This window comes from Sinohyriopsis cumingii, chromosome 8, assembly GCF_028554795.1.
Source record: "Sinohyriopsis cumingii isolate HCF-2022 chromosome 8, ASM2855479v2, whole genome shotgun sequence".
Taxonomy (NCBI): Eukaryota; Metazoa; Mollusca; class Bivalvia; order Unionida; family Unionidae; genus Sinohyriopsis; species Sinohyriopsis cumingii.
The window spans coordinates 114,878,338-114,950,426 of record NC_142968.1 but is presented as its reverse complement, the minus strand read 5'-3'; the positions used below and the strand labels follow the sequence as shown (position 1 = coordinate 114,950,426).

The 72,089-nt window shown below is 35.4% G+C and overlaps 1 protein-coding gene across 1 annotated transcript; it reads left to right on the top strand.

Moving 5' to 3' along the window:
• The first annotated feature begins 21,641 nt into the window (after positions 1-21,641).
• LOC149794429 (uncharacterized) lies at positions 21,642-71,634 on the top strand. Its single transcript, XM_089969113.1, has 12 exons — positions 21,642-21,713; positions 28,528-28,728; positions 40,777-41,138; positions 44,344-44,684; positions 50,313-50,533; positions 59,488-59,583; positions 60,221-60,316; positions 64,900-64,959; positions 66,286-66,486; positions 69,111-69,472; positions 70,555-70,772; positions 71,438-71,634. The coding sequence occupies exons 1-12, from the start codon at positions 21,661-21,663 to the stop codon at positions 71,621-71,623; spliced, it is 2,397 nt and encodes a 798-aa protein (XP_089825239.1). The 5' UTR covers positions 21,642-21,660; the 3' UTR covers positions 71,624-71,634.
• Positions 71,635-72,089: the final 455 nt, after the last annotated feature.

Below are 72,089 nucleotides of genomic sequence, written 5' to 3'. Positions count from 1 at the left end.
AAGATTTTCATGTGCAATTCCACTGTCCCACATCTTTGGATTTTGCAAAAATGTCAGAAAAGTCATTTTCGGAGCCAAGCATACAGTTGCACTTGTAAGAAAGGCTACTGACGATGATGCAATATGGCGCCTTGCTGATGCTGCTGGTGATGTTGGTAAAGTAATACTGACAAAACTTTCATTGTCGATACCAATAATGAGACCATCGCTCACTGAAGAACAACGGCTGATCTCTTTTATGAATTCGGGTGGTAAGTCAACATTATCATGGTTGACGATGACCACAGATAGTGTTCAAAGTATCACTAATGGTTTATTCACGTGACAGATAGCATCACAGCAAGGTGTTTCTGCACCAAGAAATATATTTGTTGCTTTCCAAAATACTGAACGATTAAATTCACAAACACGCTGATAATGATATGTGACAAACTTGGTATTGCTGAAGTTTCACTGAGAATAAATGGACATCAAGAACCATCCGAAGATATATTATTGAATTTTGAGAATAACACGTGCATATAAGCGTTTGATGACATTCATGGGACTTGATCAAAATATTGATTCTGGTCTACAAATATCATAACTAGATTTTACAACGCTGTATCCGATCTATTACTTTTCACTGGAACACCTGGATTTATTGAGACTTTCGAGCTCGTGTGGCAAGAGGAGCTATAGCTAATTACATAGCAATCGCTGTTATGCTCTCAGACAAAACAAAGTTACTTATAAGTGTTGGTGGACGAATGAAAGTTATTGATATCCCAGTGGAAAACATGTAATTAAATCGCGCATGATATTATAACGTCATATCATCTCGTAAGTGTCAGTCTGACTCCTGTCATATTAAAAAGCTTCATTCGAAATCAGCAAATGAATGCGGAGCAAAAGTAGCACTAGAACAAGATCAGATCGCAGGTGGTCCAAATAAACAATCACAGACAGAACGTCACCTGAGGCACTTCAATGAAGCCAAACAGTCAAAGACCGGCGTACGACTTAATCTTTCTGCGGGTGCCATTAGAGACACGGTCAATACGGATGGTATATTTCCACTTCTTTCAGTTATACCAGCGTTAATATCCGCTGAAGCCCCAGCTGTTGCAAAAGCAGCTGCATTTGGTGCTGTTGGAACTGCTGCTGCGATGGCACTAACAAAAGGAACAGGTCACGGAATAAAGACTTCTGAAGAAATAAAGGAAAACGTCTAAGTCTGCCAGGCCCCCCCCCCCATTTGTGGTACGGTCAAGGTCTGAGTCTTCCCGGGACACTTCATTAGACGCAAGGCGTCTCCTTCCTATGTCCAATTTTGATTGAATTGATGCCGCTAAGCAATTAAATATAAAAAAGTTCAGAGGTGTTTTTTGGAGTGACCAATTACCAAAACAACCAAACCGTGTTGAAACCGGTAACATTAATCTCGATGGAAGTTCTGGAAAAGGTACTGATTGGGTTGCATACTCGATTGATCCACGTGGAATTGTTTATTTCGATTCGCCTGGGTTGGCGCCACCAACAGAATTTTTAATATATGCCAGCAGAGTGCAAAGCACTTATCTTCAAAACATTCCCATCTGGTATTCAACATTACCAACACAAACAATAAATGATCCGCCAATATGTGGCTGTGAAGTAATTGCTGTACTCGACGCTGTTCTGTTTTAAACGATTACTGATCATATAATGGTTGATATGTATGGAAGATATTCTATAAAAGACAAGAAAAAAAATAATGATATTGATTTGTCGAATTACGCAACTAGAGATGGTCTTGCCGATCTTATGAACCTCTCTGGAGTTGACCGGGATGAAGTTGTTATTTTTCAGGATAATTACGGTATTTTAAAAACTAGTAACATTAAGTGGGTCGACTTAGTTCTTAGAGTTCTCGGTGCTACCACGGATAATATTCCAGTATTTACTGACGGCTGTAGAATCAAAGACTCAAATGTATCAATCTTAACTATCAGAAATGAAATTATAAAAAGTGTTGCTCATAGTTTACGATCCACCGGTGATACAATGACAGGTGAACTCAGCATACATGGAAATAAACTAGTAGTTTTAAGAGAACCTACATCCAAAGAAGATGCCGTAAGAAAACAATATGTAGACAATAATTATACTACAGTAGATACCAAGTTAACCACCCTGCGATCTGAGTATGACGTTCACGTCAACATGTTTTCAAATCTTCATAGAAATTGTCAAAAACTGATATTTTTGGAAGTCCGTTGTTGGTTGACGTAAAACTCTCTGAAATTAACACAAACTCGGTGATATTAAAACAGCTCATCGAGATACTGAAACGATTAATCAACGATTAAGTATTATCAGAGATCCTCAATCATTTTCAGATCTAATCACGATAGCGCAGAAGAATATGGATGATATTAGGAAGAAATAAAAGATGTCAGTGGAATTCCGGATATTGTTAACAAAAATTTTAATCTGATTAATATTCCTCATAAGCAGATCATCAACGTGATATACACATTATCATAAAGATCATCACCATGGTCACATTAAAATAGCACTATCAAATATATCGCGGATATCACTGGTATGTATAGGCTGTCAGTGTTCTGCGGTGCAAAATTTAGTATATTTACCACGTATCGATGGCATCATTCAACCGATATTTTTTTTCTGGAACCGTGTCTATTGTGTTAAATAAAACGGATGAAGAAACGTTTATCCTGGAGCCATCTGACACAAAATTAACCTCACTGTCTTACTGGTGGTGTCTGGAATTTTTCGCTGAAACACCTCATTTGATTACTTAGTAATTAGAATATATGATTTCACAATCGTCAGATCAAAATTTTGTAAACAAACACAGATTCGAACAAGTATTTTTGCGGCATAACCAACTCAAAAATATCATCGACGAGTATAAAGTAAAACAAAAATATATATATATATAGCTCAGACGTGTCGTTGTTACTGATACAATTGTATATTCTCCATCCGCGGTCATCGCTGGAACTGTAACTATCTTTGGAGCTTAATCAGCGTCATGCATGTTTGCCCAAACTATGTAAATTGGTGTCGCCGTTATAACCGGCGTTGTTGGTGTTGCTGGTATTCTTAATATCATCGAGAAAAGTATCCACATGCGCGGTTGATAATTTACACGAGTATGCAACAACGTTGTCCGCGTCGACTCATGCATACTCCAAGTTATCTTCGTTGATATCATCAGGTCTTACAGATGAAATAATGTCAGATCAGGAATTCGCAGACATTTTTAGGATTTACCACTAAGGCACAAATATATCTTTGGGAATAACTGTATCAAAATCTACGAAAAATGATATTAGACCTCCGGTTTACGAAATAATAATAATGCCGTCATCGCAAGAATTATTACTGCAGATCGTCGCTAATACAACTCCGTCAAACACCACAATGATATCAGCAAACTCAACTAACTCTGAATTTAGCGTCAACTTTCCAACTGCAATTCCGGTGAAAGAAATAGCACAAGCACAAGTACGAGTATATCACAGGCCAAATATTAGATCAAATTCATTCGGTGGGTTGCAAGTAAATCCTTCTCTGGTATTTTCGTATAAAAATAAACCAGATGGAACACCAGACAGGAATGTTGTGAGTATACCTACAGGCATTTATCAGATCGAACAAATCAACGATGAATTCCAACGCAGAATCAAATCTATGATAGAAAAAAATCCAAAATTGCTATCACTACTCACGAACCAACATTATCAGCTACCATATAAATAAACTATCTAGAATACGCCGTCGATATATATCAGTCGTCGATCAGAACTGTATTAGGACGGCCAGAGATATCACCTGTTTATCAAGGACCATTAGAACCACAACGTGATGAACTCTTTACAGAAAAAATAAAATATTTATAAATACTCCAGAATATCGAAAAAGAGAACCTCCTCCTACTAGTATTTAGATTTGGATTTTATGCTCGTGATGGTGAAACAATTTATAAATTACGGAGAATTATATATGAATATGACAATGATAGACCATTCATCGGCTAACAATTTATCAAATCACTTTCCGACGGTATTAACTCTGAGTACGCACTTGTATTTCATAACCTGCACACAAAAAAACCAGTATCACACAGTACTACAGTAATGACGTAAAACAACAGTTTATTGAAACTATACAACATCTAAACCAAGTTATATCAGATCTTAATTATATCAGCAAAATTATCGCTGAAACAATGATTCGCTACGTTAATGATGAATTCGTTGATCGTCATACAAAATCCGGTGCAACAACCCTTAAACAGTTGTTTCTTAATCATTATAAAATTATTGAAACAGAATTACTAACAATTGTAATACCAGGATTTGCCACAGACGGGCTAAAAAAATCAGTCAATAATATTATCGATAAATACTTCCCAGAAATTATCGCGTCATGGAAACAAATAGCACCACCTCCAGGTATTCTTAGATACGATAATGACCCGTACGGCGGTCGCAGACATATTTCTCCAGGAATTGATAATATAATATCAACGATCGCAGTTAATTTTGTATGTGATGGTGATGTAATTGACGATAGTTATCAAGTTGACCTTAAACTATCTAATCAGGCTCAACAGGGATATATTTTATATACAGTCAAGCCTCAAGCGCCTCCTGGAAAATTTTTAATTGTAAATGAACCTATCAATCCGGTTTATTTGCTGTGTCATAATCCGCTACTATCACGGATACATTTAAAACATACTGACCAGACCGGACACTTACTTGATTTGCGACATAAAGTTTTGAATAAAAATCTGTATTTGCGTTTTGTAGACAATTTTGTAAGATCTTTTTCTGAGTCGAAGTTGGCGTTTTACAAACACTACAAAAAATTATTTATGTAGTATTATATAATGTATCAACACGTGAGAGTTTTGTTTACAACAAAGAGATACCTGAAAGTGCCGTCAGAACAATATTGACACTTCCACACACAGAACAATTTAGTGTTAATATAATTATTGATGAATACGGCGATGAAGAATTTTTGTTAACGCAGGAACAGTTAACTGAACTGCAGCGAGAACATATTATTACGATTATGTGTGATAGAGATCAGGTTCTGAATTATGCACATTCTTGTATTGAATTTTATCAGCTTAAAAATAATCTGATTCTTTACTGATTATCGACCACATGTAATAATTTGCTGGCGTAAATGGTACTCAAAATTGTGATCATCGACCATATTTTATAATTTGTTGGGGTTGATGGTACTCACAATAATAATTATAGGCCTAATTGTATAATTTGCTGGAGTAAATGGTACCCAGAATAATGAAAATCTTATCGAAACAAAATTGTATAATAATTTCATAGACAAATGTTATAGATTTGTAACAGATTTTTTTGGTGCTTATTTTCGTTAATTTGATGGGGTGACTGTTACTCAAAAAATGAAGATCAGTCAGCAATGATAAAATCGTTGTTCATAAATTTGATGGGTAAACGATACTCAAAATAATAAAAATCTCATCGATAACGGAAAAAATGACATCTTGACAAAGTCAAGGAACAAATAAATGATATAAATCAGAATAAATATGACACGTGTTATTATTGGATGTTAACGCTTTCAAATATACAATCACTAGTGGCAACGCTTTCATTTTCACAATGAATCGTTTCACGATCTGACGTAATCTTTTTCAACTGCTGTACGCGCGTATTCACAATCTTTTTTGCTTCGTATTCATGATATAATTCTGATATATTTTTTCAATCGCGCGTGCGAGTGATACGAATTGTTCAACTTGTGTATTTTTGACTGTCGCCAAGTATTGTAACAGATTGTTGAATCAGCTTAATGAACGTATATTTTACTGGTTGTTTATATCCATATCAAATTTTCGTTGTTGTAATGATTGAAAGTCACAAATAATTTTCTTAGGATCAGAAATAGTTATACCATTATTATGTAATTTTTTAATTTCATAAATAATAGCATTAATATTTTTCGAAATTCACTATATAATAAATATCTGTTTAAAAGAATATTCCTAAACCTGTAATGTATAAGGACGACACAACAATTATACAGTATAGCGCAGACAAAACAAACGAATGTTGAACTTACCTGTTCACTTCCACAAATACACTTGCTAAACGATTACGAAGACAAATTCTGGTTGTTTTTATGATCGTTATAACGCCAACGTGGAATTTCCAAACGTATTTTCTAGAACTGTTTGGGAATTTCCAAAATAACTCATTACGTATTTCGGTTTGGAATTTTCTAGAACGGTTTGGGAATTTCCAAAATAACTCATTACGTATTTCCGTTTGTGAATTTCCAAACGTATTTTCTAGAACGGTTTGGGAATTTCCAAAATAATTTATTACGTATTTCCGTGTGGGAATTCCGTGTAGGCGTTATAACAATTACAAAAAGGCAACCAGAATTTTTCTCCGTGGTCATTCAGCAAGTGTATTCGTGGAGTGAACAGGTAAGTGAAACATTTTCTTGAACTTAGTGTTTTGTTAATTGCCAAACAGATAGTTAAGTTATTGAATGATAACACAAAAATAATAATCGCTGAAGTCATATAATATAACGCAGTAACAAGCGGAGTATCAACTCAATTACTTCATCCGGCTTATTTGCATCTAACTCAATCGGCAGATACTGAAGTATTCATTTTTGTTTATATGTCTTTGAAAAAGTTGATCTGGTAATATTATCTGCGACATTTTGTACCGAACGCGTGCAAATATCAAAATATTTACCAGCTGCATTGATTGATTGAAATATTATTTCTTCGCCTGTCTTCACGTTAAGAGATTTAACAACTTTTGCAATTTGTTGTGCTTACCAGTACTTCTAAATTTGCAATTTTGACTTGTAATCGCTCGCAGATTATTTAAAGAGTTATCGATTTTTATGACGTTGATATGATCAATCACAAAACCTTTTTCAATTAGTCCATGAAAACACTCATAGACAAATTTTTAAGAGAGGTTATGTTTATTCCTCTTAGTATTGATCACGAGATAACCAGTATTACTAACAGCCATGGTTGATTTTTTAGCCAACAGTTCCTAATTACACCATCACGAGATGCTTCATAATTCTTGATGATGGGATGTTTCACAAATTCATTTTGTTTCATTTTATATAATAATATTATTTGTCTAAATAAATATTTTAAAAATCTTGCGAGATTGTCTTCGGCCTTTTTATGAGCGTGTTCTTACCGGAGTTATTTTTCAATTACAATATCGTTTTAGCGTTCTGTATTTTTTCCACCACATTTCACACATAACTGTGTTTCTCCTTTAACCCCAACACCACATTTCAAGCAGGGTTTTGGCCCTAGACTGCCTCTTCGCACGCTTTCTATGTGAAGTCCACAGAATTCATTTACACAAGCTTTGTTACAAGGAACCGAAGAACCGTTCAATAGCCACTTACTGTAATTCTTTGTTTAAATCTTTATATATATATATATATATATATATATATATATATATATATATATATATATATATATATATATATATATATATATATACTTCTCAAGCTATATTCGATCTTGACAGAATATGTCCTGACTTGCTGAGTCAAGCTCTGGTTGATCTGACGAATAAAATTTTAAAAGTATTAGTGACGCCAAAATAGAATTTCGCCGTAATGGTGCATCTCATGCGTGGTCAACATTCAGAATCATACGCGACAATGAATGACTAACGAGCGGCGACGATTATTAATTATCTCGACAATCAAATATACTTTTTTAAAGTCAAGTTTATTGTAGCGATAGATACCGTGGAAGTAAACGATACTTGGATTATTCGTGACAAACGTGACCCTGTTCGATTACATCACACTGGAAATATTGTTACGTTAAATAAAAAAATCCAAACCAGGAATGGTGACTGGTATTGACAAACCGTATTATGAACGAGCGTATGATGTGACTGCAGTTATTTATGCAGTATATCCGCTGTATGATAAACCTAGCGTTGACGATCTCAAACCAATGAAATTGTCGAAAATAAATTGTGTAGCCAAATGAGTCATGTAATATTTTACAAATACAACACGTGGAAATAAACTAATAGATCTACGACGTGAATAAATAAACAAATGGGCTGATTCAGTCAAAGATAAAGGAGCTACAATAAATGATGTTGCTAAATTAGAAAAATACTAAAATTCCCAATAATGGTAGAAAGAATAACAGGTGAAGTATTATACGAGCCAAAACGTTTATCGAAAGAAGTTCGTTGATCATAATGCGCATGCTTTGAATTCTGCTATAACAACATTTCCAAGAGACAGAAGCGTTAGATTTTACCAAGGAAATATATTTAATTTTATTAACGAAATAACTAAGAATGATCCTGTGTCGGTGTCGTTATTTCAAAGTTCTGAAGAAAATCACGACGAATTAATTAAAACTGATGGAAGTACCTGTATCGAAGAAAATAAATTTGATCATTTGTAAGACCTAATGGTGAGGTGTATCAGACATGATTTCTTCATACGAAAATGAAAGATCTGGCGTCGAAGTTCACCAATGATTATGAAAAGTTACTCAGTAATTGTTTTACGATTCCAACAGTCGCGGCTCAATTTACTAGAGAGAGAAACTCGTGAAAACTAACTCAGTTTGATTTTATCTATGATATATTATCAAGTTATGTAGAATACGGACATGGTGGATTGTGGAATACCAGATACAATTGCAGAGATATGATATCACTTGATATGGCAGCATGTTATCCCGGACGTTTTCATGGGATGGGAGACTGTTCTGAAAATTTAAAGAGATCTGGACATCCAACACACAAGATGATCAGTGTATCAATAAATGGACCTTTACCAGATTTTGATATAACGGGATTTGCACGAATTACTTCATTCAAGTTTGCCGAAGGTCTTCATCCGATTTGTTATATCTGGTTTGGTAAACACTTTTCAGAAAAAATGTGGGCACCAATAGTATTATTACTATATGTGTTTGATGTAAAAATTCTAATATCGTTAACAATAAGCTCGATTACGTATCAATAAACCTACGGTCGATGGTGAACTTATTTCCTATACTTGCTGTCAGAGTAGCAACAGATTCATTTTATATCGACAAGAAACATACAAATCGATTGAAACAGTTGAATATCGGCACTGAATCATCATGAGGTGGATGGAGAATAAAACGAGAAAAATTGCACAGTTATTATTAAAAAGCTGATGTTGAGCATAAAAGTATGTATCGTGAAAACAATCAAATATCAGTATCATCAGCACCATCGATAAATGATCCCGTAACGAGATATAAAACAGTTTATCTAAACGAACCAGGTAGTTCTGGTAAAACAACACGTGCGATCGAATTATTTCGTGGACCTGATTTAAATGTGTTAACCCTACACATAGACGCGCCAGAGAAATGAACGAACGAGGAGTTAAGTCTCATACTTATTACAGCTTATTTCGATGGAAAGGAGATACATGTACTCCTGAACGTATGAGTGAAAAATATATTCCAAACATTATTATCTGGGATGTAATATGTGCAGTGTCGCTGGAGACATTAAAAATATTTCTTGATTGGTTACTGAATAAAAAATACTGCTGTTATCATGTGTGGTGATGATGGTCAACCACCACCTTTTGTTAGATCATCCCCACATGAATGGCTGAAAAAGTTCGTAGATTATTATGAGATAACTGATGATCTTAGAGCGCTTCATCCAGATTTAAGAGAGTTTAAGAAATTAATCAGACTACAACCAGATCAAATTCAGTGTGAAATAATGCGTGAGATTATTTCAGAAACTGTGTTGAATGATATTTGGAATTTGTGGAGACCAGATGATTTAATAGTTGCAAGTAGAAAGATAGTTCGTCATACACTTCTACAACAATTATTTCTGTTTCATAAAGAAAAGTTTTCAAATCTACCTGTACCATTGTGTTATCGCCCAGCAGATACTCGACGGCAAAATATAGACGTTGAAATTCCAGGTTGCAAAAGATATTGTTTTAGCTCCTGTCAGTGTTTTTGAGAGCTCGTTAACGATGGACAAAACTCTATGGACACTATGCTATGCTGTAAAGATTCATGCGTCACAAGGATTAACTATTTCGGTTACTAATATTTGGACTGTTGATGATAGTATCGAATGGTCAAACTTACTTTATCTCGCAGTATCTCGAGTCAGCAGAATATCTCAACTGTGGAGGGTTATCATAAACTTCACAGAAAATAATAATAAAACTCAAGAAATCATCAATGATGTAGTAAAACAAAAATCAGTTATAAACAAAGTGACGAAAAAAATAAAAGTGACTTTGATCTCGACGCTGAATTTATCATGACATTGCAACAACGATAATCATTGTGTGAGCTGTAACATAGTAATGCTGTGGCAGTATTCAAATAATAATCCAAGACAGTTTACAGCAGAAAGAATTAATACTAGTCTTGGCCACACACCTGAAAATATGATGTTGATCTGTCTTGAATGTAATCGACGTCGAGGCGCTAGTTCACAAAAGTGAACGCGGTGGTAATTGTTTGTCTTCAGGAATTGTAATTGTTCATGTACAAATCCATGCTGAGGAGTAGTTGAATCTAACCTGTAGATTGCAGGTTTATCCGTGGATCTTACCACGCTGGATATTTTGTGTCGTCACGCTCCAAATAGAATCAGTTGCTCTTTTTTATCCCCATCAAATTCACCAGGTTCATATAAATACCTCATTGTCACATTGTCTGGTACTGATCGTTTTTAGAAAGAGTCATGTCGTTAATCTGATATATGACTTTTTGTAATCGCGTTAATGGGTTTCTTAGAACTTTCACGAGTAATTTCATTATTTAACGCAACTTTCACACTTGGTAGTCTTGCAACCCATTCACGAGATCTCGTGTCTTTCTGAATTATTTCCATCGCATACTGATATCCAAATAACCGCTCAGCAAGTGCTCGATTAAATCGTTCAACAATTGCCTGATCGCGATGAATTGCGGTGTGCCCTTGTCTAATTTTTTGACGTTATGTTTTTTCATCAGAGATGATACTGCACCAAGAAATTCCTTGTCAGAATCAATCTGTATCAACTGTGGCCATCGTAAAGGTTCTCGTTGATAAATTCGTTCAAACGCCGATACAACTTCAGTTGCTGTTTTAGTTGATAGTGGTTCTGCATCTTTATATATACTTGTAACGTCAACGACAGACAACGTATGTGCTTCATTGACGTCCACGTGTTTTAATAGTATCGTGTGGTAAAAAACAAAATACCAGCTTGATGAACTTCATTGGGAGCGCTGACAGAAAAATGTGCATACTGAATTGGTTTAGGTGGTGGTAAATAAATTTGCCATATTGCCTGTCGTGCTAACCAATTTTCAGCAGCAGAACGTGACATATGCTGCATCAGCAAGTTTACTAATCACTGTTCTACCCCTCCAATATCATCTTGAGCTATAATAACTCGATTTCATTATTATCATAATAATTGGCCGACTGATTACCAGCCCCAGCACTAGTTTACCTTTCATCGCAGACTTTACTAGGAAGCTAGCAAGTTTTTCTCGGAGAGATTTATTTTTATGGAATTTAACGAGTGAATCAACTTCACATCAGTAATATTTCGTTGTTGTGAATTCTTATTTGTATACGCTACATCAAGAACGTGACATGCTTGATCAATAACATTTATTGGATACTCTCCAGGTCTTGATTGATCTCGCTCGTCAAGTCGAATATCAAGTCGGTTTCCAGGACCATACTAATTATATCCAGGAAGATGTTTTTCTCCTGGGTATTTAACCCATGGAGCTCATGGCAATTTTCCCAGTGAAGCAGCGATATCCCCACCTGTCTTCATACGAGACGAAATAAATTTGTAATTTTTGTACCACATTTTATAAATTTGCCTGTAAGTGCGCGCTTTTTATTATTTGTTATTCTTGTTGTTAATCCACTGGTGGGGATGGATGCTCTGCATCGAACACAATATAAATCCATATTATTTATTATATTTGTACAACAGGGATATCATTGATTTTTCGGCGACACGAAAGCAAGAGCCAGTCAGGCATCATCCAGCGCTGCCAAATACTATCAGAGCAATTATCATAGGTCCATCTGGGTTTGGTAAGACGCAATTGTTGCTTAATCTGATAATGAGATGGCTCAGGTGGGATATGTTTCATTTAGTGTCACCATCCGTAGATGATCTGAGATGCTACTGTGTACTTAAAGATTTTAATGAAAACGCAAAAAATTATTGAACGAAGACGGCAATTATATTATTGATTTTGTCATCGACATTGATGAAGCGCCATCTGTAGATGACCTAGATTGATTTATTAATAATCTCGTAGTATATGATGATGTGATGCTGGAGAAACAATCAAATCCAGCTCGGATATTTTCTAGTGGCAGACACCAAAACACAGCCATGATTTATCTTACTCAGTGATATACACAAATACCTAAAGTGATCAGACATAACTATACTATTTTAGTTGTGTTTAATGGAGTCGATACACATACTCTGCGAAATATTCATCAGACTTGGTGTTCAGGGGATATGGATATGATTAAGTTCAAAAACTTTTTTTTACGTGCGCAGGCTAACCCACACGGATTTATCACCATAAATTTACACGATACTCGGTCGCGATATCCTGTAGGTCTTGATAAAAAATGCATTGTTAAGAGACAGCAGCAGAGAGGGTGATGACCGAAAGTGAGTGTCCTGGTGGGCCAACGAACACACATACAGATCTGAAAACATAAATGTCAAAATTAAAGTAACAAAATGAGCTAACCCATTTAGAGAAATCTCGGTTGGTTAGAGGCTTGAGTTTGGCGTTATTGACCTTATATATTTCACTATCGTAGGAATCTTTTTTTTTCGCGAACCGGCTCTTCTAAAAAGTGGGCTGTTCACACTTCCTGCTGATTTAAGGGTAGTTGGGGAGTTGGGAGGCCGCTTTTTATTTACATAAAAATATAAGGTTTAAATACACAGTGGAGGAATCAAGAGTGTACCGGAATTTATAATAGGTAAAATAATAAAATTAATGGCTTATGCCGAACACGCTTTAGCGGAATCTCGAAGCAGGGACCACATTGTCGTCCTGTGCGTGTTTGTCTGCACACACATCCGTCTGTCCATATTTCAATCCACGCCTTACAGTAAGGTAAATTTTAAGGGATTTTCAATGATAAAGTTCAATGTTCTTTCTTTTTTTCCTTTTCCCTTATATTAAAGGCGGACTCGACAAAGAGGTATATATTATTTCATATTTTCAGTTTATGTAGTCTGAGTGAGCAATTTTCACACACGTAAGAATCGTGATAAGTATTCATCTCATTCTAATTGCTTCTTGTGTGTTGTTGTTCCAAAACTTTTCACTTTCTTAGCCTAGCCCAGTACAGAACGGTATATTGCACAGGCACACAATCCTTAATCGTATCCACAAATCTGAAGTTTTCTTTTCGTTCAACAGTGTTTGGAAAGCTACATGAAGTTCTTCAGTAGATGTAACTCGCATATTTAAAAGCAGAATGTTTCAACTCCTGCCTTATCTTCATTTAACGATACGTGTTATTGAGGTGAGAAAAAAGCTACTGTGCACTTAATTTTATCACTTGTGTGAACATAATTTTGTCACTTGGTAATTGTATACTCATGTAAGTATTGGTTCGATATTTGCCTAAGTTAAAGTTGATGTACAGAGAGAATGGCAATTTTGAAATGCGTGAATCTTGTGGATAAAATGGTTGATCCAATAATAAACAAGTGCTTAGGTATTAAGAAACTCTGGAAGGTGTTGTCAAGATGAAAATGAATTATAGATCTGTTGACTTACACAGGCGATGTTTTAACTAGAATGTGTTGTCAAGATGCAGATGAATTATAGATCTGTTGACTCACACAGGCGATGTTTTGACTAGAATGTGTTGTCAAGATGCAGATGAATTATAGATCTGTTGACTTACACAGGCGATGTTTTAACTAGAATATGTTGTCAAGATGCAGATGAATTATATATCTGTTGACTCACACAGGCGATGTTTTGACTAGAATGTGTTGTCAAGATGAAAATGAATTATAGATCTGTTGACTCACACAGGCGATGTTTTAACTAGAATGTGTTGTCAAGATGCAGATGAATTATAGATCTGTTGACTCACACAGGCGATGTTTTGACTAGAATGTGTTGTCAAGATGCAGATGAATTATAGATCTGTTGACTTACACAGGCGATGTTTTAACTAGAATATGTTGTCAAGATGCAGATGAATTATAGATCTGTTGACTCACACAGGCGATGTTTTGACTAGAATGTGTTGTCAAGATGAAAATGAATTATAGATCTGTTGACTCACACAGGCGATGTTTTAACTAGAATGTGTTGTCAAGATGCAAATGAATTATAGATCTGTTGACTCGCACAGGCGATGTTTTGACTAGAATGTGTTGTCAAGATGCAGATGAATTATAGATCTGTTGACTCGCACAAGCGATGTTTTGACTAGAATGTGTTGTCAAGATGCAGATGAATTATAGATCTGTTGACTTACACAGGCGATGTTTTAACTAGAATATGTTGTCAAGATGCAGATGAATTATAGATCTGTTGACTCACACAGGCGATGTTTTAACTAGAATGTGTTGTCAAGATGCAGATGAATTATAGATCTGTTGACTCACACAGGCGATGTTTTAACTAGAATATGTTGTCAAGATGCAGATGAATTATAGATCTGTTGACTCGCACAAGCGATGTTTTAACTGGATGTTCATTACCCTCTATTTCGTAAGAGAACTTAATTAATGATGATAAATTAACATGTTAATGCAGAATACAGTTGTCTTTCGAAACTCCATTGCACCTATTTCTTTGATGTTTTTATCTTTTTGTTTTGTTTTTCTTTTATTATCCTTTTATATATGAAATATAGAGGTGTTTCTTAAACAACGCGTTTTTCGATAATAAATAGAAAATGGATTGGCTTCCTTGGGATAATTACGATTGTTATTCTTTTCTCACATTCTACTTTTTCGTTTACACCTTCACATTAAAAAAAGAAATATATGTGTCCATGTTTATAAAAGCGAAATCATATTCTTTTCGTGTTCTTTTTTTTTCTTCTTCCTGCTCTTGTTTTCTGGCACACTTTCACTTAAACCAAATATAATATGTACCAATTTCATTTATTGTGTTTTCTGAGGGTTTCTTAAAATATCGTGACTGCCATTAGCTTACATCTTTATTAAGGATGCCCTTGGTAGCTATTATTTAAGTTTAGAAGTGATTGGGGATACGGGAAGTGGTAGGAATTAACATAATGCCACCCTGCTGTTCTATAAGACGATGTTTTGATTAGTGAGGGGTTTATGTAGAGGCATTTGTTAGTCAGTAGAATAGGTGGCTTGGTCAGTAAGACGGCGGGATGGTCGGTATGGATTGCAGTTAGTCGGTAGAGGTATATGTTTGTCAGAAAGATGGTGTGTTGGGTGTTGGTGTGTGTGCGTGTGTGCGTGTGTGTGTGTGTGTGTTGCTCTATAAGACTGTGCCTTGGTTTGTACACGTGCATGTTGGTTGGTCACTATGTATTGGTAAAATTTACTGGGATATTTGTACTGTCAGGAATATAATATGCAATATGCAAACAAAGCAACAAGGATCGTGTTTTCAAAACTAATTGTGGTAGTACGAAAGGTAGAGAAAGAGAGAAGGATAGAGAAAGTCATTATTGAAAAATCGCACTCTAGCGCCTGAAGATTTTTCTCATATCTAACCTGCGTGCAAGTTAACTTCGATAAAATTTCAAACAACATCACATACTTAAACTGAAGAGTCAAATTCATTGAATTTAACGAGCATTTTATTTCTAGTTGATAGGCAGAATTTTCAAAAGAGCTTGCAGACTATGTTTTACCGGTTTGCTTACTTGTAGTCTTGTCAATAAAAAATTTATTATGAGTAAATGTTCCGAATCTCTTTATATCCCACGGTTAGAACGTACTGATGCTTCTACATTGGATATATAAGGAAACAATCATAATGTTATACTGACCAGAGTGCACGTTAATGAAACCAGCATATGTAGACTTGTCTTTGTAATATTTGGATTTGAAACTGGGGACAACAATGCAAGTAACAAACAAGCGAACTGTAAAACAAAACAACAACAACAAAGCTCCAGTAATGACAATAACGAGTACACGCAACTCACTGGGAAAATAAATATGTTTGAAGTCTTCATACCTGCTTTAAATGAATCTGTAATGGACTTAAGTTCAATGTCAAGAACAGTAAATCCAGAACAACGTCTATGATACATTAAATTTGTGCTTCATTACGATAGCTATTTTTGACTTGCGAATTAGTGGAGCACAGTTTATAGAACACGATCCTTTATCATAAAACTAGATCACAAGTTTCAGCATAAAGGTTTGGTGTCCTATTATATCGAAATATTTCATTTTTAAACAGCAAAACGATGAGCATTCGTGTTATGCATCGTTCAATGTGTGTTAGTGTTTGTAAAGAAAATAATTCTGTCTGTAGCTGCGGTAAAAAGGAAACGTTTATTTCCATTAATAGCCTACTTCAAGGCCGTCCCGTTTGCGGTTCCACCTGGTCCCACAATTAGTGGAAATCCAAACAGTATGTAACTTTGAACAGCTACTTTTGCGGATTCTGCGCTTTCGTAACTGCCACTGATGGAGTCACAGGTTCAGTTGATTTGCATCGTTGAGTTAACCCTGTCAGACGCAGTATGACAAGCAGTCCCTTTAGATTCTGCGCGTAAGATTCGACTGGTCTCGGTAATGTCATTAACGTCATCAGGAAAACCGAGAATTGTTCTTTTTATTAATGATCGTGTGACGGAAGCCTCGTACGAATCAGATTCACTGAGATGAAAGAGCTCAGTCTGGACTCGTTTTCGCGCATGAAGATTGTAGAGTTTTTCTTGGTCATTAATGGAAACGTCCGTCGAATCTCTTCATTGATCGACTCCATGTCCACTACTTCCCAGGTTTCGCCATCATCCATCGAAAACATAAATGAATTTTTTGAAGGAAGATCAAGAAAAGGTCGTGATTGAATGTTATGTCGACTGTAATACACGCGCAACGACTCTGTTGCAGTTTCGAGTATGCGGGACTCCTCTGTGGTGAAAGGAGTAGGGAAAATCATATATAAGCCTTTCTTCTTTGATGAAACTGTTATCGACATGATGCTTTTGGATGGATTTATAACAGCACGCTTTAATGCTTCGTTGATTTCGAGTAAAGCAGGATGTGTATCAGAACTCATCATCATTTGTTTGTTCGTTATATACATCATTGACGCCTTCATTAAGTTAGTGCTTTGACAAGCGAAACGACGCGTCTCCATACTATCGTTGGCGAGCAATCGCTGACAAATAGATGCGGTCTCAATGGCGACTTCTGGTGTAATGTTACCCGCGCAAACTGAACCCAGTAGTGAGACCAACTGATTCACGATTTGATTTACCTGTGGGATTATTTTGTTTGTTATTTTGTCTACCAGTACGCAATTGGAACCTGTCGGTTTGAACCAATCGGTTTTCGTGAAACCTCTGGTTATCCTACTTTTGCATGCAGACCTTTTTCACGTGTGGGTGATTTCTTGGGGCGATCTTCCAGTGGGGAGAGATATGCTTCTTCCTAGTGAGACACATCGACTGAAGGCGCCAGATGACATGAAATAACATTTTTCAAAAAAATGATTTAAAAGTTTGATTACAAATCATTCATGAGGGATTCTCTATCGAAGATTTGATAGTTGTCAACAGTGTGACAAATTCACGCCACAAAATACTGTCCTTTGTAATATTACAGCTACATCTCACTGACTGAATACAAAACTACCACGAAAGTCAATTTTAGTACGCTAGCGCATCAGTTGTATTCACCGTACGCGTAAGTGGTGATTCCGTTAGGGAATATCGATCGCTTGGTGTCAGGAAGAGACGATCTCACCTTGGTGCATCGATACACACAAATGCTATGTTTCTTTGGCCAGATTTTAATTTCTTTTCGCTTTATTAAAGTTTTTCTTGATCCTACCAATATCATTGGCGAGTATGTAAACGTGCACAATATCTTCATGCTGTCGTTGTACCGCGGTTTGATCGTTTGATCAAGTACAACTCGTACGTGGGCAGTTTGACAAGTCTGTTACTGACACAGCAACATAGTTTCTTTTTTCCCAACTTCATCTTGGCTTTCTGAAGCTAGTGGATAATCGTTATGTGCGTGGCGAAGTCCGTCTGGGTACTTAAGGTCAGTGTCCAAAGACCTGTCAGTTCATGTACTTGTTTATGAACATGTGTGCGTAGGATCAATCTATTTAAACCCACCAAGACGCATGGGCTTGATCTTTGTTTATTTATAACGATAGTTTGCTTCATGAATCGCGATGTAACTGTTATGCACATCGGAATTGTATCCGTGTTAGTTTTTGTGTATGGGTGATTTTCCATGGAAATCTAGATCGGATTCTGCGCTCCACAGACAATGTCAGTGAGCAGTTCCAGCTCCACCTTTCTTTTGACATCAGCGCTTCCCATGCCATTTCCGGGGACGAATAATAATGGATATGACCCTGCTCTTACTCACTCATGGTGGTATCTTGGAGTGTTTCAAACATATCCGAAGGCAACAGAACATCGTTTCTCTAGTACAGATAGTGATAGTCGCCAAAAGTATGACATGCATTTGGGGATCAGACATTGTTTGTATGTTGACAGTCGTTGGCGGAAATACTTTTGCGAGATAACGTTGAATTGAATGTATACATCGGTGGTAACTGAGTTTCAGAAAACTTGTTTCAGTCGCTCATGTACATAGTTTACTTTACGAGAACATTTTAAACATTCCATAATTGGTACCACCTTATTGACTTCATTATAAGCGGAAGCTTTTCTTGCTGTTGTAAGGTTGCCCACACGTTTATCTGGCTGGAATTGACAAATTGCACCAAGTTAATCAATATCAGATGACCCAGCCTAACCTTCTTGCATTTTCCATCATGGTTAGGATGACGCTTATTGGTGCATTTAGTGACGTTGCGACCGATTGCATTAAGTGGTCATCATAACCGCGAAGATTTTGAAGCACAGCCGGAATTCATTTGTTTTGATTGATTCGTAAATGAAGATTGAGTGCACCGTTTGCAGTTTCCTTGGTACGCACAAGTAATTTGACAGTGGCTGCTTAATTTTTCATGAGTGGAACTAAGAAAAAGTCATAGATCCATCAATGTCTTGTTGTGGAAAACTCACATGTTTCATCATTACTCCTAATCACGTCCGCGGACAAGGAGTGTTTCTGCCATATGCATTTTCTGTGACATCGATCGATTTTACAACCACCTCTACTGTGTTCTTACCACAGCAAAAAAATTGGTGACAGTTATTTCATCACTCATGACTACAGTGTAACAAAACCCGCTTGGGACTAGTACCGCAACATGGAATGTATTTAACGAAATCTCAGGAGTACCCACTGGAATCTTAATACATTCGAAGTCCGCGTAAATTTCATACAGGACATTTTTTCTGCGCCGCAGTAAATTTCAAAATGTTCTTAACAGGATCTGGCATAAGTATTCATTTTGGTTTCTAACTGATTATGCCACAGTAAAATTAATGACTGTCAATCAGATGTGTGCTGCACACGTGCATGCATTGTCTATAATGAAATGTTTTCCTCTTGTGCTTGTGATGTCAATGTAGAAGTTGTTGAAAATATTTTATCCATATATTATGATATCGCACCAATCAACCATCCATGTCACTTTATAATAACAAATCAATATTGTACAGAGCGCTTTTCAACGTACATAGACGAATTGGGTGCGGACAATTATTCCATACAAACACATTGGTGGCGACATCAGGGCACTCAAACTTACTGTTATCAAGCTTATGTGGCATTCATTATTTTGTATTTACGAGGCTGATCTATTTTGTTGCTCACGAGATGCAGCGTGGATAAGATTGCTCATTCAGAACATAATCACGGATCGCTTTGAAACTTACTTTGGTCTTGGTATGCAACTCAATCCGCAAAAAGGTTCATACGGGGAAAGATGAAGCTGAACATCTGAGCATGAACAAAGCATCCATCATGAACCACCTCTGGAGTATTTTGTAAACTTCTGGGGAATGTATGCATAGCTTTTAACAATTTCATTATAAATTGCCTCGGTCTCTTTATGGTTCAAGAGTATACAAGTACCAATATGAAGCCATGGGTGTGATGTTGTAAATGGTGTAAAGCAATCATTGTTTTAATGATCATGCGAATTCCACACTGAGAGCAATCTCAACCTCGAATCCAGACGGCAGTGTTGTCTCAGCTACATGATCATATATATTTGCCAATTGTATTCTTTAATTGAAATGATCATCCATGCTTTCGACTGGTGGTTTACGCAATTTCAGAATTAGTTACTCGTCACGGAATATACAGAGTTGTAGAAATACACTAAAATATTTGATTGAACGACTGACTATTCACAGTAAAATACTTTTCATCCGTGATAGCTATTTTCAGTATTTTGAACAACCTTTTTCTCTAGACGGCATCAACTGGGGATTACCATTAAATACATTTTTATGTTTGAATTTATTTTTTTCATTTCACTATTTTGCCAAATCAGTACATAATTTACCAATTCGTAAATCAACATTAAAGGTCATTTTGGATTATACCATTGTGATACAAGTTGGCTGTTGGCACATCTGGTTATACAAGGCTATTGGCACATCAGCACATTCAGTATTGGAATTAATTGGAACAACTCTATAATTTTGGACAGTGCTTGAGCGTTTATGATTATTTGGGATTTAATTCAAATACTGTAAGTTCCATGTAAGTTTTCACTTGTATAAAGGGGAATAAATTATTTGCTGCATTTTACTAAAACTGTTGGTTTTGCTTTTTTATACTTAGTTTAAGACCATTGAGTGGTAATAGGTGTTCTTCGCTACTGCTAGTATATTCACTAATTTCGTCATTGGAGTATCGGCTCGTTTCATTATCTGTTCTGAGTGGCCTACTTAACGTCATTAACTTCATTTTCTCCTGTACAATATCATATAATGACACTCACGTAGTTTCCCCATGCGAATAGAAATATGTACCTCATTCTTCATCCAAGATTATCCTTAATACGATTATTTTGTCAAACGTATTTACAAAGTCGTACATATTTTCAAACTCCTTGACAAAGCTGACGAATTTAGATAAAACAGCTATCTAAGCTTTTTTGTACATACTGGTAATAATAATAATAATAAACACATGCTGTATATAACCGTTTGCTTGCTCATCTATCCGCCAGATTACTGTCTTCAACTGCATCGACGATTCTGTTTCTGCATACACGCATTCTTCCATTTCATGTTGGTTTTTAATCCATTAATCTATGAATCCGTTTAACAGTCTGCCACTCTTAATCATATTTAAGAAACTATCTGTACGTGCTTGGGAGCACTATCATATGTTCTACAGATATATATATATATATATATATATATATATATATATATATATATATATATATATATATATATATATAATCTTTTTAGGCATCAGAGAGGTTTCAGGATGGCAGGTGTTTATGCTGAAGAAGACAATACCATAAATGAAGAAACTCAAAAGTAAGGTAGTTCTTCTCCTATTACATTCAACATCCTTGACATGAATAACAACTGTGAAATAATATTAACCGTGCTCTTAGTTATATTATCCCTTATGACATTGAGTATGGTAATTAAATTTTATTATTAAAACGAAATAGCATTTTGAGTAGTTTTAATTATCTTATTTTTTATACATGGAATTAATATTAGTACTTTAATCAGTATATATATATATATAAGTTCAAGATGCCAGGTTTAGTGAAACGCTGTATGTGGTGATATAATTGTGCAAAAAGTGAGACAAACACGACAAACACAATTGTGTAAATACTCCATGTATAGCACTTTTGTGATATGGCGCAATTTAGAAAACGACTTGCTCGTGCTCAGAATTAATTCAGCCTTACGATAATATGTCACACCCATACTTAAAACTAGAATGAAGATTACAGTTTGGACAAACGGTCAACATTACATACGAAATACATTTAATCTGATTCTACACTCAGGATCTACATTCAAATATATTTTTTTATTAATAAATTTTTAAAGTGTCAACGAATGCGTATTCGGAAATGCTCAATGAAACTGACCATAATAGTTTCCTTATATTGTATAGAGGGATATCACCAAGCTACATTTGGAGTCAGGATGACAATCATGACATGGCTACATTATAATAAGATTTATCCTGGATACGAAAGGGAGAAATATATTGATACATATGTATCCATCTTACCAATAATTTAGCAGACTATAAGGGTGGTATAGCATTTTTAGTAGCAGACGATAAAGGTGGCACAGCGTGTTTAGTAGCAGACGATAAGGATCGCACTGCATTTCTAGCAGAGGACGATACCGGTGGCACAGCGTTTTTAGTAGCAGACGATAAGGGTCGAACTGCGTTTTTAATAGCAGATGATAAGGGTGGCAAAGTGTTTTCAGTAACAGACGCCATTTAGTATATTGAGAGTTTCGGCATGGTGCTAGAGTAAAACAATAGTTATTACAAACTCGAGATTTTCATTGATAATTAAAGTAAGTTTATACTTTCCGTTTATTTATCTGCTTTTATTACAAGTAGCATAACGCGGGAATTTCCTTTGCAGTCATTATCTTTAGTGAATTTGATTTGAATACTTTGTTTCGTCTAATTGTAAATGTGAGTTATTAAGATGGCATGTGAATGGTTTACTTTTATATTCTATATATTTTTCACTATTAAGTTGTTGATAGTTCTTGAGATTGGGCATTTGGATATTATCAGCTGAGGTGGCGCTCTACAGTTTCGTATTTTGCATAGGTTAGAATTTGAAAGAAAAAGAATTTCCCCGGCTTTCCTCACTGGTTATACTGGCTGTTTAAAAAAGACCTTGTATATATTAGGTATATTTCAAAGAACATTTAATTTTCTTTATATTGGTGTATAATTGATGGGTGTAATATGGGTTATAGAGTATACAGCTTGGCCTTACTCCAGATATGCACCTTTCAAAAACGTGCTAGCTCCACTTGGTCATTTTCACTTCATGAACTTCAGAGGTAAATTCTGTTTTAAAAAAATCCGATAATGTTTTTTTTTTATACACATTTTATATATTTGGTAATTCATTCGTTGCACTTTCAGAAGCTGGTAATGTCTAGTCTGACAAAATTTACTTCCCTATTTTAATAGTTGCTATGGATAGTGTACTTTAGAATAATTCATGCTGATTTTTGAGCACAAGGGAACAGTCATTTTAGTTAGCATGTGCTTAGATCATGTACAATTTCCAAAAGTACAATATCCAAAGAAATTTCATCCAAATTACATTAAAGTAGCATAGAGGTATGCCAACATTCTCTCCACTGTGCATGTTTTAAATGCAAACAACTTCACCTTACATACGTCACTCTCTCAAAAGTACAGAATAACTGGTGAGCGCCCTCTGAATAAAGATGTACATATATTTGAGATTTTTAGTGATACAGTGCAATTTGTATTTATTAGGAACTATACAGGTACTGTCAGGCATTCGAAACGTTTGCACGGGATCACAATGATGTCCAAGCGCTACACTGCACTAAATTTTGTTGCAGAGCAAACAGTGTCGCCTTCTTTAATCATGAATAACTGCAGATCTTATGATTCGTGTGTGTGTGTGTGTGTGTGTGTGAGGGGGCAAATTTCTGTCGATCTATGAAAAGCACATTAGTTTGGACCAGAGATGAGTTAGTTAGATTTATGAGGACAGGCCCTTGTTAAATCGCTATTCTGCAATGATTTCTAATGTCTGGTCGGTAGAGGTAGAGATGTTTAAATAAGGCATTCGTTTACTATTAGGGATACGACTAAACTTCGATTTCACAGTGGAACTGTCAAAATTGAAAATTTCCAGAAACTGTTAGTCAAAGACCTAAGGCAAGCTGACCCCAATTTTTGGCGCCCAGTTATAAAAGGCGGTAAATATATTTCATCCTGATTGGTTACGCTAAATTGGAGTGAACCAGAGCTAAGCAGGTTATGCAGTTGTACAAGGCAATGACTTCGATTGTTCACTCAATCGTATGATGAACTAATTATATCAGTAAAACAGATCACCTATTTTTATAAATATATTTCTGTTTTGAAATTCGTTGAAAGATTTATTCCAAAAAGAAGTGTATCTTCCTAATGTATTATATTATCACCATTTTTTTGTAATTGATTAAATTTTGATTTCTATATACGGGGGTTCGAGTCATTCTGTTCTGTATATTTGCTCAGATCTCTATTTATTCTACCTATAAGTTGACTCGATCCGGGCAATAACACTTAGATCAATCATCTCATAGATAACGAGAACCTAATAAAGCGGACACCTTGAAAGAAGGTACAATCCGCCAATCAACCCACACCCTTTACAAAGAGTGGGGGGGAGTTAACAGTGTGTATATATATATATATATATATATATATATATATATATATATATATATATATATATATATGTGTGTGTGTGTGTGTGTGTGTGTGTGTGTGTGTGTGTACTACTCTTAAACTTAGTTTATCAGTAAGACTTGAAAGTATAAAAAAATTGACTTAATATACACTCATGACTAATTGACTATTTTAGGAATAAGTCATACTTATAGCGAGTGCAATGGGCAGGGGAAGAGACGAATTCCTTATTGTACTTGTCATCTTATTGCGACTTACTTTAAATGTTGAAAATTATGTATAGCCTCAATATATCGTGTGTAAATTTACCTACACAGAGAGTAGAGTATGTGAAAATGGGTATAGTGTTTATATAAATAGTGAATATATGCAAGTAGCAATTTTGAAACACAAAGATAGAGGAAGCCGTCATAAAAGAAAAATTGACGGAAACGTGTGAATCTGATAGGACGAGGAACAGCAAGAAAAGAGCAAAGATCAGGACATAGGCACAACGGTTGACCACTGACTAATCTCTGCCCTGCAAGAATGAACCAGACCTAAAGCACCTACCATCCTCCATTCGCGGACGAGGGCTTTTCCCTCGCCACAACACTGCGGAAGACTGCAACCACCGACCGAGAAGTACTAACTGAGGAGGAGCCAGAACCGGACGACTCTGACCACGACTCTTACTTCGCACCCAAAGATGTAGAAATCGACACAGACATGGTTAAAAGACATGGGATTAAAGGGGACTTTGGAAGACGAATAAGCCCAGCCACTTTGTAAATGTCGTGAAATCCATCGCCTGGCCGTCGCTGAACATACGGAGCTACTTACTCTAGCAAATGGTAATTTGGGGTACACATATTGCGAACTTATTAAAAAGACGCATACGCAAATTACTCCACAGTCAGTCTGGTAGAGGTGGCCGAACAGCTGACGGAGATACGTGAACTGCATCGGTTTCCGGAACTGAAGTACAACAAGAGACCGAATGTCAAAGATTTCTTAGCGGATCATCTCCGGAATCTTGTCAGTTGTACTTTCTGGGCTCTGCCACTGGTCCCATAGGTGCCCATTTTCCAATATAAAAATCAAATTACCTAAGTGTTTTTCACTCTGACTTTGGAAACCCATTTGGAATTAAACATTTTTAATTCATCAATTTGATCCATTCGACCATCGTTTCAAAATTATCCGAAAAAAATTGAATACATACCTGTCTAAGATCCCTAAAATATTCATGGGTTACTCTCACAAGGTATTGAATTAAACGTTTTGGAAATAAAAAGTACAAAATTGACTGTATCTCCGCTACATTCTGGTGTGCGGAGCACAAGTTCTTGTAACAAGTCCTTTGACATGATTATACAATTTATATTTGTAGCTTGGCTTAAATTGCTACTAGATGTCAAATGATAATTCCGTCAACACTGCCTATTCTATATTTGTATATGTGCACACTGACAAAAGTGTATTGGTTTTTACAAGTGTATTTTTTTTTTCCTTAATCCATATGATGTAAACATTCTTCTTCTATTATTTTGGTTTAGTTTTAGAGATTCTTTGCAACAGGAAGTTTATTGTCTTCCTTGAAATTGTACATAGTGGAAAGTGCGCCCCCAAAAGGGCCAAGTTGACTGTGTAATTGCTGTATTTAAGTGAATGAAACAAATCGACATTATATCTTTACAAAGAGAATATTGATTTCCTGTTAAACTCTTGCAATATTTGTACCATCACCTACCTCAAAATATTGTATTTAATACGATGAAAGTCTGTGTCGGTAAAGCATATTTAAGGCACGTTGCAGTCATTGTATAAGATGTGGGGAAGAAACGTATTTTGGGCTCGTTCTGCAGTGTTCACCATTATGCAAAGCCGTCCTCTCTGTTCGGAAACATTGTTAATCATCTTCATATACTGACAGGTTAAGTAGGTTTGGAATTTGTCGAATATTTCCGTCAGTTCTGACTGAGTATGAATGTATAACTTTGGGTTTATCTTGAACACTGATGCTCACATTTAGTGAATCATTACATTTACATTTACTTATAACGAATTAGGCTGAGCCCATATTGCGGTTGTAATTAACGCTATTAATTGTTTACGGTGATCAAAATGTATAACTCAATATTAATTTTCCCCTTTGAAAAAATAACTCAAACCGTTGATAATTTCCCGCGAAGCCTGAAAGTTTATGACACAGTATCATGCGGCTACATGATGCTTTACAGAGTGTTACCAAATCTGACAATTCCAAGACGCTTGTATTACCAAATTTTATAGGGATCCGAATGAAACAGCTGTTCGAGTATTTAGCAGGCATTGGCTTGCATAGAAAGGAACGATGCATCCCTTTATCTCTACAAAGACGCTTACACTGAAATCCTCATTCCTGTAGCGAACGCAGTTAGGAGAGTTTTTCGAAAGATAATGACTCAAATAGTGAATAATGGTATGGCCGTTCTTTGTGTTGTTTATTTGGTTTGCCACTAGGATAGGCATAACTGTTAGGTACATAGTCCAGTCCATGGCATTGCATAGTCAGAGTCGAATTTGGCAAAACAAAAGCTTTACCGTCTTTTATCTTGTATTTACCATGTGTGGCGCATTTTCGGCCTTTCCTCTAAAGATAAGTGGAATTGCTTCAAGGAAAAACGAAACTTTTCGTTAGGAAATTGCCAAACAACAGCTATCTGCGATACAGAGGTTTCTGATGTTTATGTATGACATGACCGGTGACTATGCAGGTGTTAACGAATATAGAATAGAACTGGTTTCTAGGAACGACATAAAGACCCAATTGAACCTATCCAAGCTTACTTGTGCCAGCATGATAAACAAGCAGCATTTCAGAGTATATGTGGGTAATGCACTTGCGGCGACATCCACATTTACTTTTCCGCTAGAGTGCGTGTTTGATAATAAGGCAAAGGATGGCAAGTGTATACCAACATGGAGAACCTTGCCTGACCATAATAAGCTTCCTTTAAATTAGTTCAGTGTGAGAGCAGTATACAAGTTTCAGGACAATTACTGCAATTCCATTGGCGAATGATAGTTTTAAATACATTATGAATACAGTATTCGCGCAGACGCAGCTGTATGCCATTTTGGTTCCCTTTTTTTTCTTATACTGGTATATCCATGTAACAGCTTTGTATGCCAGGAATTAGTCCTAAGTGCGATGATTCATATTTATTGTTTAGACGACTTCGTCATTACATGATCTTAATTTGCGCATGGGCAATCACTGTGGTTTTTTCATGTTAACCTAGAACAGATCAGCAAACTTACATGCGTGTACTACATGTACCCAAGAATGCCAAAACTACCGTTTGTCATTTATGAGTTTAATTATTTTAACGCAGTTTTAGAAAATAACGAAGTCGCACTTACTCACATAACTGAATTTATCCTTTGACAACATTTTTGGAAATGTTTGAATGGGCGATACACTTAAGTCTGCAACGTTTCATGTCGTAAACAAAGTGAGCACAACCATAGTGATATGCCACTAGACTGTCGATGTAGTTTATAACATGACTTTATTTAAAAGGTAATTTTATTCCACTTCAGGAAAATTCTATTACTGCACCCATTACAACGGCAATATCAAGGTTGTACAAAGCTCGAACATTTCAGTATGTAATAACCTTGCATGAGTGATTTGTTAAAAACGAAAATTATATATATTACAGATTGATGGCGACTCTCAGAAAATGACAAATTAGTTTCGCAAGCGCATCGCTCGCCTCGAACACAAAATCGACATTTTTTGGCTTCATGAGAAAAATACTAATTATTAAGACCTTTCCCTCCTTCCTACACTAAACTTCATTATGTTATTCATATAAAATATTTTGAATTTAAGATGTTCTTTGATTATAACAAATTCTAACTGATAATCTTTGCAATATTTAGGAAGGAGCTATACCTACAGAAAATAATAAAGAGTTGCGGAAGAAAGGATCCTCTTAATGTGTGTGTCATTGGCATGTATGGCGTGGGAAAATCTTCATTTATCAACACAATAGCTGCAGCACTTAACGGAAAATGCTGGACTGAGCATGCGTACGTGGGCGACTATGACGGCACCAGAGGTGCGACTACATTTGTTCAAAGGTAATTTGTTGCTCTCATGTATTTGTTTACGATAAGCATTATATATTTTTCTTTATTATAGCTAAGATTCCGGTGTTTAATTTCAGGTACTTAGCGAAGGTACTTAGTTCCAATGTTAGTAGAAGTAAAAGGACTTTAATGTTGAATTGTATTTTTTTTATGGTGTTTGTTAAGTGGTACTGCCTTTTCTAGCAAATAGACCATAAATAAAGGAGAAGAAGTTTTAGTACCAGAGGCTAACATTTTACTTTTATTTTAGGTAATGCCTTATTTTAAAAAATGGAATGTAGAAACCTGGGATTCAAATCCCACGCTTCTACTGCATATTTTAAGCCCACCCGCACTCACCCAAGCTACCAGTCACTGACTCGGAGGCATAATGTAAAATCCTTCATATGTATAATGCGTCTCTTTGCTATGTTGCATATAGGAATTTTGGTCAGAAAATATTTGGAAATGTCATTGTGTAACTTTGATACAATTGCTGTTTTCCTTCCTATGGACTCTATGTACTTGATGTAATCATGACCCTCTTCTCTGAGATGGTCACGACAGGAGCAACACTAAGACAGATCTATGACTCACAAAGACAAATCTCAAAGCTTCCTAATATATGCAGCCTCTCTGCTCCACCCCCTCAGCTACTGTTCCCTCCAGATCGTGACCCATGGGTCGAAATCCGAAACCCGTTATATTCACTGTGTCCCAATCCTAGAATGTACGTACGAAGTCGGGTAAAAAATCAATATCATTATGCATCACCTTAAATGTTGTAGTTGACCTATAACCCTCTCCAGGAAACCTCAGAAGAGACGATAAAAATCATCCCTTTACGCAGATGGTCACCATATTGGCCACTTATATAGTAGTTTTTTTACGTGTCCACCAAGCGGTTTAGGAAAAGTGCGGTTAATCAGACGATCAGTTGGCGAGTATCTCCGACACTTTTTAGAAAAGCCTGTTTAATAATTATTTTGACGCTTAGCGGCAACAAAGCTTTAGTATTTCACTGAATATGCATATTGTAAGCAGGCGTCCTCTTTCCGTTATTTATCTAATCTACTTGTACATAACAATCCATATTTTGATTGATACCTCATTATCGGCACTCGGCTAATTAGAAATTTAAAGTTGGCTGATTAGTAGAGGAGACTGACTCTTTTAACGTTGGCTCATTCATAGACGAGGTTGAATCAGTTTATATCTCTCTTGGCCCTTGACTTTGATGGTAAATAAACTCGACACAGGCTGCCAATTTTTTTAGGATCAAATATTTACTACAAATAACGTATTAACATTATGTCCTACGATTATCTAAGACCAATGTTAAGAATGTTTGTGACAACAGAAATGTACAAATTAAATGTAAGACGAAGGATAAAACCAGAGCAAACGAAATGTTTGTATTTATCGAAACGTTTTTCTAGTCTGTATGTTATAATTACAGATTAAATATTTTACAACTACGAACCTTACATAGGCCCACATTTCTAAACAATTTAAGACAAATAAGAACTACTGAACCATGTTTGAAACTGTGATATTTAATAAAAAGTAAATAAACCTTAATAACTAATTTGCTGTCTTAGAAAACATGGTTGTTTCTTCGTGCTGCCTAATTTAGCCGCAGCAGAATTCATTCTGCGAAATGACTTCTTTCTCCATATTTCTTCTGTCAGCATATAACAGATAATACATTCGATACAATATTATTCGACAAAGATCGCTCCAGCAATCTCCAGGGATAGATAAAACCTTTTTAAATAAAAGACGTATTTCTTAACTAACCTGCAGCTTTGCACTCCCATATATTTCTTTTTATTAATGTTTCAAATTGGGCATGTGCAATATCACCCATTGTGTCGTGTCAACACATTTTATCAACGTTTTGTTTACACGCCAAGCTGATTATGCTGCATTGGTTTCAAACTGATTCGGACCATCATACTGGTCAAGCTTGGCGCATGACTGTATACCGGTTCATATTTCAAGGTAGGAAGTTGTCTAAGTCATGTTTACATAGATAGAAAAAAGGAATGATATTTAGACCAATTAAAATCAATCAAGATAAAGCTATTGACCCACTTGTTTCATTTAGTTATTTCCCTGTCTTAAGAAAGGGTCGTGTGAACAAAACCGAGATGATAATGTCAGAAATGTGATCGTAAATGTGCTTACCGTTTCTTCGTCTTCTTTATAAACCTATAAGGTCCTTCCTAGGTTGTTTGAAGTGGTACCTTCAGCTAGGGATCGAAGTAAACATTCTTCATTATTATGCACGAGATAAAAATGTAAATACAAATATGGAGGATGGCTTGATTAGCTGACTAATTAATGCAACTTTCATAAATATTCACTTTGAATTAGAGCGATGTCTGTCAGTGGAAGGTTACTGAAAGGCCTAAAACGCCTTTATAAATTACATTTCTTTCTAAACCATCTCGAAGCTCTTTTAGAGAACAATTCTATAACATTCATTGTATGTAAAAATAAAAGGCAGCCCCATATCCTTAATCCACAGCGATATTTCAAGGCTGGATCAATTTCTAGACCACTCGCTAAACAAAAGATGAAAGCAGTACACATTCATATTCATTTTTAGGCCATAGAGTTATTTCAGACCAATTGTATTTTTATAAACATTAAAATTGCAATTTAGCTGCTATGTCGCGTATTAATGTATATGTTTACTGTGAGTAGAGCGCAAAATAAATTGATTTTCCCCATATGAAATAATGCATACACGTGCCAACAGAAGGGTTATAAATGTAACGTGACTAAGCATTTACCAGCGGTATATTAAGTGGAATGACTCATTTTCAAGACACCACGCGTATCTAGACCCGCTACCTGCTTTTCATGTTATAACGACATTGTATAAATGATTATAGAGAAATTTAGTGGGGTTAATTTAGGGATGGTTCATTCACTTTTAATTGATGCTAACACCATATTTCAGTAACGTTTTTTACTTTTCAGCAGTATATGATAATGTTAGATGATAACTGTCTTAGAATCATGTTCATATACAGATGATAAGGAAATTTTGGAGCTCAGTAAGTGCATTACAGGTTGCGTTCTGGAATGTTATCGTCTGACAATAAAAGTGAGCTTAAGATGGTTTGGAACAAGCATTGACATTCAAGTATTGGTAAATAAAACAAAAATTGTGTTGACAAGTGAAAGGCTTTATGAATTATATCCGTCATGTTTACATACGTTTTTACTATTTTTCGATGGGCCAGTATATAGAGACGTCTTTTCAGAATTTTGTGTTTTCCCTGGTTCTTCCTCCACCATTAATGCTGGCCGCCATGTATAGCCTGTCGTGTGCTGAAAAATGGCGTTAAACCCCACAACAACAACAACAATCAGAATGTTGTATCTGTCCATTTATTCAAATGAAATGTTTTGATGATTGCATGTATTGACTAGTAGAACCTTTTTAATAATGTTTCTTACCGTGTTATTAACACCATTTTCGAGATCATTTTATTGTCTTATATTCAAAGTTTTGTACTGTTGAATTACATGTATGGGTTTTAATGCTCTTATATATATATAAGTCGAAGTAATTGATTTCTGGAGTTAGTTTCAATTACAGTATTTTGATCTGTGTATGGATTTATGTTAATCATTAGCTGGATCAATGTGTGTTGGTTTTTATATCTCGGAGCAGGTGTTAATTTGTATTAGAATTTGGAGCCAGGTGAGCAGCGTTCAGGTTGTGTTTATTCGTATTTTTTTATATATATATTTTTTTTGGGACAGTTTTATTCTTCCACTAAACCTCAGTAGTATAGTGCTTATTGTGCTTGGGACAAGAAAAAACCCACATAAAATTACAATAGAATATTGAATATTTCAATACATGTTCATGGAAAACTCCAGAGCTGATTGATTAGAAATCCTGCTGTGAAATAGGATAAAAATGGAAACTCTGAATTCTGAATGTAAATAAGATCATATACCCTTGGTAAACCAAGGGAGATAACCTTGGTCAGCTCTTCTCGTACGATAAACGAAAGTTGTGCGTGATTAGAAAAGATTTTACCTGTTGTGAAACAGCACGACTAAAGTAGTCGATGAGGGACCAAAATATAATATGGCCGACGACTCTCAAGAGAGAAGACTAGGGGTCTGATTGATGAGATCACTACAATCATGTTAACTTTAAAGAGTTTGATTACAGTCAAGAGCAAAGAGTCAGTTAGACCCAGTAACTAGCTAAATAAATTTAGAAGCCCCCACATAAAAACCCATAACATATAATTCAATTTTATAAAAATATTAATAAATAATTCACTTACGAAGCACCTATCAAAAACTAAGGAAACCGCAAAATCGGATGTCCTAGATGTCCTTAACGAACCGAGTAATCAGCTAGGACTCCGGTCCTAGATGTCCTTAACGAACCGTGTAATCGGCTATGACTCCGGTCTCTTGCTAAATAAAGTATAAATAACATTCAGTCTCTAGAAACATTAATAAATAAATAACTTAAAGAGACAATATCTAAAAACGTATAAATAACATAACGTAGCAAGCACACCCTAAACACTTCGACTAGTAATACCATAATAACCTTGAAAATCTCTCTTCATACATGATTTCTACTAACAACCTCTATAAACAGCATAGAACACACACACACACCCTTTTTAGAACATTTTGGAGGGAAAAAAAGAAAAAGAAAAGAAAAGAAAAACGCAAGAAACACCAGGCAAATGCAACAAGAAACCAGCGATGTGAAGCAACCAGGACCGTTCCCGAGCTCTCCTTCCCACTAATGACAGCCAACCATTCAACTGTAAGGGACCTTTATGGACCCACAGATTGAGGCCAAACTATCAGGGTTCCTTGAACCCATAAAAGTCTTGGGGAGGTGGCACCATTCCCTTCTCCAGGAACAACTAGCAGGCTGCGGTGCAGTCAGAAAAAAGTGGCACATGCACAATTGTGCGCACGCCACTATAATTAAACTCAACAACAACAAGAAAGTCAAGAGCAAATGCCACTCAGCGACAGAGCTTTGCGTTTTAAATCGCCGTTTCTTCAAATACACATATCCGTACGTTACAGCTACGATATTTGTGTTTAAGCCTTGAATACGATTCATTGGATCTAACTGTTTTCAGTATTGCCCTATTCATACGATATGAAATAAATCTACATCAGAATTTTCATTTCAGTTTATTGGAAGGTGGTCACCTTGCGGTACGTTGGCTTTTTCAAAACGATACCAGACAGTGTGTTATCTTATGCAGTATTCAGATTAAGCAAGTTGCAGTGGCTCTCAGTGTAAAATATTTAACACTTTCGTTACTAAGTTTATATGCTCTGGGTGTTCTTTAAAGGAACACGCAGTGGCTTTAGCAAACTGTTATCTGAAACGGAAACCATATAAATAAACCACCGATGTGTCGTATCTTTATTTTCAGGACCGTTTTTTCCACTCGTTTTGCACTGTATTAAGACACAGAATCATCGAGGGGGAATTAAGTGTTGTGTTCTTTTAAGCTGTATCGGCTGATATGTTTCAATTCTTTCCATTAGGTTCTAGTCATTAATGAAAACAATTTCAGTTTTGTACCTATCATTAACCGAATGCGCAAAGGAGATACATATATCGTACTAGAGGCAAGTGTTTTTTTTTTTCGTTTCTGCCGTCTAGGACGTCTGAATAAATCTAACGAATATCACATGTATATAGTGGACAAAGGTCTGGTAATGTCTTGAAGTTAAATAGCAGTATAAACTTGCTTCCATAAAAAAATCTACGCTTCTATGCCATCATTATGCGTATATCCAGCCCTGGATTTCAGTATTCCGAATTTTACTCCCATGATATCTTGTTGATTCATGTTTGTTCTAACAAACCTTTGTAGCCAGACATGTGTATGCGATGATGTCAGTTAATTTCTAAAGATCGTCCCTTCAAAACTATTATACCTAAATTGTTTATCATCGCATTATTATCATCTCCTTCCACTCCTTCCAGCATTAATCAATATAGAGAAACTACCAGACACAAGGAATATATTTGGAATTAAGCGTGGTACTGGTATCTATACCATTTGAAAGGACTAATGCAGCTTGGGCTATATGTCATGCAATGGTGTGCTGGAATGAGGTGTTTACCTCCTTCCAGTATGTGTTTCATGTGTATTCAGAGTGTTTCTATTTACCGTAAGCTGCCCTTCTCGGAACTGATTCTGCTAAAAACAAGCATATAATGATATATAATATATTGTTAGCAAATGTTAATATTTAAATCCATAAGAAATATATGAAATGGTATTTCGGACTGAAAAATCTTCAGCTGCAAATTGTTTATTGATAGTGATAGCAGTTTTGTTAGCATGCAATTTATCTCCAACAATATTTTTGATGCTATATGGCTTCTTCTGACGTGGTACAATGCACAAGTCCTAACTCAATATACATCCAGTCATTAGTTTCCTTTTTCACCAAGCCCCTTTTGTTCTTATCGATTTCCGATTTTGATTCATCTATTCTAACACACGGTGCAATACCCGTTATGCCAATTGTCTCGTGCAGTCCAGTCTTGGATGACTGTATTTTTCGCATATTTTGTGCCTTTGTCGCAAGGCATCGACATTTTCACTAGTTCTATATATGATTATACTTACTGGTATGGTTTAAATTGTTCAATTTCAGCTTATCATTTGTTCGTAAATTTGGGTGAATACAACATCGTTTATGGCTTTTTTCTTATGAGTTCACTCTGTAATAGATACCTCGTAAATTGTTTTCATTGCTGTAATCATGATTTTATTTGCATTGTTTACTTTTTGCGTCCTCTATCGTATTGGTTATCTCAGTTAACTCATTATTTTTCTGCAACAGTGTATCAATGTTAAGAGTTATCTTACTGCTCATGTCGGTAACTTTTGTGCAAGATCTTTCACTGGTTTTCTTTTTTTTTTTTTCTTCTTTCTTTCTGGACCGTTCTCACTCGCTGTAGCTGATGTAGTTAAGATTACAAATTGTTACAGTCTTCCATAGATCCTTTCTTAGTTTCCTCCATGTCCCCGCCAAGTCGCGATATCTTTCAAGTTGTCATCCTTTAGAGTTCAACACATTTAAATAGAAACTTCGTTTTCTACAATATTTCTCTTAGCCACATTAAATCTGTGCCAATGCTACACTGGAAATATGGTTATTCTGGAGGTATCAAGTAGTTGTTAATTTTTTCGCCAAGGGCAACGTTTGTTTTGTTTGTATTTGTCTCACTGCTTAACGGAAAACTAAAGTTACGTTGCATTTCCAAAGAGAAATCACCATGAATTTTAAGAGATATTCCTCCAATGATTATATTCATTGCTGAAGATATCTAATGTCCACGTTGCCAACATGCCACCATCTCGATAACGTTTCACTATTACCATCACTGATGCTGAAACTCATTCCGTTAATTGTATCTTTTTGTAATTGTTTGCAATGGTCATGAACATTGTGATAAATAAAGTCTCCTTTAAAAACCACAACACATATGATACATTGTGAAGAAAAAGTAACTGGCCAATACTCTAGTAATCACGAATAATAATCATTAGAGTAAATGTTGGTGATATTGATGTGTCCAGGAAAATATATGCGTATGTGGCTTCGATACCCCACAAACGGTATCAGTTTGAGAAAATACATGTATAGTTCTCTAACGTTTGAGCCCTAGCCTTGTTGTAGTTGGGTATGTACCCCTTGTGTAATTGTTACTCGGAGTTATTTAAACTTGTGAGTTGTGCATCAAACCTTCGATATCAATAATTTTATTAATATTATCAGTTACATATATTCCCTCTATTACCTTTCATATACCTTTTAATTTTGTAATAGCCAACAGGAATTTATGAAGTCATTGTTTCTGTCTTGTCATTGATGCGGTAAAACATGTTGTTTTTTTAAGTAATCTGAAATAATGTCGTAACTAACAACAAAACCTATGCCCTGTATGACGTCTTTAGTTGTACGTTGCTGTTATCATTTGTGTCGATAAGATATATTTCGTTTTCACGGAGAGCTTTGACTGGATATCTGTCCTTTTCTGCTAATGTTGCGCTGTTAATTTATCAAATGACATAGGCTGTCGAAAGCGGATGATCTTCGTGTAAGTCCGCGTATGCTAACATTTTGTACAGTACATATTAACACTGACCGTAGCTGTTAAAGGTTCATCTTTAGTATCTCATATATATGCATTCATTGATTTCTTCCATCCGTTTTTGCTGTATCTTAGCATGTGATATACTCTTTCATAGACAAAATAAACTCTTAATGGTTGGATTCATTTTATTCGTTTTTATGCTTACTATGGCATCGACAGTCTTCAACCTCGAAATAAGTCTCGTACCTTTAGGACACTGCCAACTGCGGCGAACCTTTTGTATTTTCGCTCAGCTAGCAAACAATAAAAAGCTACGCTATTCTTTCAGTACAAATTTGGTTAGGCAAATGTTAGTCTGCTATGATGTGGGTGATTGTGAACTGGCAAAAAGAAACTTGGATAATCAGTTTGACATCTTCTTGAATACCCGTTGTTAATAGTGAACCAGCTGTGAACCTCAACAGCTTTTTACAAAGCATTATGTAGGCAACAGTAGGCAGTATAAAATGATGTCACATGGTAATTAGGCTGACATTGTTTCTGTTCAACTTGATATATTATTTTGTTCTGGTTAAAACGTTAGGCACAAGGAAAAATATATTGTGGAGCAACAACTACAGTCAGAATTATGTTCTCTTAAGGCATTTGTGACAGTGGGTCGAAAGGTATTGATATGGCTGAATTGTCTTGCAGTTTTTCCATTTGTATCTTCATCGATCACTTAAATTTCTTTTATAGCATGCTCGTGCTCTTCACCTATGCCGATGTGACACGTTTGAAGAATTATGAACAAAGAACTATTTCGCATGACCAAATGGTAGAGATAGTTAGAACTTATACCGAGCGCCTTTCATATTATAGATCGCTCTGTTTCAACATTTTGGACTTCTCTTGTTTTTCCTGTTTACCTTAGGCTTTGGCTTTTGTATGTTCATGTCAACATTTTTCAAATTGTCATTTAAACTCTAAGATTATCTGTTTGATTTTGTAATATGATCTTTCAAAGGTTGTTCTTAACCTTCTTTTTTATCTTGTTTCGTCTTGTTTGCATTCCATTTCATTTACAAGAAATTTGAACGTCCGAGAATTTGATTGAATTGGGAAACCGCACAGAAGAAGCATCGTAGTTGCCTAGAAGAGCCAAACCTTGGCAATGAACAATATCAACATCATAATTTAACATTTGTGCTCGCTGAGTCTTTCTTTGCTCTCAAAAATGTATTTTAATTTTGTTACATATTGTTTATTACATCGGTATTGATGGGTGGAGGCAGGAATTAACCCAAGTTTGAAACGAGTCACTGTATTTTTGTACTAGGTTCTTGACCACGTCAGACGAAAACAGAAATATACGGGCACCATCAACAATTTCGTGGAATTTCATTTTAAAGATTATTTGTATTTTTAAGGTTCTCCTAATGTTTGTATCTGTATCAGAATCTTGCTGTTCTTACATTAATGGCTCTGTTAGCTTGTTAACAGTGCAGTATACTGGGGAATCAGACTGTGACATAAATGTCATTTTATACATGTGTACCTAAAGTACAAATCACATATGATCTGATGTTTTAATCTAGCCTTGGAAAGCATTCATCTGTTAGATTATTACTGTCTTGCCAATCTAATTGATTCTTTCCAGTAGGTTCTGCGCCTTTCTTAGCAGTAAAATTCATTTCTTCAGCTCACAGTTTTCCAGTATTTATTAGTCCCACATTTAAATGTTTATTTTTGAGAGCAATAAAACAAATTTTATGCAAAGCTTTGGTGCTACGACCCTATGGTCATAAAGTAAGTAACAGAGAAAAAACAAATTCAAAATGTTTTGTAAAACATAACAAATAATTTAATTATTAAAGTTATTAAATGAAACTTTAAAATGAACTTATTGCTAATTGCATCCAAAATAATCCTAAAAAGTTCTACACAAGTCCAAAAGAATTGAATATTTTGATTGAATTCAAGGTATTTTTAATGTACTGGAATGTACTGGTCTGACATAAAGCCTGATATATCATAATGGCATTTTCCAGAAATCCTTTGAATAAATTCAATAGACCCTGTGTAGTTCTATCTAATAATCGAAACAAATGTATCCTCTAAAATTATACATAAACACAGCATTAATTCAGTCTGAATTAATTGTTCAGTTTTATCTTATACATACATACATACATACATACATACATACGGGATTAAGAAGCAGTGTTCTCATATTCACTACGTGATATTTCGCAATACCCAACTTGACCAATTTAATTTAATTCTTTTAAGAATCACCTGTCTTCACTAGCCAGTCACAAATTGTTCTAAACGTGTCAGCAGATTTACAGATAGTTGAACTTAACTTGTGAACAAGTATTTATAGCTGAATATATTTAAAATAGAATCTATACCCATGGACAAAATATTTGTTACATATTTTTTTGTTTATAAGTAACCACTACAATTTGCAGTTATAAACACAAATTGCACACAATATAAATACAATCATATACCTTAAGATTATACAAAATACAGCTATATACTTATGTACATTAATGATCAAATATTTAAATATTTGGTTTTCCGTTACGGTATTTAAGTACTGCTGATGTGCAATTTTCAAATTGGTATGTATCAACTTACATTATTTCACACACACACACACACACACACACACACACACACACACCTCTGGTACATTTGTATCTAGTAAATGCATTAATGACAATATGTTGCTATGCACCCAGCCTTGGTTTGTTTATTATTCCAGAATATCATGCCACACTCTTGTCTGTTTCTTCTCATAGAATAATCGCTAGCAAATTTTGTAGTTATAAAAATGTTTTTTGGTTTGTATGTGTAAAGGTGAGTTTAAATTTAGTTACCTTTTATCTCCTTCAGTACTTTTGCATTGCCGTACATGTTACACCATTCAGGTGTACAAAGCCTTCACATTTCATATTTTAGTTAATATTGACGTAAGTTCTCATAATTGAAGGCTCTATGAATGATTCTTATGGTAAACGTTTCGTCCACGAAATTTATGTTTAAACAAGACCTTGTGCTTTGAACAAGTATGAAGTGGAAAACGTGTGTGTGTGTGTGTGTGTGTGTGTGTGTGTGTGTGTCGCTCTGTGTGTCTGTGGGTTTCGTTTACGTTATGTAGCTTTAACAGTTTGAGTTATATCGCTACGAGCGTCTGCTTTGTGGCAGTCTATAGTGATGTCTTGCACTGGGGCATCATGCGGCAAATATGTTGCATGATGTCCCACCCAGTCACATTATCCTGACACCAGACTTACCAGTCATAACACTAACTTCTTATTGCGGAGCGCCAAGCGAAGCAGCTGCTAGTACCATTTTATTGTCTTTTATTGGACTCAGCCGGGGTTCGAACTCGCGATCTCCCACAGCCGAGGCGGACGCTCTAACCACGTCGGCCACTGAAGCGTTCATTGGAGACATTAAATATTTTGAAGGACACCTTCTGTGATTAGAGGCCTTTAAAATAGAAACATCTCTGGAAATAGTTGCAATGGATTGGGGATAACAGTTTTTGTACTTTACAATGCTTTGTTTCCAAACATAACTATTGAGTGGATGCCATCGGCGCCCGTACATAGTGACGGGGGAGGGGGAGGGGGCACTTGCCACTTACACCACACCCCGTATATCACCTATAAACATGTTTTGGCCTTCATCCGTAAAACCTAATAGCTAACCACTACATGTCCGCCCCTCACCCTGCATGAAAATAATTCTGCGGGTTCCCCTTGTATATACATAAAATGAAGTAATGCGGTTGAAAAATGAATCTTACTTATTTACAACTGCTGAAAATACTGTCTGTATTCTCTGTTTACGGATAGAATATGTAAACTGATAGAAATATTGCATCCACAACACCACAACTACATTTACAAACGTTTTCATTTAAGCTTTCGTAAATGCTGCCAAGGGGACAATGAGAAGTATGATTTTGTTTCTTTGCCAACTCTCTACGACTTAGCCGGATTTCCAGATGACGATTGCGTCTCGACCGAGGAAATACTTCGGATATTCTTCTTTGGCAAGCTGAGACAAGGAGCCGCTATACAAGAAGCAATTGATTATTTTAAAGAACATGGCATTGCAGGGTTAAAACAAAAGTACAGTGGAAGCGTGAAGGACAGGGATGTGAACAAAATTGACAAGATTATATTTGTTGCCTCGGCGAGGGAAAACCTTCCTGTAAAACTTATAAAATGTGTCTTGAGAGCAGCACAGCCGACAGCAAGCAGTCAAGAGAAATATACCAGATGTAAGTATCTCTCTCTCTCTCTCTCTCTCTCTCTCTCTCTTATCCGTTCCCATGTTATTATGTTTGGTCTTTTTGTCAAGTGTAACGTTGTTGTTCTTGATGATGAAGTTCGCTTCTTTCGTACGTTCCTTGTTGTCAGCCTTCTTGATACAGTTATTCTGCTTGTGGTGTAATTTAGAGTAAATCTATTTAGATTTTTTCAGATAACATACTGTAATAAATTTGGAGTATGCACATTAGTTTATAGCTCTCCGTTTTAAGGATTTCTTAGATGATTGTGATTACTTGTTAAATTATGAGAAGTAGGTCCTGGGGAACTAATCATCAGACCGAAATAATTAGCTAATTACTAGGGACAAGCGTCACAGAGTGAAGTGTTGTGAGTTTCCATGATGCCATGGTTTGCTTTTGGTGAATTCAGGTCACAGCTGCATGAGTGTCCCTGGAGTTCTGTAGTCCTTATTACAATCTAGTTGTATAAATTGGTTGTGTGACTCCAGGTAAAGTATTTATGGTTGGAGACTGGTAAATTATACTATGAAATCAACGAGGAGGGACTGTTCCGCCGTCGGCAGGCTCCGTTTATTGTTGATATGGTGGTAAATTTGGTACAAAGTTACAGGCGAAATGTGTCCTAAAATCATGATTTGACTGGCCTAAGGTGGCGTAGTCAAAAGAGTCTCCTGTATTAGGTGGTTGAGTTGTATAGTTTCACGGCGTGAATTACTTGGGGTACATTACGGAAAGTAAATGAAGAAAACCTAAGCAGTTTTGCGGTTGACAGATAAATGGGAAGTTGTGAGATTTGTGATCTTGTATTAAATAGAGTAAAATTATTGATAGAATGAACACGTTGGACTTTACAGTAGTTGTTTGGGAGTCTTTGGAATCAGGGGAAACTTATGACTCCGAGCGGGATTCGCTCCAGGGCTTGACATTGCTCGGTCAAGAAACCCTTTGATTGTTACCAGTGGCGTCATGTGTGGGGGGGGGGGGGCGGGGATGCGGACCGCACCGGGTGACACCATCAAAGGGGGTGACACCAAAATGACTGCATTTAAAGTTTTTGATTGTTTGTGCAGGAAGTGGGTCCATGGGGGTGACACCATGAGTTACCGCACATGACTGTCTATAAACATTTTAAATTTTGTACATGAAGGAGGTCCAAGGGGGTGCAACCATGAGTTACCGCACTTGACTGTCTATAAAATTTGTGAACTTTTGTGCAGGAAGGATGCCCATGGGGTGACACCATGAGTTACCGCACTGGGTGACACCAACCCTATTGACGCCACTGATTGTTTCAATACTTTTAGATCTTTTGAGGTAATCTAGTTCGGAGAAACCCATATATCAAATGTGATGAGAAATCAACTAGCTGCACGGCAACAAATTCCTGGAAATTCTCAAAGCTATCATTTAGATCTTTTGAGGTAATCTAGTTCGGAGAAACCCATATATCAAATGTGATGAGAAATCAACTAGCTGCACGGCAACAAATTCCTGGAAATTCTCAAAGCTATCATTTGTGTTGCCCCTTGTCCCATAACCCCAGTAAGATTTAGACAAAATGTCTTTACTATTTTAACTTGGCTGAAGGCCCGCATTGGAATATATGATGAGAATATGTTGCATAAATGTTCCTTTAATATGACATTAATGAATCGAGACGAATGATATTATACACACTTGCTGCGTGTTGTGTGTTTTATTATTCAGCTAGTTCAAAAATAGCCTGTGAAATGTAGACGAGTTTGAGATTTTATTTATCAGTGTCACACGGTTGGTAGACTTGACATTCATTGCTTGCGTATTAATATTTTAGATATGTCAAGACTTTAACCTAACACGTCAAGGGAATCTGATTAGTTCAAATGAAGCCCCTTGAAGTTCTTGCGCAGTATTATCATTCCTCGTTGGCTGTGACCGTGGGAACCCTCCTTGTCCCGTTTTTTGGAGCCTTTCGCTTTGTGTTTTTGTACTACATGTATTACTATCAGAAATATGGTGGCCGTTTATTTTTCTCCAATCGGTAGCCCAATTAACATGAGGAAGAAACGTTAAGAATGTCGGAATATGGCCAATTTAACTTATATACAGTTCTCTGATTGCCAAACTAAAACTAGAACACGACCACATTGCAGCTGCCGGGTGATATGAAACTTGCACCCCATCACCAGGACAGCCATAGTTTCAGTTGCTCCGGCTGACCTAACACGAGTAAACTATGCGATATCATACAGAAATTTTCATCAAAGACCCAGTGTTGAAAATTATGTGGTCCATGTCAAATGTTCTGTTCACTTGGAAAGATAGTTGCCTTGCAATTATACTTTGCACAACAACAAAAAATCCACAATTTAGACGTTACTGGTTCTCGATTTCTGCTTATTCATTCAACTCACGTCTGGTGCTATTTTTCCCCACAAACAAGAATTGGAAGGTTCAGCATATGAGCCCGAATAAAATGAAATCATTGCTTCTACTTTATATTAACAATTTTTCCACTATGATAAAACCTATGTGCTAAATATAATCCAATAGGAAATGACTTTAATATTTAATTTCTGAAATTTGTTGAATTTTTCCAGCTCTTGCTTGCCAAAACGCGAATTTCATCAATTCATCATTAAATCATTGTCCATTAAAGATCGTCTGTTTATGTTCAGGGGTATACATGACGTTGCTATGAATAACAAATCATAATTATATTTTTTATATAATGCCATAACCTCAAGAATAATAAACGTATTTTTTTTCATAAACAGTGTATTATATTGTCTACACTTCTAGATTAAACAACCGTCTCCTAACGCCCAAAATTTAAGATATATATTTTCATTAAAACTGATCTGCAGTCTTCATGACAATCTAAACCGACATTTTCTCCCACTTTCACGCGATCTTTGCAAATCTATGACAGTTTCTACACTTAATGTTTTAGTGTTTTGCTTTTAAAAGTTACAATTTTATCAAGATGTTATTTCGAAAAGGCCGAAAGTTGAAATAATATGTCAGCATGAGAAATAAAAGGTCTTTCGAAAAAAATGCTTTCGGGTCCTTTCTTATTTTATAATAATAATAATAATAATAATAATAATAATAATAATAATACTGTTATTGTTGATGTCGTTAAATGTAGTCTCCCGTTAGGAAATATAACCGTACCGAACTGTCGTAAGCTTATTGGTGTATTTATTTTCAGCCATTCCTATATTTGGAGTTCTGACACACGCCAGTCCGATGGAGATGGAAAAAGACAGAGAGCTTGAGCGCAAGGACTGTGAAAAAGGCGGAGAACTTGAACGCACGGAGACAGGTAAAAGCGGAGAGCTTGAACACACTGAGACAGGAAAAGGCGGAGAACTTGAACTCACGGAGATGGATAAGCCAGAGGATAAGAAGCTGCAGTTCATGCGTAATCTGGGAATTGTCAGCCATCGCCTACTTCTCTGCTCGAACTATTGTGACGACGTTGATGGTGGAAATCGCATAGAAAATCTTCTACCGAAAATTGACATTCCAGTTCTCAGGTTTCTTGTTCAGGTAGCTAAATATCCACCCCACGAGTTTTTGTTAGTGAATAGTCTTGCAGAACCACTCTCTTGGGTGACTCCGATAGATCTACACCGAGAGAGAGTCTCGTAACGCCTGTACACTAACAGATATAGATCGTCTTATTAAGTTTTGGACAAACTTTATATCCCAGAAAGAAAAATAAATTTCATTAAAAGGAAGCGAAACTTTAAAAAAAAATGTATACAACGAGTGGTATATCATTGATACAGCTTACATACTATACATATATTTTATTTATATCACATACAGATACATATATTTGCCATTTGAACGGAGTTAAATCGACAAGAGGCAACTGTATTGACAGGGTGAATGAATTCACATCACTGCCGACTGTGTCCGCTACAAAATGTAGTTCTGTCTTTTTGTGCCCATTCACAATCATCTTTTCATATTGATAAGTTAATTGTTTTCATTTTTGAGTTTCTATTTGTATTCACATTGATTAAATCAATAGAAGCCATACTTATGATTTATGCATGAAAGATGGTTTTAAGGAAGAAAGTAGAGCACTAGGCCTACAGACACAGATTCTTGAATACTGAACGCTCATCAATGCATTGACGTACAGGCGCAAGGAAATTAGCGTGGAATAGAATCTAAGCGAAACAACGAACCAGCAAGAGGTAATTAAAATATTTTAATATTTTTAAATTTGATCTAAGTCATTCTTTTGCTTTAATTAACATTACTACCGACCATAAATATGTTTCTCTCTCTCTCTCTCTCTCTCTCTCTCTCTCTTCCTTTGGTCGGTTTGAGACGTTGTGGTATTACATAAGCGAAAACCCTCTATTCTCGTCTTTTCATGGATTTTCGCTCTTATCTTGATATAATGGTCAACGGGGGGGGGGGGGCGGCCTTTGGATATTTTCATATTTAATTAAAAATAATCGATTTTTAGAACTTTATAATAGGTTTAAGAAACAACAACAACATTAACAAAGCCTGAGATGCATTACATATGTGTGCCCCGTAACCAAGACATTTACCATACTGTGTCGACCGGCAATTGCACATGTGTATCATGGATTAAATAAACACTTTAGATAGGTCCCAAGGGAAGTGTAAACATACCGTTATAAAGAACGATATTGTAGGTTAGTTGGTGCAATTTCAGTTTCAAGTTTTTTTTTTTTTTTTTACCAGCCCAATTTCTTTTTATCTCTCACTCCAGATTTCTGCATAAATTGTTCCTAGTGCATGAGAGAGGAGGAGAAAACGGAAAAAGAAGGGATTGACATTAAATTGTGTACCATGTAAAATTCATTTAGAAACGGGGATTATTATTACCTTTTATCGTTAATTACATACCTCACTAATGATTAATGAGTGGAAATTCATCATTGATCTTTAGGAATAAACCAAACAGCACACAATTTCAAGAATGTGTATGCGTATTATTGCGCCATGGACAGATCACAATTTGATATACCAATAGTATTGTTATTTCAAATTGCTTTATACCAACACTTTAATAGCCATGATATATATATATATATATATATATATATATATATATATATATATATATATATATATATATATATATATATATATATATATTATAAATTAAACAACACCAACACGTAGAATTATAAGTATAAGTATAATCTAATAACATAAAAATAAGTTTACTAATACTTTAAAAACGAAAGTGAATTTGTAAATTAATTTTCAATATAATATGATTAATTATTTATAAAATACTTGATAGTAAGCGTTATGTACACCATATTTTTTATTATATAAATTGAGTTCTGATAGTCTATTTAACAGTTGTGAAGATTTATTAGTATATATATTTTATATATTTATCTTTCTAATTTTATTTTTATTTTATTAATATTTTTTCCTTTTTTTCTTTCTTCTCTTTTCTATTTATTTATTTTCTATACCTCTAATAAGCGTGCATTATACATAATACAAATATTGCTAAAACTGTTTATCTCTATTTATTAATAAATTATATATATATATATATATATATATATATATATATATATATATATATATATATGTGTGTGTGTGTGTGTGTGTGTTATTTAAGTATAACCTTTTGAGCCAATCATATTTCGCCGTTGACGCGTGTGCCCCATAATGTACATGTTTTGAAAATGAGAGTCGCTTGTATGCGATGTATCTGTGGTGAAAAAGAAAATGTCTGATTGTTCCATGGAGCAGGATTCCTAAAGTTTAATTGAGTATGGTAAGTATAAACTTACTTTTGCATCTACCACTGTTCATTAATTAAAAGAGTGATGTATCGCAGAGTCGCAAACATGGTATATGAAGTTCTTTTCACCGGTCGTCACCTGAGCGCGACGTAGTCCCGGCAGGCAAAATTCGCGACATTCGCACGTTTTGGATCCCGTAACTTCAGTTTGGTGCAACGCAGGAAAGTCAATTATGGCTTGATGAATAGAAAAATATCGCAGGAGTGAAACAAGCTATAGAGTATATCCGTGTGTCTTTAAAGACGGAAATAGCAGAAGGAAATCGAGGGTCATGGGTGGAACCAAGTATTTGGAAGTTACGTACCTTCTCTCTTATATAGTATGAAAGAGAGGGTCCTTTGCCAGAACGGGTCACTGGGGTAATCAGAGGTATTTTTGTGATTCTGTATGATTTTTTCCTTCAGATTATTGTTGTTTTTTTGTTTTTTTTGTCAACATCAAGCTCGCGTCGAGCACCTGTGGCTAAATTAAATTTTCATTCAAACCTGAAATCATTATGGATTTTATCAATGAATAAGATGATGCTATACCTTACTAAAATAAAGGTAACAATGAAATAAATTGTATACAGGAATAACATTTTATGTCATTCTCAACAGTGTTAATACTTAACAAGACCCATTGTTTTTGCTCAGTGCTAAGTCTTCGACTGTAAGAATTTAGAGACTTCTGACGTTTGTGGTCTGTCATAAATAAAATATTTCTGGTTGCAAACCCAGCATCACTCATAGCTTGAAATGCTGTTGTACGGAGTGAGTGACCAGTATAGCGCTGCACTCCTGCATTCTTGCAGATGTCTGGCGTGAATGAGGAGAATTGCTTTGGTTTGACCGGTTCACAAGTATACCATTTGTCAGTGAATTCAGGAGATCTTAGTGATTCTTTACTGCATTGCGTAAATAAGGCCTTTGCTGCTTTGTCACATTTCTGAAGGAATTTTATTTACAGATTTCACTATAAAAGTGTTTGTGCCAGTTGCATACATTCTTTTGTCTGATGCTTCTTCAAGCTTCCATCAACACCACCTTGGTGGGTTTTTTTTTAAAAAAGTGTTTCTTGATTTAGAGTAATGTACTCCATGCCAGATTCATCATTTTCAATTTTTAAGGAATTTGGGGTCAGTTGTTGGTGCAGTTCTATACTTCTGGTCATAAAATTAATAGCCAGCAGCAGATACCATATTTTGAATCGAAGGACAACAGGGTAAAATTTTTGAAGATAGGCATTGATATTTCCTAATTCTTCCAGTGCTGGGTTGGCCTTGAAATACCTGATTTTAAATTCGATCTCACTTTTGCGTTTAACAATGAATTAGTATTTTTAATTATTTGTCTTTGACAATGTCAATATCATTTCCATTGTCCTTCAAGTATCTGTTTATGGCTGCACGAACATTTTTCAAGGAATTCTTGTGATATTCTTGCGCCTGATTGGCTGGCATTTTTGTGACCCTGGATGATAAAAATTTTGGTTAGGCCTTAGCGTAGAACATTCTTAAATGGCCACTCAGCTTGTCTAGTCAGATTGTGTTGAAGTCAAGTTTGTGTCCAATATGTTCGATGCACCAAGCTGTAAGTAAATAGAAAACTATTCATAGCAATACAATTCTTACATTAGGCAAGATCATTTTTAAATACACATAAAGACAACATGCCCTGCAATTTGGACATATATTGTATACTTATGGTTGGGATTTATGTATGTAATATGGTGACATTAGTAATTAATTAAAGTCTTTCAAATTTATACAGAAGAAATATTTCTTGAGAGGAAGAATATCAACGCAAAAGGTTATGTAATTTCTTTTTCATTGAAATTAATGACTACACATCGAAAGTAATTGAACTTAGCAAAACAATCACTTTATGGAATATTATATACATTTTTCAATGGTATTTAGTTACATTGTTTGAGATATCATGATAACATTGTCATGTCAACAAACTATGCACAGTGTTATTATATATGTTCAAGATCTATCCATCAAAGATGTTTTATGACTATCTTCTTTACCATTTAAAAACTTTATTCAGTCTTTGAATAATGGTCTCAAAAATATTTGTTTTTATTTTTGTGTAAGTAGTCATATTCACGCCATGCCACCACACGTTTGAAAATAAGCAAACAAAATTATATAAAAAAAATTTAAAAATTTACCATTAAAAACGCCAATGCCCCATTTTGTGTTTCGTTTAGTACCCTTCTGAGTATTGATTTATTTCAATAGCTTTTAAGTCCTCCTCAGATAATTTCTTGAATACTGGCTTTTTTCCCTCAGCAGTCTCAAAATCGATTGTCCCAGTTCCCACGCTATTGTTGTTATTGTGTATGGCTAGGGTGACGAAGGACATGGGATGCTCTATGAGGGAATTTGTCAATCTGTTGTTCTGTTTCGTTTTCAGCGCTTGTAACATCCATCGCAATATCATCAAATCCATCTCCATCTGCTTCAATCGCTGCTATTATTTCTTTTAAATACTTTTCTTCTAAGTGTTCAAAAAACTCTGCAGAAAATTGCAGTGAAACATCATCGTAGAGAGAGAGAGAGTTTTAAAGTCAACCCGACACGAGAGAGAGAGAGAGTTTGTGATCGCTGGTACTGTTACTAAAGCAGAATAATGTCTTAGATCAACTGTAAATATATTACAATATTTCAATTACCTTTTGTTGGTTCGTCATTTCGCTTAGTTTATATTCCTCATTAATTTCCACGCGCCGGTAGGTGAATAGCTTAGCTTTCCAGTGAATGGCGAAGCTAACCATGTGTTTGTAGTGCTCCACTTTTATCATTAAAACCATCTTTCATGTTTAAATCATAAGTGTGTATTATATTGATTTAATCAATGTGAAGAAAAATAGAAACTAAAAAAGAAAACAATCAACTTATCAAAATCCAAAGGTGAATGTGAATAGCCACAAAGGGCATAGAACTACATTTTGTAGCGGACACACTCGGGGATGTAAGGAGTTCATTCACACGGTCCATACACAGCTGCCTGTAGTAAATCTTAAATGCATTCAAAGGGCAAATATATGTATTGTATGTGATATAAATTAAATATATGTACAGTATGTACGCTGTATCGATGATATACCACTCGTTGTATACATATTTCATTAAAAGGAAATTCGGCAAGCCTCGTTTCCTTGTAATGATAAAATGATACAACTCGTGGTATATCACTGATACAGCGTACTTACTGTACATATTATATATATATATATATATATATATATATATATATATATATATATATATATATATATATATATATATATATATATATATATATATATCTGTGTGTGTGTGTGAACAAATTAAAAATAAACCTTTTCTTTCCATGTCTTTTCTTAACAGATTTGTGATCGAAATCTGTCAGTTATTAACGACCATGAGACGTACAGTGAAACCCCACTTTCTCCGTCTGTCCAAGAGACTTCGCCGTCAAACCCTGACATATCAATGTCTGCTATGGTTCATTATTATAAGATGTTGCAGACGCCTATACTTATCATTGTCAGTTTGATTGTGACCTTTGTCCTTGGTTGTGTCATCAGAACCATCGAGCGAGATAAATAGTTTGTGAATTTCAGGTATGGTATATCTTTTGCCTGAGTATATTTATCCCTGTTTCATTTTTTCTTTGAGCCTTTTAAAATTTGGATAAAAATAGAGATTCTTGGGATTGTTCGGACAACATTTTTGGAAAAGGATACTGAATGTATATTTTCGTTTTAGTGTCGGTTATCGCGTAATGGATATTGAATCTCGCAACACTTGAATTGTAGGATTTAAGTAAGAACAATAATTTGTTTACTTATGTATGTATTGATATGTTTATTTCTTATTTTAAACATTGACTCGGCATTGTATTTTCCATGCAGAAAAAGAGAAAACTTATATTTCTCTAATAATTTTGCTGGTAGCAAACAATTAACTTTATAAGATAAGAATTCTTTATTTCAGACTACAAAGTCTTTATGTGAATTGTTTTAATACTTCAGTCACAAGTAAAATTTTAAATGAGACTTTAAAACCACGATGCTTTTAATGAAGTTTCACACATCCACTAGAAGCATTGTATTGGGATTCAGCACGATCACCTCAGTCCACGCATTTATATTGGAATTCCGCACGATCATTTATGTCCGCCTATTTATATTGGAATTCCGCACGATCATTTATGTCCGCCTATATATATTGGAATTCCGCACGATCATTTAAGTCCACCTATTTATATTGGAATGCGGCATGATCATTTAAGTCCGTCTATTTATATTCGAATGCAGCATTATCATTTAAGTCCGCCTATTTATATTGGAATGCAGCAAGATCATTTAAGTCCTCCTATTTATATTCGAATGCAACATGATCATTTAAGTCCGCCTATTTATTTTAGAATGCAGCATGATCATTTAAGTCCGCCTATTTATATTGGAATGCAGCATGATCATTTAAGTCCACCTATTTATATTGGAATTCAGCATGATCATTTAAAGCCACGCATTTATATTGGAATTCAGCATGATCATTTAAGTCCGCCTATTTGTATTGGAATGCAGCATAATCATTTAAGTCCCCCTTTTTATATTGGAATTCAGCATGATCATTTAAGTCCACCTATTTATATTGGAATGCAACATGATCATTTAAAGTCACGCATTTATATTGGAATGCTACGCGATCATCACAGTCCACGCATTTATATTCGAATTCAGCATGATCATTTAAGTCCGCCTATTTGTTTTGGAATTCAGCATGATCATTTAAGTCCGCCTATTTGTATTGGAATTCAGCATGATCATCTCAGCCCATGCATTTGCTACATACATTATTCTGATATCAAATGAAATCTTGATTGTCTATCATGCATTGTATGAGTAGACAAAAAAATATAAGTGTGCGATGATCTTTCAAGCCAAGTTCCCACCTGCAAAACTTAAATTGTTGCAGAGTTTAATGTTGATCAAATGCCACTGTGCCTGAGAGACTGTTACGTACTTTGATACTTGTATTTCCAACTTGTATTTCTTCGTATATAGCTAATATATTACTGTTTCTTAATTTGTATTTCGCTACATTCAACTAATATCAGTTGTGTCAGACCACTTTAGAATTTATTTCGGAGAAAAGGATATAAAACAATTGTTTATTTTAGAAAACATTTCTTGTCTGATTTATCCATGCTGGTCACTCATTTCCACTGTGTATGTATGTGAAAAGCATGCACACATGTACAAGTTCTTAAAACTCCTTTAGGTTGAATCTATCTTAGGCTGTGTAAATGGGTGTGGTAAATGAAAAGATACGATGCCCCATCATAATTAATTGACTAAAATTAATTGTCATGAATTGGTCAGTGACTTTGCGTGGCACATTCATTTGGAATTATGTGGTGGAAGGGTTTCTTGTCTGCCCTTTCGATAATGTACTTTGTTTTTACCATAATCTTTGACATGGTACCGAATTGCAGCCACTCACTGAAATGTCTACCTTCAGCCAGAATCAAAAGTAATATGTATAGGCTCTACAAAGATCCGTCGACCTGCAGTTGTCTGCACACTATGGTATGCCAGATAATAAATCTCATATTTGAATTTCTACAGATATTTTGACGTACACACATACACACACACACACACACACACACAGATCTTTTCAGATATTCAATGAATATTTATTTCTATATATACCAACGTTTCCCTTGATATATCAAGTGATTTACCATGAATTAAAGTCTTAAGTCAAACGGCCTAAGTAAAAAAGCGCGTGACGAATTTATTCAAAATATCACAGATTACTTAAATGTTGATAAAGTCTATTCAAGGAATGTACTTATGCGTATAAACATTTACCAGTTTCTGCTTAATCGTGCCAACCAGAGTACACTCCAGTAGTCATAGTAGGGGACATAACTTAAATGCAATCATGAATATTTTCAACAGAATTAACATTAGTAGATGTAATAAAAGGTTACGTATGTAACTCTACATACTTCCCATAGTCCATTCGTCGCCATTCTTCTAAACATGTTTTCTGTCTTTCTATGGACCCATTTATATCATCTTAATTATGCACAGTCTTTTTTATTTCTCAATAGGTCTTCGACATGAGCCTGTCAGTTCCTCAAGACCATAAGAGAAATCCCATTCCAAGGGACACCCCCGTCACACTCTGTGACTGTACTGTCTGCTTCTAGTCAGCATTATACGTGCTTAATGCTTCTCATAGCAACATTTACCGTTGTATGTGTTTGCCCTTGCATTGCAGCTATTATCTAAAACTTAAGTCGAGATCGTGTCAGGTATTGATCTTTGTGGAAGAGATAATATTTCTACGTATTTGGATCCTGATATTATTGCCACCATTTATTTCATTATTTCGTTGAACAAATAGTTCCAATTAGGCATCAGATAAAGACATTTTAATGTCTTGAAGTTAAGGGATTATTATGTTGATTCTATTTTTATTTGATAACATTTGTAGTGCACATTGACAATATTTCTTCACTGATACACTTCTAACCAATAATTTTCGGTTAAAAGTGTGCCGTGTGCATTTAATATTGTTTGCATATCCATTGGATGTCGACATGGTATACTATGATTACTGGTTGTAGGAAACTAAATTAATAATGTATTATTTATACTTAATTTAAGCTTCAAACGTAAACGAGATAGAAAAGAAAAGTCAGAATGTTTTTTTTTTAGTATATTCACATACAGTAATAATATCAATGGAATTTAAAACTACCGTGCCCATTACAAGCTTTTATGGCATTAACTTTATTCATTGTAACCTCTGATACGAAACGGGCTCTTCATGCTTTATCACGTATCTAAAATATATGTCACGTGTAAAATGAGTATATAATTGTAATTATAGGTGTATGCCGAACTGCAGAGGTGTAATTATTAGCAAACAGTTAAATTATTTGAGTAGGTCAAAATCTCCCTTTTTTCCTACATGTTCACGTTGTTCGATGGTTTCACAAAGGTACACGTCACAAATTCTGAAAACTTTCAACTGTTTCGTAAATGTCTCCTATGAAATAAAATACTGAATTTCTGAATGATTCATATGGGAATTAAACAAATGTCAGCATTACTTTTGTTGGATTCATTTACAAAGCCTTATTATACAAACTGTTCCCATCAGCTATAGTATGGTGTATGCATACTTAAACACACACGAGCGCACGTGTGTGTGTGTGTGTGTGAGAGAGAGAGAGATGCAAACATTACGAAGATAGTCATAAATGGTTCAACTTGGTCGGATCTATCAAAGTCTATGTAGACGTGGTAAATAGAAATATAAAAATAAAAGCGGTGTCCCATTAATCGTTGTAGTAATGTATATATCATGAAAGTCAATTGTGTATGAAATTTAATGCCTTAGCATAGTACAATCATTTTGAAATCACGATACGCACTGGTTTCCTGCTATTTTGACAATTTTGAGCAAACATCTGGAAGAACGTATCAATTACACTTGCAGAAACTTGCATATATTAAATAAAGTTGAATACAAAACCTTGAGAGTTTGTAAATTGCTTGCACATTTAGCTGTGATCTTAAGCATTATTGGCAAAACTGCCTTCATAACAGCATGTCATTTCCTTAGATCAGGTGCAGTGTAACAGTTGTTGCTTGTATTAAATGTTTTCAAATAATCGCAGACTTTGCTCTAACCTTATATCTATTCATCTCAATAAATTGATTTTGACATATCTTATTTAATTAAATTAAGCCATATAGATCAATTATGAGACAAACAGACGTAAATGCATTCTTAACTTCGTTCAGTTCTGTAAAAGGCCAAGAGAGATAATCATAGAAATTTTGAATTAGTCACTGAAAACAGGCAAAGATAGCATGAAAAGGGAATGAGAGATATCCTCTTGGAGTTTGGGGGATGGGGGGGGGGGCTGCGTTTTCTGTTAGAGGCTTGACTCTGAAACGATCAACACAATCTTAAAATATCCAAATACCCATGTCAATACAATTGCTTAGAACATGGAAATGAATCCGGATTTCGCTTCATTAGCTTTCTCGTTTCGCTTAGAACTTACATTTGAGACAAAGAGACAAAGACTGTATTGATCTATACGGCACCTATCTGGTTTATCGTTAGTTAAACCGTCACCATTGTTATCCTTCTTGTCTACAACATTCTTGTCTGCATACTTCCTCTTAATGGTCTCCTCTTCATTGTCTCCAATGTGATCATAATGTTTGGATTTCCAACTGCTGGCTTTGTATTTTTTTGTGACGTCAATATCTGAATTATCATTTAATCCAAATGAATCAGATGACTTTCGTAAATTGTTATTGTAACCTACCGTATTAGCCGTTGTCATGACAACATCATTAAAAACAAAGATACCTTCACCTCCATCCACATGGTAAAAAATATATCAGTCACCATCAACTACAAGATAAAAGAAAGATGCCCTTCACCACCAACTACAAGATGAAAGATGCCCTTCACTACCAATTACATGGTAAAAAATATATCAGTCACCACCAACTACAAGATGAAAGAAAGATGCCCTTCACCACCAACTACAAGATGAAAGAAAGATGTCCTTCACCACCAACTACAAGATGAAAGAAAGATGCTCTTCACCACCAACTACAAGATGAAAGAAAGATGCCCTTCACCACCAACTACAAGATGAAAGAAAGACACCCTTCACCACCAACTACAAGATGAAAGAAAGATGCCCTTCACCACCAACTACAAGATGAAAGAGAATTACCCTTCACCACCAATTACATGGTCAAAGAAAGATTCCCGTCACCACCTACCACGTAGTAAAAGAAATATGCCATTCAACACAAATCACATGGTAAGAGAAAAATACCCATCACCACCTGCTACAAGGTGAAAGAAAGACACCCTTCACCACCAACTACAAGGTAAAAGAAGCAGATAAAGAAATGGATGGTAAAAGAAAGACTACATCACCAAATAAATGGTAAAAAAGATTCCCTTCGCCACCAACTACATTGTAAATGAAAGAAGGAGATGGTAAAATAAAGATACTGTTTACCACCATCTACATGGTAAACTAAGACACCCTTCACCACCAACTACAAGGTAAGGTAAAAGAAAGAGGTATATGGAACAATAAAGATACCCCTCGACACCAACTAATTGGTAAAATAAAGATACTATTTATCACCACCAAGCTAAAAGAAGGACATCCTCCACAACCATTCACATCTAACTACAAGGTAAAATAAAGACGCCCTTCACCTTAACAAAAACAAAAAAGAAAGAAGTTCATGGTAAAATAGAGATACCCCTCACCAGCACCAAGTTAAAAGAAAGACCCTCTTTACCAAGAATCACAAGGTAAAAGAAAGACACCCTTCACAACTAACTACAAGGTAAACTAAAGACACCCTTCACCACCAACTAAAAGGTAAAAGAAAGAATCTGATGGTAAAATAAATATATTATTCACCACCAACTACATGGTAAAAATTACACCCTTCACCACCAACTACAAGACTACAAGATAAATAATAATAATAATAATAATAACAATAATAATAATGAGGACATTGTTTAGCGCCTAATCTTTAGAAGCTCTAAGCGCTTTATAACATTAGACAACACCTATAACAAAAAAAAACACATATAATGAAATTATTACAAAAACAAACACCATGAAATTAAAAAACATAAAAGAACATGTTGAAAATATTTAAGGTAGGAAACATTATTAGGTCTTTAATTTTTGTTCTTGCAGTCGAAATAAGTGAGTTTTAAGAGCACTCTTGAATGGGATCACTGTGTCTTTGTGTCTAAGTTCAGTGGGCAATTGATTCCACGTTGCTGGGCCTTGGTATGCAAAAGAACGTTGTCCATATGACTTCGTTTTCATAGTGGGAATAATGAGTATACGATTGTCAGAAGAGGAGCGTAAGTATCTTGCTGGTAAAATATAAAGATACGGTAAAATAAAGAAGTAGATGGTAAATAAAGATACCCTTTACCACCAGCAAGTTAAAAGAAATATAACAACCACAAGGTATAATAAAACACTCTTCGCCACCAACTAAAAAGTTAAAGAAAGATACCCATAACCACAACTACATGGGAAAATAAAGCCATTAAATTAATGTTCTATTTTAACTTTATGAACCCATTTGCGGCAATGAATGTGTTAAAATGAACTGCAGTGCAAGAATACGGCGTTTGTTAGTTTTCGTGTTTTTTTCTTTAGTTTTTAAATCTCAAGTCCATATCTCTGTATGAAACCTTTTCCATAGCGAATGTACTTTCTGACTAATAATTAAATAAACTATTCATAGAAACACTGGACGACTAACTCTAAAAATGTTTGTAAAAATATGTAACATTTAAAACGTCAGCGTATAGCTTAGACATTTGGGTTAAAAGTTAAGATTTGACGTAAAACGTTAACTTTCAAAATATGCCTTAAACAGGGACAACAAGTAATTGAACAGAATCTATCCATGCTTTCCAGAACATAATTTCTGACTCCTAATGGAATTCTTGAGGAAAATACATAGAAACAATACATTCAAGTGAAAGCTGACACAATAAATAATACCCAGCCCTCTTGCGAAAAATAAGAGCTCACCTGTAAAAGGTACCATGGATAAACCAACACACTCATGCGCGCGCACACATAAACACGCACACACACAATGGCGTTCATGGAGTTAAAATGCAATTTCAAAATGTTTTAAATGAAACTAGACTCCCTTTAATTATATAAATTGCATTTAATATTTCGTTGAAACTAAACGTCCCTAAATATAAAATAAAGGTATAAAATAGAAGTGATAAAGATTTACAGCCTCTGATTATTCTAAAACAAGAGGTACCAATCAGTTTGACAGACAGGTACCAATCAATTTGACAGACAGGTACCAATCCATTTGACAGACAGGTACCAATCAATTTGACAGACAGGTACCCATCAATTTGACAGACAGGCTCTGAGCTAGGTGGGTTATAGGTGAACCTTCTCAACGGGGATATTCAACATTTCAGACATATAATCACTCTCTCTTGTTGTCATCATCCCCTCCTGCCATGTTTTTTTTTTTTTTTTTTCATGTACCTCCGCCTCCTCCTTAGTGCTAAAGTGTAATCTTTCCTTCTACAAAAAATAGACAATGCATTTCGGCATTTTTTTTAAAATTAATTTGCGGAATCAAGCATAATGATTACGTTATATCATTTTAGGCGTTACAGTTATTAATAACTGACACAAAATTACATCATAAAAATGGCATTGCATACATTCATGCTTTACATGCTGATAAATTCACAAATTCGTTTTGAGAAGCCATTGTATACTAGTTATTAAGCTTTATATAATAAAAAAAAGACTTTTTCAAATATAAAAGAAAATGAATTAGCAATACAGAGTTCATGTGGATTATACAAAAATTAGCACTAATTATTTTCTGGCAAAATAAGCTTAAAAAAGTAGCAAATGTACAAACGTTCAAGAGAACCGTAATTGAAACAAGTTAATTATGATCACACTTTTCCTTGCAACTTTTAGCACGCGTAGAACACTGAAATGTATTGCTTGCAATATACTGCTGAGTTCATACCATGTTTACACATCTTCATAGGCATAAAGGTCGTTTACCATTTGCTTTTAATTACACATAATATAAATATCTTGAAATGTTTACAACAGTCATCACAGGTTTGAAATAAATATGGCCTTCATTTTTAACGAGATATGTAAATGGAACTTTATACTTCTTTTTGGACACGAACTAAAGCAAGACGAAACAATTTTAAGAAGAAATTCTTGAATACACTTACCAACACGTGTCTTTCTTTTGTATGTTACGCATATTATTCAGTCTATAAATGCATTGTTTGAAACAAGTGGAAGGGTTTTAAAAATCATAGTGTGCTTGTACAGTTCACCTGCTGGTGATATCGTTGATACCCCGTATTACCAAAGAGTTACGAGTGAATTATACTTTACCAAACAACTTTTGTTGCCCAGTCTTAGTTAACTAAAGAAATCCGTACGCTGACATGTAGCACCCAATCGGAACATCCACGGCCTTTTCCGTCACGTCGAGAAACAACCCTCGTATACAATTCGTCGCCTATGACAACTGCATTCTGAGCTAATATGTCCTTTCAATGTTATTTCACGAACAGACGGAAATGGCCGAGCGACTTTCTGATTGGAAAGCACTCTGTACCATCTCATGTAACCCTTCGAAATGCCCTTATTTGGCTGGGCAGAATTAAAACGTTCAAACTTTAAGCACACCTGTTGTAAACAATAAAGTAAAATGGGTTATGCTTCATTTATATGAACAGTCCCATTATCAACTTACAAACTGCACTGTTTCTGTAAATTTGATAAATAATAATGTTTGACAGGAAAGTGTCGCTCGCCGTCTTCGATATCCTAAACTCAATTGTTTTGAATTGGTTTTGTAGTTATATATAAAGTGTTTGGGATAGATTGTAGCATGCAAGTTACGAAACAAATTTATGTCCATATAAGTTCAGGAGCAAATGTTCATGACGATACGGATTTTGGTGGGCATGAGTTAGATAAATATGTACCAGATACAAATGTCTTTAATAACACAATCATAAGGTTGGATGTTGGGAAAGGGGGAGTAGTCTCTGAGAAAGTGATTAGCAAAATCATTCTTGATTTAGCAGGGTCGTTTCAGTTTGAATTTTCTGTAATTTACCGTTCAGTAAGACTAATTGTAGTTTATTGAATCCCTATGACATTTTATATGCCGTATCTATATTACATTATTCAGCTAACCCATTAAGTAAAGGGGAGATAGAGATACAGCATAAAGAGGTGAAATATCACATATTAAATGATCGTTAAGTTACATTATTGGTAGAAAAGAAGAATAAAGCTGACTGCATTTTATTGGCACATATTTCTTTTCTTGTACCTAATCCAGTATTTTGCTTTATTTTTATTCTCTGTTAGAAAAGACTGTTCTTGTTATACCGCAAGAAAGGGACACAACTCTTCATATCCTTATCCTAAATAAGTGGTCTGACTAATCGGCATTAATTTCGTTTTGGGTTATAGACAGTACGATTCAGAAACAAAATTTTATTGAACAGTATTAGATTTTCGTAATTTTTTTTTTCTTCAAGTATCCATTAAACTGTATTAATCGATGATTTCCAAACCTTACTTGCCCAATATGTTATTAATTTTCCATGTAACGAAAATGAAAGGATACACGTTATTTTCAACCTAGACCTAAAACGGTTCACACACTTCACAGTCGGCCATGTTTATCTCTTCAGGAAACGCATTTTCGACACACAACAATGGATGACTACACAACTCCTGTGTAAGTACATTCAAATCATTTTCGTGTAAACACTTCACAGCAATGGATAGATCTTTTTGTGTCATCTGCTTCTATACTATAGTGCTCTTATTCGATACCAAGATTCGTATCTAACCAAAATGACAGTTCAATCTATTTATAGCTCTTTGTTCCATTTTATACTCTCTCTCTCTCTCTCTCTCTCTCTCTCTCTCTCTCTCTCTCTCGCTCTCTCTCTCTCTCATTTAAGTTAGTCGTTCACCCATTTCTACATCTATTTCTGATTTTACATTTTTCCATTTATTTGTCTGCTCACTTGTCAGTGCTAGCGCAAGGGCGTCGGGGCAATTTCCCCACGGCTTGAGGCAAAAGGGGGACACCGTCAGGGAACTTTTTCTTTCAGCAGAAATGTTCCATGTATTTTACTTCACCTTAGTTTCACGGGGACAATTCTTCACAACATGTATACTTAAAAGGGAGAGGGAGGTTGTCAACAAACATAAAACTGTTCTCTGTGCAGAGTAGGGCGCCAATAAAGAGCATTGCCCCTAACGCTTCGATAGGGCACCACTAAAGAATATTGCCCCCAGGCACTGTCCTTTGTTTTTGCTTTTGTTTTTTGTTTTTTATTTTTGCTTTGTTTATTTTGTGTGTGTGTGTGTGTGTGTGTGTGTGTGTGTTTGTTTGTTTGTCTTATGCCTACATACCATTTTACGTCACTATATGATCCCTACAGTCAGTCAGCAGGTCTGTTTCCTGACCCACTGGTCGATCTACCGATGCACATATGCATTCATTTATTTATCCAATCATCCATGTACATACATTTGCATGTATGCACATGTACGTATGTTATATATGTATGCATTTCCCAGGAAAAGTTGTCCCATGTATTTGTCTACGGGACTTTTTCGATGCAAGAGGTATTTGTCCCTGACCTGATTACACTCAACGCAGCACGTTTCTCCTCTACACTGCGCTTTTCCTAAATAACTGCATGCAAGCTTGATACTAAAATGGGTCAAAGCCATGAAAATATAATATTCGCATACATGGCTCTTTGGATAAATATATAACAAGAGACAATGTTTGTAATTCGAGAAATTGCAGTTGTTAACCTCACTGCTATAGAGCTAAACACGCGCACCATAGAAAAAGAAGATTACGGTTTGGCCAAAAGAAGTGGAACATATCTAGGTGATTACCTCAGATAGATCTGGATCAATTAGCCGCAGTCTCGACATCTTCTTCTTTATAAATAGATTACAGCGGCATGCATTAAGATAAGATAAGATAGGAATTCTTTATTTCAGACTACATAGTCCATACATCTAAATTAAAATAAGATATAAGGTAAAAACATTGTAAACATAAAAGAACATATATATATCATACGTACAAGTCTGACTATTTGTTTCAGTTTTACCTTGAATAACAATGATTTGTTTTGTACTATTCTTGAGTTTTCAAAAGCTCCAATCCATTATTATTTTATACTTCTTGCTGAGTAAACGTTTTAACAAAATGTAGAGACGTCTAACGAAATGAAGATTCATTTTCTGTTATTACAAAGTTATTATCATGTCTAAGCAAATAAATATGTTCTGGGTTTAACGCCATTTTTCAGCACATGATAGGCTGTACATGGCGGCCAGTATCTTTGGTGGGGGAAGAACCGCCGACCGAGGGAAGCTACCAAAAAGAATCTATCAATATCTTTTACCTTTTATCTATTACGTCCTTTCACACAGAGTCATGAAAGTGTTACGAATCACTACCAGAAGTATTTTGTTTATCACACTCAGGATCATCTTCAAAGTCACGTTCAAGTGTCAGCACTTGTTTTAAATTTTGATCTCGACCTGCACACCGGTTTAGGCTAGAGGCATGAAACGAAGTAATCCGAAGACTCTCTTATCCAGTAATGTAACTGGTATCCAGTCACGACAACCCTGTCAAGGCCATATGAATATTTCTGGAGGTTTTTTAAGTTTCTGCTTTACAACTCAGTAAAATAATAAAATAAAAAAATATACAATTTGATATAGTGCATTGGCATTAAGGCCATTAGGATACAAAGTATCTAACTTATGAATCCAGTAAGTTTCTTTTATGAGTCTATTCATGTCACCATTGTAGCAGTGCTACTGGTTGTGGTGTTGTGAGGATGTACCTTCTTACAAGGTGTCCGCCTTATTTGGCTATCGTTATCTAGAGAGTGATCGCTATCGGTATTGTTGTTGCCCGGATCGAGTAAATATTAAAATAAAGTGTGAAATTATAGATGGAATAAATAGAGATTTGAGGAGATATATAGAATAGAATGACACGTACCCCCGTACATGGAAAAACAAAAGAATTTAATCAATTATATAAACGACTGGGATAATGCATTACATAAGGATGATAGACTTCTTTTCGGAATAAATCATTCACCGAATTTCAAATATAAATATATTTATTTAAATAGCCGGTCTGTTTTAAATGATAGAATTAGTTCATGATTTAATCAAGTGAACGATCGAAGTCATTGCCTTGTACAGCTTCATAGCCTGCTTATTCCAGTCCACTCCAACTTCAATATGGTGATTCATCTAGGTCCTTTCGCTTTTTCCCTTTTCCAACCTCCCTACTGTCTCGCCTCTTCGACCCTCAAACTTTGTGTGGGAAGGTGGATACGTTAAGTACGGAGATACGTAGATACTTGGATCAGTAGGTACGGAGATACGTAGATACTTGGATCAGTAGGTACGTGGATACTTCAGTGGATAAGTCCGTGGATACGTCCGAGGAGCTATTTGCCCTTGTGCTTTCAAGCTTTGTTCGCTTCTACTGCCATATTGTGTCCGTTGACTTTCCAGACATCCGGTCCCTTTGACAAATGTTTTACGAAAGAATTTCTTCCAAATTCAATCTCGGATTCCCTTAAATTTTCACTCTTGCAGGTAAGATGCAGACTGACTAGACTTTTTCGATAAGGGGATCTTAACCCCAAGAATTTTCGTTTGGTAACAAGGCCCCTTATTTAGCGTAACCACTCAGGATTAAATATATTTACTGTCTTTTATATATATGCGTCAAAATTGAGGTCAGCTTGACTTATACAATTCCAAGCAACAGATCTGGAAAAACTCAGCTTCTAACAGTTCCGATATAAAATCGAAGTTATCCTTTCCTTTTTTAAGTCGTCTAACGGTTAAGTAAACGAAGGCTTAATTAAGAATCACTTCCTCTCCCGACACAGACATTAGAAATCATTACAGTATAGCGATTTAACAAGCACCTGTTCCCAAAAATCTAATTGTTCTCTGGCCCAAATTAATGCGCCCTTCATAGATCGACAGATATATGCATCCTTACAACCATGCACAATATATATTGTCATGAAAGAATAATCGAGTAGAGAGTGATTATTGGTGTTAAAGGTGTTGAAATATTACAGGAAAAGAGAGGATCTCTATAAATTTTATATATGAAAGCGATAATTAGTCATTCTCTTAGAAACTTGCTGAAGTGTTTGTCCAACATATTGCATGATACATTTTTTACAGGTTATCGAATAAATCACATCAGTTGATATGCAGTTAGGGTTATAACGTATAGAAAATACCTCTTTTAAATTAGCGCTACTGAAAGAAGTACTTTCTCTTATGTTTGCACATTGAGAGTATTGGTGTTCTGTTACATTTGAGTGACGAAAATTGTCTTTTTTTAGTTTCTGTCTTCAAATTCTTATATATATATATATATATATATATATATATATATATATATATATATATATATATATATATATATATAATTGTTATGACGATGCGTATCATTTATGTCATTACGTAATGACGTAATTGTTATTTGAAAATAAAAGACGTCACCCGTTTCTTTCAAAACATTTTGTGCCTGAAGAAGCATAAATGCGAAACTAGTTGCACATAATTTTCGGTGTTTGTGTTGCTTTTTTATTCCAGTTCAGCTTTACAACTCGACACTTTTCGTACAGAGTAATTAAACTCGATACAGCTGTGTATTTATATTTATAACATACCTATTGCATACTGTTATTGCCATATAACCCAATACATATTAAGGTCACGTGTCTACATTACTTGTATTGGTGCCGTCATAATTACATTATAGCCGTTTAAGACAGAGGGACTCAATTTGGACTCTATAATGATTGTTATGGAAGACAGAGGGACTCAATTTGGACTCTATAATGATTGTTATCTAAGATAGAGGGACTCAATTTGGACTCTATAATGATTGTTATCGAAGATAGAGGGACTCAATTTGGACTCTATAATGATTGTTATCGAAGATAGAGAGACTCAATTTGGACTCTATAATGATTGTTATCGAGTGTTTCAAGGTCACAATAAATTTCTGTCATGATCAGATTCTTTTTTCTTTCTATATCTTCCCAGAGTCTGCGCAACACTGTCTCAAAGTTTGTCGACGTTCATAGGGCCTATCCATGATAAGGCACACAGGAAAAGTAATTGAATGTACTCGTTTATCCGCCCACAAATGCATGTAGACTAAGGAAGGCAGACAGAGAGAGACAGAATGATAAATCGATTGATTGATTGACCGTATCTTTCTAGGTTGGGTGAATCACTTCCGAAGACGGACTATTTAAAGAGGAGGACTGAACTTATGATACGGTATGGATGTTTTTGTTTATATGTATCTTCTCTTTTCCAAATATATATATAGGTACATACGCACATGCACATCTGGGCCGAGCAGGTCTCTTTTAACCGGGTCGGGTTTTCACCACTATCTCAGCCCTAATATTTGCCAACCGTAAAACAAGTTTTTTTAATATATTATTATAGTTTCTTTAAGTTTACTACCGACATTCAGAAAGATTGCGGTGAGGGAGGAACCTCACCAATCAAGATCATATATTTATCGTAAAACCAGGCCTGTCAGGTAGTGCAACCCTAGTATGTATGTATGTATGTATGTATGTATGTATGTTTAGAGAGAGAGAGAGAGAGAGAGAGAGAGAGAGAGAGAGAGAGAGAGTAGATAGATATAGATACATATCGTCGTATCCCAATCGTATTGCATTCGAGACTTTCACTGACTGCAGACGAAAGTTTTGTTTGAAGTGATGTGATGTGTGATTTTGATTTTTAACGTAGCTTTAACAATTTTTCAGTCATATTGCTACGATGTCTGCAATGTGGCAGTTTATAGTGATGTATAGCACTGAGGCATCATGCCGCAGACATGTAGCATGATGTCCCACCCAGTCACATTATCCTGACACCGGACCGACCAGTCCTAACACTAACCTCTTAATGCTGAGCGCCAAGCGAGGCAGCTGTTAGTACCATTTTTGTTAGTCTTTGGTATGACTCGGCCGGGGATCGAACCCACGACCTCCCGCATCCGAGGCGGACGCTGTAACCACTAGGCCACCGGAGCGGTCTTTTGTTTGAAGCTAAAGGTTAATATTTTTCGAAACGAAATATTAAGTTAACTACCATATCTTGTACCAACATATGAATTTAAACTATTCAGCTGAGTTTCGAAACTCTCAACTAAGCACATCATAAATAAATGTCATTCAAATAGAAGAGAGTAATATGTAAATTTCTTACAATGAATAATGGGGTATGTGGACTGATTTATTTAATTCGACAAAATTTTCTCAACTAAAATTATTAAGTTTACACACACAGATATATATATATATATCGAGATTTGTATATTTCATATGTGATGAATGTTTGTAGACATGATTATTTTCATACTTAGTTTGCTATACTGTGGCGGGATATCAGTAAGACATCATGGATGTGCTAACCTGTCGTAATATCTATATAATCTTGCCAATAAATTGCAATTGATAACGAACTTTGTTGGCGTAAAAGACGCCATCTTCATCACGTAAGATATAAAAAAAAAAAAATATCTCGTCTTGACGATGCCATCTTAATGCTCCAGTACAGTGCAGATGTTGTTTCTGTGATATACAGAAGGCGGTCTTACATAAAGGAAATAAAAAGGGAGTGTGGAACTGATCGTCCGCTCAACGTGTGTGTCGTTGGCACGTATGGTGCTGGAAAATCTTCCTTCATCAACACGATAGCTGCTGCCTTCAATGGAAACCGTTGGCATGAGCATGCAGGCATTGGTGACTATGGGGGAAGAAGAGGTGTGACTACTTATGTCCAGAGGTAAAAAGCAACTCTACAGTATTTACGTAAAAACACAACTTATTTTCACACTTTTACACTCACCACAATTCAGTTTGACAACGGTACAAATTAATGGTCAGAAACTACGGTAATGTCGTCATACTGTGCCTATGGTTCGTTGTCCAAAAACGCAACACACGGATATTGTTGATAACAGTCACTGAGAGTTAATAAAAGGGTAGTAAAAGAAGCTACAAACAGGTTCGCTACAGCTATGTAGGGTTTAGTTTCAATCATTGTATGATATGCATTTTTAAAAGTTGGATAACAAACAGACGAGTTAGCTATGTATAAATCCTTTTAACAAAACGCAAGAGGGGAATCGCAAGACTTGGGTAGAATGAGAGAATCTAATTAGATAAATACGCAACCATAATTTAATAGTCATAATTATTATACGCTTTCATACTTACAGAATAAGAACTCATTATATAAGAAAAAAAACGTAACCAAGCATATTTCACAATAGCAGATTTGTACAGAGGCTGATATAACAGGGGTGGAGGTTAGATATATCATTACCTGATTAACATCATATATGATATAATAAAACCTTAAGACCAATGTTCATTTGTCAAGAAACACACCCCAAACGTGGCACCATCAGGACTAGGTTTTACCCACCATTTAGAATTGGCAACATTTGGACGCTAATTAGAGGGGCGTATTAACCATTAAGCAGACTAAGCACGTGCTTAGGGCACCAGGGCCAAAGGGGGCACCACAAAGTTGAGAAAAGGGTGAAAAGAAAAGAAAAACGAATGAAGATTTGTAAAAAAAATTGATAAAACTAGTGCAAATTGATCATAATGTTCTGTTTCTTGATCATGGTGCACCCTAGGGTTATCTTCCCAGGTGTACGTGGAAAGGAGGGGGGCACCAAGATTTGTCAGTGCTTAGGGCACCAGTGAGCCTTAATCCGCCCCTGCTAATTAGTGTGCATACACATAGTTCACTATCATGACAAATTATTTCCTCTTTAATTCCCAAATTATTACATTGCAAACATCTGTATTTGCCTCTTACAGCCTTAAAACATTTGAAACTTAATATTGTTTTCATTAGAATTGACTAGTATATGATATCCCGATTAATAGTATGTGACGTCACTCACTACTTTGCAAATTGCCATGCCTGAAGTCCATGATGGTGTCAGACGTGGAGGCAGTTCATAGCCGCAATTTCATTCACCGGTCAAGAACAGAAGTTCACAGTAGAGAAAACGAAGTCCAGATCAGGGCATAGTGTATGGGTTCAAATTCTACAATTGATGCTGCCTGTATCGGCCATCGCCTTGTGTCCTTGGGCAAGGCCTCAGCACTAAATATTTGTTTGTGTCTTTGCCTTAAAACACCAAAACAAAATAAATCCAAGAGGTCCATGATATTGAATGTCTACGTTAATTGATATTTGTTTGACAATGATAATTTATATGTTAAACCTGTGCTATAATACTGATAGTTGATCACAAAAACATGTTTACACTCTTCTTCACTTCCTTTTTTTCATTTTTTGTGGAAAAAGGTTGAACTGTCGGCCCGACAGTATTCGTAAGTTTTAAATTTGAATTTATCGTACAGAAAACGATTGATTGGTTTGAACGCCTTAATTATACGACTCAAGCAAGAAATATAAATGTTTATTAACATGAACATTTGTCTGTTAAAGGTTTTCTGCTGCTTATTTGTTCACTTAGATCATACCACAGTTATATTAATGTATACTGTATAATTAAGAGGGAATTTATGAACACGGTATTTTAGATCACAGTCAAGCGAGATACTCAACAAAATAAATGATAATAGAAATAAAACTATTAGGTTCACATCCATATTATTTTTTTCTCAGTTTGTTTAAGGCTACAATGATAATAATAATTATCACCAATTTTATTTACAGAACGTAATTTAATGATTCCAATAATCGTCTTTAACGTCGGCCTTTCAGAAACTGAACTTCCTATTTTACAGGATTTATAAAGCCACGTAGCTTGAAAACCGATTACAAAATGCATCATCTCCGTTGTCAAGCGTAGGCCATTCAAAAAGCCATGAGCTTGAAAACCGATAAGGCACTGCACCAACCTCCGTTGTCAAGCGTATGCCATTCATGTTTAATATGCATTATATTGTCAAATGAAACAAAAGACGCCTGAGGAAATGTGATTAGGAATTATTTAGTGCCAGTTTGACAAAGAATTATTCAGTGCTAGTTTTACTAAGAGTCATTTAGTGCGAGTTTGACTAATAATTATTTAGTGCCAGTTTGACTGAGAATCATTTAGTGCCAGTTTTCGAAGATGCAGTTGTATTACTGTTTGTTAAATTATCAGAGATAGCGTTCTGTATGTCAGGAACAAAGCATTTCAGTTCAGTATTTGATCTTATTGATATTATTTCGAGGAATTTGATCTAGAAATAGATCTCAGATGAAATTTAAGAAAACCCCGAGCAAAGAATTAGTAAATTATATAAATAGACTGGTGTCATATCCTTGAGGACTCATTAAGCAAACGTGCCAGTTCCATAGTTTAGATCGGATGAAAGGCCAGTATTTCATGCTCGAAAGTCCAACCTTTGTGTTGTGGAAACCTATAATTTCAGATTTCCAAAATGTTGTCAAGGAAAGAATGAGAAGTATGCTACGGTGTCTTTGCCAAATCTCGTTGACATTGCGGGATTTCCAGAGGAAGAAAGCATTCATAACGAAGAGATACTTCGAATCTTCTTTTTTGGCAAACTGGGTCACGGAGATGCTTTAAAGGAAGCACTTGATGATTATATGGATCGTGGTATTGAGGGGTTAAAAGAAAAGTACAGTCAAAACAAGAAGAACGAAAATGTTTACAAAATCGACAGGATTATATTTGTTGCTTCGGCAGGGCAGCCGATTCCTGAGAATCTTATCAAGTGCGTCGTTAATGCTGCCCAACCAAAGGGGAGTAGTCTGGATAGATACAAAAGAGGCAAGTCTCTCTTCCTCCCCCCTCTCTCTGTTTATTATATATATATATATATATATATATATATATATATATATATATATATATATATATATATATATATATATATATATATATATATATATATATATATATATATATATATATATATGTGTGTGTGTGTGTGTGTGTGTGTGTGTGTGTGTGTGTGTAAATAAAATTTGTGTTGGCTACTTTGATCACGTAGATCCGTGGTGTACGTTGTGAGGAGATAGAACGTAGATTTCCTGTCATGTTGTCGTCTGTTTGTTTCTGTAAAAGAGAAGAATGCAAGTTTAAAGCAAGATTTTGACCATAGCGTGCAGTTATCCATGTAACTATAGTGTGTATGTGTCATCATTAATTATCCATTAAAAGGCATTTTCAATCATTTCAGTTTCCTACAAGTGTTGATGAGATTTGGAAGTGTATTTCGGTTTTGTGTTGTTTTCGCTTTGTGTTGAGCTCTAAACAGCGGGATTTATGGTGAATCCAGTATAGCGAGTTGATTTTTCTGTGCTAAAACTAAGTTTTTCGACTTAAGCGAAGTTTTTGCAGTTTAATTTCAAATTGTGTTAGGCTAATATTTTTCTGACCATAATACTCTAAGTAATTTTAACGGATATTTTCCTTTCGGAAAAAAATTGCTTGTTTACGAGAGATATGAAAATGAAACTCCTGAAACAATAATCCGCTATACCGTGAGCTGAAATATGTTGTTTCATTTTCTCTCTCCCCCTAAAATAGTTCAGTTCCGTACATGTAGATCTAATTTATTACCAAGAAAATAATGCCTACTTATGTTCTCCAAATTTTCACAAGGTAACAGTCACATGAGTATTTCTTCTTGGCTTCTCTGTAGCAAAGTTTAACATATATTACATTTGATGTCTCCAATGATGCTTCAGTGTGTTGTTCTTGTTTTATGTAGGTTTCTAATTTTGAGTGTCAACAGTGATAGTAGTAGTAGTAGTAGTAGTAGTAGTAACAGAAGTAGCAGAAGTAGTAATGGCGTTAATGGCAGCCTGTTACCTTTTCATGTCAACGTCTTTGTTATTGTATATTAGCCATACCTATATTTGGCGTTTTGACGCATGCTGGTGAGGTGGAAGCAGAAAAAGATGAAGAGCTTGAAAAGAAGGCGAAAAGGTTTATGCAAAACCTTGGAATAGCAAGGCATCGACTGCTTCTCTGCTCTAACTATTGTGATGATGTTGATGGTGGGACACGCACAGAAACAGTTCTGCCAGAATTGGATGTGCCCGTTCTTGAATTTATTGTTCAGGTAACCAGAGTTCCTTTCTACACGTAAGTTAAACTCTTCTCCGCCTTTCTTTGTATTTCACACTGTAGACGACAGTTGGGGGGGGGGGGGGACGAGTGGCTCACCGTTACGGATCACTGCCATCTCACCTCTGTCTGCGTGGGTTCGAGTCTCGGGTTCGGCCAATGTGGGTATGTGAGAAAACTTGCCAGTAGCTTTTCGTGGGTCGGTGGTTCTTTCAGGGGTTTTCCATGGTTCTTCTTCCACCATTTATACTGAACGCCATGTATAGCCTATCTTGTGCTGAGAAATGGAATTAAACCCTACTACAACAACAACAACAACAACAACAACAAATATAACAGTTTGGGGTTTTTTTAGTATACAACCACACAAACAAGAAAGCAAACTCTTTTGATTACTCTTGCAAAATTTTCATTATTACATTAAAAGTGTCACACCTAATCTTTTGAGTTAATTCTAATTACTACATATAGATACATTGAAAGTGACTTTGTATTAAATCGATTTTGTGTAAAGATGCCGATGCATTATTTACAAAAAAATGCAATTTAATGTTTTATTTGTTTCTTAGCTCGGAAGATTATATATATATATATATATATATATATATATATATATATATATATATATATATATATATATATATATATATATCACAACAGGTATTCGATCGCAGCCTGTCTGTTCTTCACGACGATGAGATGTATGATGAACCACCCAGTAAAACACCACTGCTTCCTAATCAGACACCTGGATGTGATACAATCCCATGGAACTGGGAGACTGATATTGTTAAAGCTGTTGCCGTGTTTATCATATTCTATGTGTTTTATTCATTAATAAAATGAACTGTCATGAACGTAGTTGTGGCATGTACTCTTTATTATCTACAATTTGTTGCTCTCTATTTCTACACATTTTGATCTTTTAAAACTCCCAAAAGTAGCGACATTTGTTCCCATGTTTACAAATATCAACTGTTTTTATTACTTATGATCATCACCCCAAATAACAACATCTGACTTGATTCCGTTGAAACAAAGCTGCAAAATTTTTATGAAAGCTGAGTTGCTTGCAAAGCTTATCATATTTCTTTAGTTACAAAGTTGAATGCTGGAATTCAGGAAGAATTTTATATCACGTTGTTAATTGTTTTGTTCTGAAGTCATGGGGGCAGTTGAGGTGGTGGAGATTTGGTGTGATAAATTACAACAAGCAAATCTTCAGGAAAAGTAGATTGAAAACTAGATTATGAACCTAAAATCGTCTCCAGAATTTACCAATCTGTAACAAATTACAGATCGGTTTGCAAAG

What these genes read in the sequence shown, in the direction of transcription:
- LOC149794429 (XM_089969113.1), top strand. Translation starts at nt 21,661, where the DNA reads ATGGCAGGTGTTTATGCTGAAGAAGACAATACCATAAATGAAGAAACT. An exon ending in TTTAATAACACAATCATAAG is followed by an intron (nt 59,584 to 60,220) that starts GTTGGATGTTGG and finishes TTTTCAACCTAG; the next exon opens with ACCTAAAACGGTTCACACAC. An exon ending in GATGACTACACAACTCCTGT is followed by an intron (nt 60,317 to 64,899) that starts GTAAGTACATTC and finishes GTATCTTTCTAG; the next exon opens with GTTGGGTGAATCACTTCCGA.